General features: G+C 40.6%; 1 pseudogene; it reads left to right on the top strand.

Annotated features, from left to right (window-relative positions):
- Nucleotides 1-39,069: 39,069 nt before the first annotated feature.
- LOC136118575 (coiled-coil domain-containing protein 3-like) lies at nucleotides 39,070-44,019 on the top strand (annotated as a pseudogene).
- The last annotated feature ends 28,070 nt before the right edge of the window (nucleotides 44,020-72,089 follow it).

The raw sequence follows: 72,089 nt of genomic DNA on the forward strand, positions 1-72,089 counted from the left end.
TAGGACCTTGTTGGTTATCTGTATTATACATAGTAGTGTGTATATGTTATTCCCAAACTCCTAATTTATCCCTCCCCCCTTTCCCCTTTGGTAACCATAAGTTTGTTTTCTATGTCTGTGGGTCTATTTCTGTTTTGTATATAAGTTCATTTATATCATTTTTTTCAGATTCCACATATAAGCAATATCATATGATATTTGTCTTTGACTTCCTTCACTTAGTATGATAATCTCTAGGTCCATCCATGTTGCTGCAAATGGCATTATTTCATTCTTTTTTACGCCTCAGTAATATTCCATTGTGTGTGTGTGTGTATATATATATATGTATACACCACATCTTCTTTATCCATTCGTCTGTCGATGGACATTTAGGTTGCTTCCATGTCTTGGCTATTGTAAACAGTGCTGCTATGAACTTTGGGGTGTATGTATCTTTTCAAAATCATAATTTTCTCCAGATGTGTCCAAGGGTAGGATCCCTGGATCATATGGTAGCTCTATTTTTATGGGCTGTACTTTTTTCTTGCTCTGCTTTTTAAGAATGTACAAGTTACAGTGTGCTTCAAATCATTTATAACTAAATTCTCCCACATACATTCACATAACTAAGCAGGAACATATGTATTTTCATCTATCCTTCAGAACTGCATAAAATCAATGACAAACACTAAGAATTTGGCTAGGAGCTGTGATAATCATTCAACCCTTTAGTTTCAGGTCTGAAATGAGGATTAAAATAGCAATCAGGTGGATAGTAATTGGAGCCCAGCCAAGGAGGATGTACCCATGCAGTTTATTGGCAAACACCAGGCCTAATTCATTTCAAAGAGGAACAACAGACAAAAAAATAATTAAAGCAATCAAACAACAAAATAAAAAAACAACTTTTGGGATTTAAAAACATCATAGAGCATAAATGGAAAAGAATAGTTCAGAAGAAAACCATACTTTTAGTAAAAAAATAAAAAGGAAAATTTTTTCATAAACACATTTAAAATTTTTGTTATGCACGTTATTTATTTATTTATTTTATTTTTTTGGCCACGCCATGCAGCTTGTGGGATCTTAGTTCCCCAACCAGGGATTGAACCTGGGCCCTCGGCAATGAGAGTGCGGAGCCCTAACCACTGGACGGCCAGGGAATTCCCTTAAATTTTTAAATTTTTATTTTATATTGGAGTATAATTGATTTATAATATTGTGTTGATTTACAATATTGTGTTAGTTTCAGGTGTACAGGAAAGTGATCTAGTTATACATATATATATATACCCATTCTTTTTCAGATTCTTTTCCCATATAGGTTATTACGGAATATTGAGTAGATTTTCTAAAAGGAAAATTTTAGTCCAAGAAGTGCAATTAAATTTTAAAGAGCGTGAAATTTTTGTTAAAAAAAAAACAAGAATCAAGAAAACATTCACTCTGTTGACATGAGTCATGAAAATTATGATGATCCCACTGAGGAAATTAAAACGGACCTGAGTGATGGGTGTGTGTTTAGAAAGAGGTCAGCCAGCTGACCTGCCCGTGAACACTGCGGCCAGAGCCTCCAGAAGTGATCGAAAGGGTGGTAAGGGGAGTGGTGACCTGAAGCTCAGACACTAAAGGAGGGAATGGGTCCTAGTTAGTGAGGACACGTAGACCGGAGGGTAACACCCTGCAAGGGTCAAGTGTAATGGGGTGAAAAATATAGGCAAGAGGGGAGACCTACCACAGGGAACTGACAGTCAGCATGTTTGTAATGACAGTGTTCAGATGCAGTGGTTTTAAAGATTAAGTGATCTTGAACTTGGCATTCCATGTCATTTTTAAAGATGAGTGGTAAAGCAGATATTTTATTCAGATCTCTCTGCTTCATTCTGTCTCTCCCTCTTCCTTCCCATCCTCTGTTCTTAATGTGGAAGTTTAAAATCCAATCTCACATCAGTTCCTTTTAAAAGTATAGTGTGAAAAGCTCCCCTTAGTACACCTGTGTCATCACCTGGGTTTTGCTGCCACTTGGTGGTAAGAAGAAGCCATGAGTCTTAGATGCACTCTTGTTTAAGTCAAGCCAGTGAACTCCAGGAATATGTTCCAGGTTTACTGGTAAGAGTACTTCATTGTAAATCCTTTTATATTTTGTAGGCAAAGGGCTTTCATTGTTTTACACGCAAGGTTTGTTGAATATACTTTTTAAAACAAAGTTTGTTATAAGCATTGTATAACTTTTAGTATGAAATGGACCATAATTTAAAAGTTTGGGCTAGCTTTTTGTCTGTCTTTCTTTATATTCTGAATGTGAAATCGTATTGGAGAGAGCCAAGCATGAAATAAACTCACCCTCATCGACATGCAGACGTCTTTCCACTAGGGAAGCTGCACATTGAGGATGGTGAGGGCGAGGCTGTGAGGTCCATGAACTAAGCAGTATTTGAGCCAAAGTTCAGAAACTGGGGCCCTGAACAGTTTTTTGTGTCATGACAGCACTTGGAGGTCCTTGATTTCTAAAGCATCTGGTGGCAAAGGACCCTTTATTGTAGTCCAAACCCCATGCTCCCCTCCAACACAAAGCATTGCTTCGTTTCCTTCATTTAGAATGTTGTTTCTTTTCAGATTCTACCCATCCCACAAGGCCTAGTATTAAAATGTTAGCTGTCTTTATTTCGTCCCGTTCTCATCTCTCTTTAGCACTTGTGCCTTATGCTGTATTTTCCACTTGGTCACATCTGTGATGGTGACAATATCTTTTTATTTCTTTTGCATCAACTCATTACTTGATGTAGTCATTTAAATAGTACTAAGACAGCATGTACTAATCTGCGATGAATTTGTGCAGTAACTGCGAGTATGAATTTGGAAAATTTTGTAGCAGTATGACATTGCCACAGTGTTTTTATTACATTTTACAAAATGTAATAGGCCTTCACAATGGGTAGTTTGAGAAGCACCACTGAAGACAAAAAAAGATAAAACGTCATAAATGCTTATTGGATGATCCTTAAGGTAATAATTAAACTAGGTATTCTATAAAGTGCTGTCCTTCACCATAAAAAGGCAATAATTAATAACAGTAGTTACCTAAATAATTAAATTACAACGATTCATTTCTGTGGTAAGATTGAAGAATGAGTTTTCTGAGCCTGATTAATTCTTTCACAAAATGTTCGCTTAGATAAGCACTTCACTTTTTGGTTTTTTTTTTTGCGGTACGTGGGCCTCACTGTTGCGGCCTCTCCCGTTGCGGAGCACAGGCTCCGGACGCGCAGGCTCAGCGGCCATGGCTCACGGGCCCAGCCGCTCTGCGGCATGTGAGACCCTCGCGGACCGGGGCAGGAACCCGTGTCCCCTGCATCGGCAGGCGGACTCCCAACCACTGCGCCACCAGGGAAGCCCAGCACTTCACTTTTAATGGATAAATGTACTTTTATAAAATCTGAAGGAAAACATGTTTTGAAAATTCTTATCCTTACCTCAAAACTACTTTTTCTGCTGGTACCTCTGACCAAAAGGCTTTAATATATCAACTAAAGCCTTTCAGTCAGAGATACCTTACTTTTTGAAATTTGAGCCACCTTTAAAGGTCCAAATGTTCCATCCCGTAGAACATGTTTACAAAAGTAGTTTCCTCTCTTCTCTTATTGTATTATTACATTAATGCCTTAATTTGTGGTGATTTGTGAATATGTCATATTTTCCTTAAGCTTCTTAAGGTCAAGATCATTTATTATAATTTTGTATATTCCTTAATGTCTTGCCCAGAAGAGGTGCTCAATAAATGTTTGCTAAGTTAACACCATTGAATAAAACAAAACAATGTCATTTCTATTATTAATAATGATTGACTCTGCATTAGCAGGGCAGGAGTCCTGAGGCGTTTGTCTACAAGCATTTTCAAAATGACCAGCCAACTTTAGTACCAGGGACCAGGGAAAAGGACCTGGGTGAAGTCATTGGATGACCTTGGCTTCCTTACACATGATTCAACCCAAAGGATCCAGATCAGAGAGTTTCAGAGTTGAAAGGGGCCATAGATGTCATCTAAATTAATAGCCAAACCAGAAAAAATATTTCAAGGACTACTTGGAAGATGTGTTGAGCTGTTAAAAGTGAAGAAGGCTAAGAATCTAAGATGATAGTTGCTTAAGAATAATGCCGCCTCATAAAAGAATACTGTTGACCACTACAACCAAAGCAATACTTTTTTTTTTTTTTTTTTTTTTTTTTGCGGTACGCGGGCCTCTCACTGCTGCGGCCTCTCCCGTTGCGGAGCACAGGCTCCGGACGCGCAGGCTCAGCGGCCATGGCTCACGGGCCCAGCCGCTCCGCGGCATGTGGGATCTTCCCGGACCGGGGCATGAACTCGTGTCCCCTGCATCGGCAGGCAGACTCTCAACCACTGCGCCACCAGGGAAGCCCAAAAGCAATACTTTTGATGAAAGTAGATTCATAGATCTGTACACATCTTCAAATATTTAAAACTGATATAAGCTTGATATGTGGTCCAACATGTTTCTGTAAGATCTCCAACTTCTTTTTGTTTGAATGTTAAATGTATTTAAGCAAGTGATTTGAAGATTTTCATCATGCCTGCCTTCCCCCTGTCCTCCCTCAACTGAAGATGGGAACCCAGCCGTCTACACTGGCACAGGGTCCGCTGGTGCAGTGCCTTGGGATGTGGCAGTGGAGAAAAGCACCGGGTCAGTCTCCAGATGACTTCCTGTGAGTTTTCTGCTTTCACATGAAGCTTCTGAGAAAGGAGAAAGAAAAAACTCATAGGAAATGCATTGCCTTTCAAGAAAGGAGACCTGCTGTGCAGAGGCGCACACAACTGTGGACAGAGTTCAATATTTTAAATGAATTTTTCCACATAGTTTATGTGACCTCATTTAAAAGACTGTTTTTGGACTCCCTGTTTCTAATTTATACCTATATTTTCCTGTTCACTTAAATTTAAGGAAATACTCATGTTAGCATTGAGAGCTGTGTCTTTATTTCCCTCTTCTCTTGTGTTCTCTGACTGTGTCGCAAACGGCACTGATGCTGCATGGTGACGTGAATCCAGACACACTGCACGCTCAGGGAAAGAGCTCTCCTTGTTTAGCTCAGCCACCCACTTACTGGTCTCAAATTTGATAAGGATGAAAATAGAAACACGTGTCAAACACCATAGTCAAAGTACTTAAACGTGAAAGTTAACACCTTAATTGATTCATGACTGGCAAGGTGACAATACACATATGATTTATGATATTCCTCTACAATCTCTATTTATAGACTACATGTATGTAATCACCTCAGTTACTTAGACTCGTGTTCATTTACAAGTGACAGATAACACTCAAGATAACAGTGAATTCAGCAAGTGTATTTCTTGCTCATATCGAATTAGACGTTAAGTTGACCATCCAGGTTTGGTGTGGCAACTCCACTTCATGAGTTATTAGGAGCCATACTTCTCCAGCTCCAGCTAGAATATGGCTCATTTACTTATGGCCAAATGTGCCTTTGAAGAAACACAACTACCAACTCTGGGAAATCACAGACACACAACAATTCTGCCCTTATCTTACCTTCTCTAATTTAAGTTCCATGGCCACACTGAGCTGCAAGGGAGGCTGAGGAGTATAGTCTTTACCTGAATGATAATGTTGTCAGCTAAAAATATTGTTCCAGTTTCTATGAGAAAAAGTTTTGAAAATAAATTAGAAATCTTTGACACACATTATCCCTTTCTATAACAGAAATGATTCCTGTTTAAGGAATTCTTTTAATACTAATGAGAAAAAATTTGGGAAATCCAACAGAATAGAGAACAAGGAGTATGAATAGGTATTTCAAGGTAGGGACAACACTAATGGATTAAAAAATATATAATCAGGTAAGCAACACAAAATAACACTTTACAGACACATTAATAAGTTTTAGAAAGTTGCAACATAACAAATATTAGTGAAAATGTGGGTAGGCAGGCATGTTCATGTTTTCTTTCAGGGATGCAGACTCAGTTAGAGATCATTTTCTTTTTTTAATGTATGTATATATTTTTATTAAGTATGGAAAGTGCTTTTTGGTTCCCTGTGTATTTTTTAATATTTTTAATTGAAGTATAGTTAATTTACAAAATTGTCTTAGTTTCAGGTGCACACCAGAGTGATTCAGTTTTATATATATATATTTTTTTTTACTTTTTCAATCTTTTCCATTATAGGTTAGTACAGAATATTGAATAGAGTTCTCTGTGCTATACAGTAGGTCCTTGATGTTTACCTATTTTGTATATAGTAGTGTGTATATGTTAATCCCAAACTCTGATTTATCTCTCTCCCTTTTGGTAGCCATAAGTTTGTTTTCTATGTATGTGAGTCTATTTCTGTTTTGTAAATAAGTTCATTTGTACGATTTTTTTTTAGATTCCACATATAAGTGATATCATACTATATTTGTCTTTCTCTGTCTGACTTACTTCATTTAGTATGATAATCTCTAGGTCCATCCATGTAGCTGCAAATGGCATTATTTCATCCTTTTTTTTAATGGCTGATCAATATTCCATTGTATACATGTACCAGATCTTTATCCATTCATCTGTCGATGGACATTTAGGTTGCTTCCATGTCTTGGCTGTTGTAAATAGTGCTGCAGTGAACATTGGGGTACTTGTATTTTTTTAATTATAATTTTGTCCAGATATATGCCCAGTAGTGGGATTGCAGGATCATATGGTAACTCTGTTTTATTTTTTTTAAGGAAATGCCATACTGTTCTCCATAGTGGCTGCACCATTTACATTCCCACCAGCAGAGTCGGAGGTTCCTTTTTCTCCACACCCACTCAAACATTTTTTTTTAACTTTTAAAAAATTTTATATTGGAGTATAGCCAATTAACAATGTTGTGATAGTTTCAGGTGCACAGCAAAGGGACTCAGCCATACGTATACGTGTATCCATTCTCCCCCAGACTCTCTCACTTGAGCATTTATGTAGACATTTTAATGATAGCCATTCTGACTGATGTGAGGTGATATCTTATTGTAGTTTTTATCGGCATTTCTCTAATAATTAGCAATACTGAGCATCTTTCCATGTGCTTGTTGGCCATCTGTATGTCTTCTTTGGAGAAATGTCTGTTTAGGTCTTCTACCCATTTTTTGATTGGGTTTTTTGTTTTTTGTTCGTTTGTTTGTTTTTTGATATTACCTGTATGGGCTGTTTGTATATTTTGGAAATTAATCCCTGTCAGTAGCATCATTTGCAAATATTTTCTCCCAGTCTGTAGGTTGTCTTTTCATTTTGTTTATGGTTTCCTTTGCTGTGCAAAATCTTTTAAGTTTAATTAAGTCCCATTTGCTTATTTTTGTTTTTATTTCCATTACTCTAGGAGACGGATCCAAAAAATTCTTTGGCCTATTGGTTATTCAGTAGTATGTTGTTTAGTTTCCACATGTTTGTAAAATTTCCATCTTTCCTTTTTCGACTTCTAGTTTCATACCATGTGGTCAAAAAGATACTTGGTATGATTTCAATCTTACATTTTCTAAGACTTGTTTTATGGCCTATCAAATGATCTGTTCTGGAGAATGTTCTGTGTGTGCTTGAGAAGAATGTGTATTATGCTGCTGTACGGTGGAATGTTCTGTATATGTCTGTTAGGACCACTTGTTCTGATGTATAGTGCAAATTGTAAGTTTGTTGGTTTTCTGTCTGGATGACCTACGCATTGTTGAAGATGGGGTAATGAAGTCCCCTACTGTTATTGTATTATGGTCTATTTCTCTCTTCAGATCTGTTAGTATTTGCTTCATATATTTAGGTGCTCTGATGTTGAGTGTGTATATACTTATGATGGTTATATGTTCTTAATGGGTTGAGCCCTTTATTCTTATATAATGAGCTTCTTTGTCTAGTTACCTTTTTTTTTTCAAGTCTCTTTTGTCCAATATATGTAGAGCTATCCCTGTTTTCTTTTGGTTTCCACTTGCATGAAATATATTTTTCCATACCTTCACTAAGATCCCATGTGTGTCTTCCAAGCAGATGTGTGTCTCATGTAAGCAGCATATAGTTGCATTCTGTTTTTTTTAATCCACCCAGCAACTCTGTGCCTTTTGATTGGTGAATTCAATCCACTTACACTTAGAGTAATTATTGGTAGGTAAGGACTTATTTATGCCATATGATTACTTGCATTCTGGCTATTTTATCAGTCCATTGTTCCTTTTTCCCTCTCATGCTGCCTACCTTTGTGGCTTGGTGATTGTCCTTGGTGGTATGCTCTGATTTCCTTTTTTGAATCCCTAAGTTTTTGCTTTGTGGCTACCATTAAGCTTACATAGAACATCTTATAGATCAAACAGTCCATTTAAAGTGTTATCAAATGAACTTTCATTACATACAAAAACTCTACCCTTTACTCCCTCCCCTTTACTTTTTTAATGTCATAATTCACCTCTTTTTAATATTATATTTATGATATAAATATTGTTTTTCTGGGGAAAGTCTTATTTCTCTTTCATTTCTGAAGGATGATTTTGCTGGATAGAGTATTCTTGGGTGGCAATTTTTTTTCTTCCAACACTTTGAATATATCCTTCCCCTCTCTCCTGGCCTGTAGGGTTTCCTCTGAGAAATCCACTGATAGCCTCATGGGAGTTCCTTTGTAAGTTACAATCTTTTTCCTCTTAATGCATTTAGAATTCTTTCTTTGTCTTTGATTTTTGACAGTTTAATTATAATGTCTCTTGGAGAAGGTTGTTTTGAATTGAGATAATGGGGTGCTCTATTAGCTTCATGAACTTGGATGTCCAAGTTTTTCCAGGTTTACAGCTATTGCTTCTTTTATAAATCTCTCTGCCCCTCTCTTCTTCTGAATCTCCAGTTTCTGATACTGGATTGTTTGATCCCATTGATCACATAGGCTTTTTCCATTATTTTTTTTTCTCCTCTGACTCAGTTATGTCAAAGTTCCTATCCTCTAGCTCACTGATTCTATCTTCTGTTTTGTCTATTCTGCTACTGATGCTCTCCCTTACATTCTTCACTTCATTCGCTGAGTTCTTCAGCTTCAGAACTTCTGTTGTTTCTTTTTTGTATCTCTCTTTTAAGTTTCTCATTTTGTTAATGTATTGTTTTTCGATTTCATTCAGTTGTCTTTCTGTTTTCTTGCAGCTCATTTAGTTTCCTCAAAACAACTACTTTGAATTCTTCATAAGGTAAATCACAGGATTCTGTGTCTTTGTTTAACTAACTGGTGGCATATTGAGGATTTTGGGGGGGAGGGTTTTTGGTGATTTTATGTTTCCTTGATTTTTCATATTCCTTGAAGTTTGTGTTGCCGTTTTTGCATTTAAAGTAGAAGTTACCTCTCAAATCTTTACTAGTTGCCTTCAGGTGGAATATGCTTTTTGTTGGTCCTGCTTATATCTGGGACTTTCTCTGACCTTGAATGAATACACCTGACCCATGCTTCTTGCTCCCTCTGGTAGCATGATTCTCAAGCTTGTATCTTTTCTTTAGATCTTACTACTCATCAGGCTGGCTGCTGGTTTTCCAGAAGGTGTCACTACAGCTCAAATTTGCAGTTTCTCCCTGCCCACAGACCCTGGCCTGTTTTATGCATGAACTTACTGTTTGTTTGTGCTGGCTCTCACTGTCACACTCAGGAGTACCTAAAAGAGCTGGCTGCATGGTGGCTTTTACATGTGGTGCACTGGGGGTGTCTGCAGGCCAGGTGGGGCAAATCCTCAGGTAAGGTTTGCCCAGCAGCTTGTGGGAAGGCTTACTGCTGGAGTTCTGAAAGCATTCAGTAGTAACAGTGTCCTTTTACTGCTCTGCAATATTTCTTTTCTACCCTTTTCTTGATTTCCTTCCACTCCAGAGTTGTGGAGATCTGCCTCAATATTCTGGGCACAGCAGGAGAGGAATGGGTTTCTCCAGCATTGCTCTGCACAGCTGAGAAGCTGGGCATTCTCTCACCTATCTCTCTTTCCTCACAGGAGAGTTCACTGCCAGCTTGTTTGGCCCTCTGCTGTTCTGTCTTGTGGAGGGGCAGACCTTGCAAAGTTCCTCTTACCCTCTCCAGTGCATCCAAACTCATTTTGCTTTGTTTTGTTTTGGTTTTGCTCTGATAGCAGGCTGAATCTTTGCCCAGGAAGCCTGGATTTCAAAAAAGGCTCTCTTATCTGTGGCTGTCTGCCCAAATCAGTACTCTCCAGGTTTTCCCCAACTATGGCCGAGAGTGGATGAGGCTGGGGCTGCTTCACTGGTTCCTGCTGGTTCCACAGCCTGTACCAAGTTCCGTATGCACAGGTAGGCAAGACTCTTCCTGGGTCCCTTGGCATATGATGCCAGATGCCACAACTCCCACAGAGGCACTTTTGTTCATGGATAGATTCTGAATTTTAGGTCTCAAAGTTGGAGGGAGAGGCAAAAAGGAGGGATGTTATGCCATTAGATGCTAACATTACTCCATTACACCTAGTATTTTAGTTTTATGAATTTTGTATTCTTCAGGTATGGAAAACCACATCTCACTTTTTATCTTTACTACAATTTTGTTTTTGTCATCATTTGTTTGGTTAATAGGAAAGGTAACCTACATTATAGGACTACAAGATAATTTTTGTGAATTTCTGTCCTAAGCAAAGTTTTCTTTCTTCACAATAATACAAAAAGATTCATTTCTTGGATATCAGGTATCAAATATCATTGATATTATATATCAGCCCTTATGTCTTCTAGCCAGATTTACAACTCAATTTAATTCCAGATGTCTAGAATGTCTTTGTCCTTTTCTCTAAATTATTTGAATATTTTTATAAAATCTTAATCTGAACTACCCTATTATGGCTTCTTATAGGCCCCTTCGAATTTCTTGAGGAAGAATTACAGAAAATTTTAAAAGGAGAATAATATGAATGGCAAAGATATAAACACATGAAAATGTACTGGTATCAAGTATAATGAAATAATTGCAACCTTAGACCACATTAAAGTAGCTTACATATTAATAAATTTTAAAACTTTACCATATACACATGGGAATGTGGGGAAAGGCCCTTGTGCATTACTGATGGGAACATACCTTGATGCATCCTCTTTGGATGGTGTTGTGACCATTTCAAAGCTGTGAATACCGTTACCTTTGATTCCACAGTTCTTCATTACAGCACTGTGTGAACTAGAAAAAAAAATAGAGATAAACTAAATGTTTGAATGTATGCATCTCTTCTTTCCTTTTGCTTCTTCCCTCTTCCTTCATTTTCTGCTGGAGTTAGGCTTTGTAATTTGTTGTCTGAGACACCTGGGTAGAGAAGAAAAGTGAAAGGAGCCTCCAGAAGGCAGAGGCTTTTCAAGTCCTTGGAATGTATTCAGTGAAGGACTCTAACTGTCCTGGACACAAGAGGGCAAAGGGAGAGCTTTGGAAATGGATCAAGGCAGAGTCCCCTCCCTCTGCACCTGCAGCGCTGTGAGGGGTGTGAGGGAGGGCTTTTCCTCAAGCCTGATGGCTGCTTTGTCCCCTGGTTTTGCAGGACCAGCCCTCAGAGAGGATTCACAGTCTTCAGGAGGATGTCCTGTTCCAAGTCTGGCACAAAAACAGCAGAAAATTCATAAGTGGGAAAAGAACAGAGAAAATTCACCTTTAGTTAGTGATCAGATTTAGCTTTTCATCAGCCTGGTTGGAATTAAGTTGATTCAAAGGAAATAATTCATTTTTTAAATGCACTTGAGTTTTGTATTCTGGAGTGTACACACATTAGTTTGTATACTAGAACTCATGTTGTCTATATGCCTTAAAATGGAGGACTAGAGACTTAATTAAAGAAATTATTGAAACATCCCTAGAAAGAAATACACTACCACTTGTAAAATCCATGTGGTATATCTACACTTGTTCATAGGGAAAGTGTTCAGGGCCCCATGCTCAGTGAAAAAAGCAAGGTTTAAGATTTGATTAATATAACACATATACTTCTATATATGCATTGATATGTTTGATATGCATAGAATATTTTTGGACTATATAAGAAACTTAACAGTGATGACTTGTTGAATGGAGCAATGTTGCAGGAGGTTGAATTTTTTTTAAATGTGGATGTTGTGAGATTATTTTTATAATATATTGATTATATTATAATATATTATAATATATAATAAATCAGTGCATGTCTTTATTTTATAATTTTCTGAACTAGTTCATAATAAGAAGCAATATGAGAAAGTCATTTTTATATTTCCTTGAGTAGGCAAAAATTTTAGCAATAACATGTATTTTTTATAAATACATCTTAAAATCATTATTTTATTTATAGTAGATATAGAGAAAGTTCACAAATTGTAAGTCAAGTAGATTATTATTTAGAATGTGCTTTACTTGAGCATTGGAAATATTTACATAAGTAACTATATACTTATGTTACCCTGTATAGATGAATAACATGACCTGTTTAGAAATCACAACTGAGGAAAATAATTGTATAATAATTACAGACATCATACTTCATTTTATTGTACTTCTCTTTATTGTGCTTTGCAGATGTTGCATTTTTTACAAGTTGAAGGTTTGTGGCACACCTGCATTGTCATATGATGGTTAGAATTTTTTATCAGTACAGCACTTTTTTTTAAATTGGAGTATAGTTGTTTTACAATGTTGTGTTAGTTTCTACCGTACAGTGAAGTGAAGCATTTTAATTAAGGTATGTATATTAGATTTTTTAGATATAATGCTATTGTACACTTAATAGACTGCAGTATAGTGTAAACATAACTTTTTAAATCATTTTTTAAATTCTTAATTTATTTTAAGTTTTTAAATTATTTTTGACTGCTTTGGGTCTTCATTGCTGCTCGTGGGCTTTCTCTAGTTGTGGTGAGGAGGGGCTACTCTTCCTTGTGGTGTGCAGCCTTCTTATTGCAGTGGCTTCTCTTGTTGCAGAGCACAGACTCTAGATGCGCGGGCTTCAGTAGTTGCAGCACACGGGCTCAGTAGTAGCAGCACGCGGGCTCAGTAGTTGCAACACGCAGGCCCTAGAGCATGTGGGCTTCAGTAATTGTGGTGTGTGGGCTCAGTAGTTGTGGTTCATGGGATCAGTAGTTGTGGCTCACGAGCTCTAGAGCACAGGCTCAGTAGTTGTGGCACATGGGCTTAGTTGCTCTGCGGCATGTGGGATATTCCTGGCCCAGGGATCGAACCCGTGTCCCCTGCATTGGCAGGCATATTCTCAACCACTACGCCACCAGGGAAGTCCGTAAACATAACTTTTATATGCACTATGAAACCAAAATATTTGTGTGACTCTCTTTATTATGGTGATCTGGAACCAAACCCACAATCTCCTAGGTGTGCCTGTATATGATAATTAGTTGAAAATATTTATTCTAATATAATCCTGTGGACCTTGTAGGCCGGTTCTTCCTGCCCTCTGGTGGCCATTTCTCAAAATGCAGACAAAGTTGTGTTAAGATGACAGTTTAAACTGTTAATATAACACAGGTATATGAATCACGCTCCAAATTTTAGATATTTGATGAGCCTGAGAAATCATCTGACTCAATTTTCTCATTTTGATTTTACTACATAATCACAATATCTCGATTACATAGGCTTACCTCACATTACAGACATAAAGTTGAATTTTGGCATCTCTTGTCTATGTGACTTAGATATTAAATCATCCATAGCTATAGTAACTTCCTGTAAAATGTTTGCAACTATAGTATAATCTGAGGCCCTATAAATATCTCGTAAGGTATGCTTTTCTAATTAATTAATTAATTACTTTAAAATTAGTCTCTTTCTTACTGTTAGGAACTGCATACTGTACCATTTGAATTCCACAGGTAAACACAGCAATGCTGAGGGTAGCCAAATTAACTTAGTAACTGGTAGACCCAGAACTTGAAAACAGTCTGACTCCTGACTTTGTGTCTTCCTTTTCCTTTTTCTGTTTCAAATCTGTATAGTTAATTAAGAATAGATTTTAAATTATTTAATTAGAATAAGTTATTAGTGTATAGCTTGTGAAGTGTCATATAGCATATTTTAACATTTGTTTATCATATTTATTATGTGCTAACATATATGTCAGCCTCAAAGATCTGGGTTTTTCTATAAAGTTTGAGTACCAATGTTCTATTTTGGATCGATGATGGTGGGGAGAATGGATTCAAGTGAGAATAAGACTAAAGGAAGAAACGAATGTTGCAGCAATGCAAGTATTTCATACACTACTTAAAAGGATTTGAATTATTCTAAAAATAATTTTGGAGGCAAAATGCTTATTATTTTCCCTAATCGATTAAAATAGGATAAGGAAAGAGAAGTTTAGCAAATGGGTCCTGATTTCCTTGGTATCATAATCAATGGTATAATAAATGGAACAGGAACTACAAGGGACTGGGTAATAGGAGAAAAAAATAAAATAATGCTACTGGAGCATATTAAACATGAGTTGCTTACAGGACATCCAAATGGAACTATCCAGCAGACATAGGCAATGTGTCTGGAGACCAGGTAATATCATTCTATCATTGTCAGACATTTATTCCTCAGCTACCTCTCATTCTTTATTTACTAAAAATCTTTTAATAACAAACATATTACAAATAGTGACCAAGAAAGGATTTTCATTTTCTAAAAATTGGGCTTCTCAAATTCTGAAGATTAGTGATACAGTACACATTAGTACTTTTTTTTTTTTTATCACTATGCATTTTCCCATTCTTTTTAAAATCAAAGTTCTTTCACTTGGCCGGCCTGGAGTGGGTTGTATGTCACTCCATCCCAGCCAGCTGGGAGAGGCTGTGTGTTGCTCCATCAAAAAGAAGGCGCCGTGTTGCAGAGGTGGAGATCGAAAGCACCTAGCAACTCAGAAGAATGAATTGGCTTCTTAAGAACTGAAATTTGGGAGATTAATGTCGGGACAATGAAGAAGTGGGTAAAGTAGAAGTAAAAATCAGAGCTGTGTACTCTTGGGTAGGATGCATTAGGAGTTGGGCACAGGAGCTTGGAAGCAGGCTGAAAACAATGGGAAGATTCTGGGCTGTGCAGTCTGGCATCAAGGCAATTCCTCGTGATCAAAGCAAACCCCAATAAGAGAAGTTCTCAAGATTGTCTCTCTGCGGGAGATTAGCTACTGTCTCTGCTAAGCCTCCGGAGTTACTCAAGCTAGAACATAAAGGCAGGACGCATCACCCCTCTCACTAATGAACACATCACTACCCACCCCCTTCACCAAAGAATTACAGTATTTGCCCTGGGTTGGTCCTCTATTCCTTTAACTTTACAGATGAGCAGACTGAGGCACTGGGAGAGGGAGATCCTGACCCCAGGTCACCCAGTAAGTAGCACATGTGTCAGAACCAGAACCTGGCTTTCTGTCTTGTGGTCCAGTGCTCTTCTTCCTCCTTCTTGGTCCTGAAATAAAAAATATTTTATGGAACCCCTTGTTCCATAAATTCTATGTGGAAGGTGCTCACCCCAAAAGAGTTCAGGGAAACTCATTCAGAGGCAAATACAATGTATCTTAAGGTAGGCAACCCTTTTCAATTAAACAATACGTTGGCATGCATGTAATTTCATTTCTCTCTCATTTTAACACAATGTGGTCATTACCAACAATGAAGTGGACTGAAGCAAGGCTTGTCTCCGTTTTTAGGTGCTCCTGGTCATGGAACGGAGGATGAACTCCACTGCGTTCTCAATGACCTCCTTGCCCACAAGGTTTAGGAATCTGGGGAACTCTGGCTCTGGTTTTGTGCCTGAGCCATCTGGCTTTCCCTCTGGCTTGTCATCTGAAAAACAGAACAGAATCTCAGGGATGATTCTCAGCTGGAGGAAAGGGAAGTTTCTTTCACTGCAGGGAGCCCTAGAGCCTTTTATACCCCCTCTCACTAATTCTATAGCCTCAGATAATTATCCTTATTGCCCATTTACTGCCTGCCTGGTTAACGTCTTCACATGCATTATGTCATTTATTCCTAAAACCAAACAGACCAACAGATATTGCTACTTAGGTAGACATTGGTCCTCTTTCCAGATGAGAAAACTGAAGCTCACGGAGGTTAAGTAACTTGTTCGGAGTTAAAGAGCTGGTAAGTGCCAGTGCCGGGGCTGAAATTCAGAATGCCTGGTTTTAATGTATTTTTCTCATGTAATCCCTGGGCCTGTGGTCATGATAATAATGAGGATGATATAATCATAGGTAGCATTTACTGAGCACACACATGTGACAGGCAATCTACATGCATTATCTCATTTTATTCTCACAGCAACCCTACGAGGGAGGCAAAATTATTATCCCAAGTTAAGCGTAAAGAAACGGGAAGTTGTGAGAGGTTTAGGAGCTGGTCAAAGTCACAGAGTTGATAAGTGACAAAACAGAATTCAATCCCATGTCCGTCTGGTATTAAAATCTGGATTTTTAAGCACTCTGTAATGAGCTACATTGTGTTTGACAGAAAAGTTATGATCTAACCACAAGTGTATTATAAGATTGAAAATCGTATAATGATGATAAGGAGAAGTTCTATCACCTGTATATCATCTGATAGTTCTGTAGATAATGATTTTACATCTACTGTGTAATTTCACACTTGACCAATCTTGTGGAGTATGCAGATTTTAGCTCACTGGACTAAGAAACTTAGAAGATAGGGCTTCCCTGGTGGCGCAGTGGTTGGGAGTCCGCCTGCCGATGCAGGGGACGCGAGTTCGTGCCCCGGTCCGAGAAGATCCCACATGCCACAGAGCGGCTGGGCCCGTGCACCATGGCCGCTGAGCCTGCGCGTCTGGAGCCTGTGCTCCACAACGCAAGAGGCCGCAACAGTGAGAGGCCCGTGTACCGCAAAAAAAAAGAAACTGAGAAGATTAAGCGACTTGCAGAAGAGCTCACAAATAGCAAGAGAAGATGGAACTGTAGCTGCAGGTCTCTTACTCTTGACATTTAATCAAGTGCCCACATATATGGACATGACGCTCACATAAAACTCAGGGCAACCACGGTGACCAGAATTGCTTTGTTTTCGTTACAGGAAGGGGAAAGAAGGAAAAGGTCTATTTGTGACGTGCAGGTACTGGGATGTGCGTTCATCACACGGCCTGATCCTTATTCAGTTTAGTGACAGGAGTACAGTTTTACAGGAAGGAAAACAGATGCTCAGAGGAATTAAATGACACACCTAAAATCACAAATCTAGAAAGTGGCTGAGTCAGGGTTGGAACCTACATTTTTTTTTAAACTCCACAGAGCATGTTATTTATATGATATAATACTGCCTTCAAGCAATTGTCCCTGGAGACATTCACCAGGTGCAAGCCAGAGATTCCTTGCATGAAAAGTGAGTTCCTTTTTTCTGTGTTTCTATGTGCCTACTTGCATAACAATTTAATTTTATCAACTTTTTATTTTATCATGACACTAAATGCTAATTTTTCAATATGAAAGGAGCCCTGGATTGGAGTGTGTGTGAAGGTTGAATCCTTGGCCACAGCCCTTGGATCACATATATAATGAGAGGTATTAGAGTGTGGTGGGTCATGTTTTGGAGTCCTACATACCTGAGTTTGAATAGTGTCTTCAACAAAAAATTCACCATGTGACCTTGTAAACAATAGTTAACTACTCTGTTTCCTCATTGTGTTATTGTCAAGATTAAAGGATACTTTATATATCTCTATCATATACCATATATGTATGTATATGTATGCATATACATATATCTATATGTCTATATTATATAAACCACTTAGGCTTACCAGGCCTAAGGTAAGCCCACAATAGATGCTCACTGTAGTATTATTACTATTATTAATAATAATAGCAACAGAATGATTCATAGTAGCTTTCTCCTCTAGTGCTTAGAGATTATGAAAATTTTGAAAGGCTGTTAAAATATTAAGAAATTTGAAACTGTTGAAAAAATAATAAAAATTAAGAAATTTGGCATACCAAAAACAAATCATCAAAATCAATAGTTGAATGTTTTCTCCTTTCAAATATAATATGGGGTAGCCTTTATTTACATTAACTACCTGACTGAGTTTCTTAGTCAATCTAAACACAAAGTTCTGAAAAACTACAGTAATGCTGATATTTATACAGTTTTTATGGTTTACAAAGTGATTACAAAAGCATGTTCTCTTGACCTGGTGAAGCTGATAGTTATCCCATTTTACAGATGAAGAAACTGAGGTTCAAGCTGTGAACTGATTTAACCACTTTCAGAGTTCACGAGAGACCGACCTGGGACTGGTCTCTAGGATACAACACTCACCTTTCACTTTACCACAGTGATGGACACAGTAGTCTCTGAAGCCATCCCTGCAGTAACTCTGTGGGAGTGTCTGCCTGTGTGTCGTGCTGGTAGACAGTGGGTGGCCGAGGGTGTGAGTTCTGCCAAGTTACATTTAGAATGACTCAGAAGGCTCTGTTACTAAACATTTGCACTGTCTGCTACTAAACATTTGCACTGTCTGCTTTTCTGACCTATCATTCTGAATGGAGACGAGTTAAGAGCTCACTGCTTCTGCAGAGCAAAAATTAATTAATGGGAAATCTGCAGGCTGCCTTGTGGTCCTCTATGTGCTTAGAACAGACATGAAAGAAGTAGATGCTTAATAACAGAAGGAATTGAAGGACTTAGGTTTCAGCCCAGGTGTGCCACATCTACCTGTGTCCATGCTCAAGTAACTTTCCCTCTGCAAGATCAATTTATTTACCTGCAAAAGGGAAATGATAATCTGCCTGTTTACTTAAAAGATTATGAGAACTGGATGAGATAATAATACATGATAACAATAACAGTTAATATTTACTGGGTGCTTATTATGGACCAGATACTTTTCCAATATGTTTTGTCTCTTTCATTTAATTTTCGTGACAACTAAATGAGAAAGTTAACTATTGATATTCCCTTTAAGTGTAAGGCCCATAGGCGTTAAGTAGCATGCCTGAAGTTATATTTCTTTTTTTTTTTTATTGAAGTATAGTTGATTTACAATGTCTTGTTAGTTTCTGGTATACAACAAAATGAATCAATTGTATATATACATATATGTGTGTACATATATACACATATATATTCTTTTTCATGATGATTTATTACAGGATATTGAATATAGTTCTCTGTGCTATACAGTAGGACCTAGTTGTTTATTTTTTATATAGTAGTTTGTATCTGCTAATCCCAAACTCCTAATTTATCCTCCCCCACCCCTTTCTCCTTTGGTAACCATAAGTTTGTTTTTCATGACTGTCTGTTTCTGTTTGGTAAAAATGTTAATTTGTATCATATTTTAGATTCAACGTATAAGTGATATCATATATTTGTCTTTTTCTTTCTGACTTACTTCACTTAGTATGTTAATCTCTAGATCCATCCATGATGCTGCAAATGGCATTATTTCGTTCTTTTTATGGCTTAGTAGTATTCCACTGTATATATGTACCACATCTTCTTTATCCATTCCTCTGTCAATGAACATTTAGGTTGTTTCCATATCTTGGCTATTGTGAATAGTGCTGCTATGAACATAGGAGTGCATGTATCTTTTTGAATTATAGTTTTGTCTGGATATATGCCCAGGAGTGGGATTGCTGGATCATATGGCAATGTCTTTTAGTTTTTTAAGGAAACTCCATACTGTTCTCCATGGTGGCTGCACCAATTTACATTCCCACCAGCAATGAAGGAGGGTTCCCTTTTCTCCACACCCTCTCCAGCATTTGTTATTTGTAGACTTTTTAAAGGTGGCCATTCTGACCAGTTTGAAGTGATACCTTATTGTAGTTTTGATTTTCATTTCTCTAATAATTAGTGAAGTTGAGCATCTTTGCATGTGTTTATTGGCCATTTCTATGTCTTCTTTGGAGAAATGTCTTTTTAGATCTTCTGCTCATTTTTTGATTAGGTTATTTGTGTTTTTGTTATTGAGTTGTACAAACTGTTTGTATATTTCGGAAATTAAGCCTTTGTCAGTTACATCATTCACAAATATTTTCTCACAGTCCGTAGGTTACCTATTTTTTTGTTTATGGTTTTCTTTTCTGTGCAAAAGCTTATAAGTTTGATTAAGTCCCATTTGTTTATTTTTGCTTTTATTTCTATTGCCTTGGGAGACTGACCTAAGAAAACATGGCTATGATTTATGTCAGAGGATGTTTTGCCTGTTTTCTTCCAGGAGTTTTATGGGGCCATGTCTTATGTCTAAGTCTTTAAGCCATTTTGAGTTTATTTTTGTGTATGGTGTGAGGGTGTGTTCTAACTTCATTGATTTCCATGTGGCTGTCCAGCTTTCCCCACACCACTTGCTGAAGAGACTGTCTTTTTTCCATTGCATATTCTTGCCTCCTTTGTCGAAGATTAATTGACCATAGGTGTGTGGGTTTATTTCTGGGGTCTCTATTCTGTTCCACTTATCCATATGTCTGTTTTTGTGCCAGTACCATGCTGTTTTGATTACTGTAGCTTTGCAGAATTGTCTGAAGTCTCGGAGGGTTATGCCTCCAGCTTTGTTCTTTTTCCTCAGGATTGCTTTGGCAATTCTGAGTCTTTTGTTGTTCCATATAACTTTTAAGATTATTTTCTCTAGTTCTGTGAAAAATGTTATGGATAATTTGATGGGGATCACATTAAATCTGTAGATTGCTTTGGGAAGTATGGCCATTTTAACAGTATGAATTCTTCCAACCCAGAAGCATGGGATATCTTTCCATTTCTTTAAATCATCTTCAATTTTCTTTATCAGTGTTTTATAGTTCTTAGCATATAGGTCTTTCACCTCCTTGGACAGGTTTATTCCTAAGTATTTTTTTTAATGCAATTTTACAAGGGATTGTTTTTTACTTTCCTTTTCTGATATTTCATTGTTAGTGTAAAGAAATGCAACAGATTTCTGTATGTTAATCTTGTATCCTGCTGAATTCATTTATCAGTTCTAGTAGTTTTTGTGTTGAGTCTTTAGGGTTTTCTATGTATAGTATTATTCCATCTGCATATAATGACAATTTTACCTCTTCCCTTCCAATCTGGATACCTTTTATTTCTTTTTCTTCTTTGATTGCTGTGGCTAGTACTTCCAAAACTATGTTGAATAGAAGTGGTGAGAGTGGGCATCCTTGTCTTGTTCCAGATTTTAGCGGGAAGGCTTTCAGCTTTTCACCACTGAGTATTGTGTTGGCTCTGGGTTTGTCATAAATGGCTTTTATTTTGTTAAGATATGTTCTCTCTGCACCCACTTTGGTAAGAGTTTTTGTCATGAAAGGATGTTCAATTTTATCAAGTGCTCTTTCTGTATTTATTGAGATGATCATGTAGTTTTTGTCTTTTCTTTTGTTGATGTGGTGTATCACATTGATTGATTTACATATGTTGAACCATCCTTGTGACCCTGGGATGAATGCAACTTGATCATGGTGTGTGATCATTTTCATCTGTTTTGGATTTGGTTTGCTAATATCTTGTTGAGAGTTTTTGCATCTATCCTTGTTTTATATAAGGGCATTCAAGCTTGGAGAAGTTAAGTAATTTGCCTAGCATTAAAAGTCATGAATGAGCCAGAGCAAGGAATTGAACTCAAGGACATGTGACTTCAAACTTTGGGGTCGTAACTATTACATTATTTTGCTCAGTGCTACTACTGGTAAAATGCCTGGGTCAAGCAAGGACCCTGTAGTCACCAGCCTGTTTTTGCACAGATTCATCTGTGTCTGCTCTGCTTTACCCACTGACCCACATCAGTCACCTCTGTTTGAGCTCAGTTTGATATATCAAAGGTGCAGGTTACAGAGTGCCTTCTTAATCCTTGGCAGAAAGTGAGCTAGAGACAGGGCTGCAGAATTAAACACAGGATGGGATGCCTCATGACATTTGAATTTCAGATAAACAGTGAGTAATTTTTTTTAACATAAGTATGTTCCCAATATTTCACAGGACATACTTTATGAAAAGAAATTTTGTTGTTTAACTGAAATTTAAATTTAAATGGCATCCTGTACTTTCATTTGCTGAATCTGGCAACCTTACCTGGAGAGACCCTCATCAGAGTTCTCTTACATTAAACCTCAGATCAGAGAGTAAAGGACAGGACTGAGGGAGATCCAAGAAATGATGAAAGGGTACCATGCGAGAAGTTAAAATCATATATGGAAAGTGGAAGTTACTGAAAAGCCCCAATTCCTCTTTAATATCACATCTGAGGCATATTTCACCCCTGAATTCCTCCTAAGAAAATCATTAGCCACTCTCTTGTTCTTGGTTCATTCTACCTAAAGTTTCAGACAAGCCATGGAAGGGATTCATGGGGCTGCAGGAAGGGCTCCCATTCCCATGGTACCCATATGCTGAGAAAGGACTCCAGTCTTTGTCACCCTAATCCCCTTTCTACACATCGCTTATAACTTAGTCAATCCTCATGCCACTCATCGATTTATTAATTTCTTATTCAGTGGACATTTCTTGAGCTTGCGCTATTTGCCAGGGGTTCTGCTAGGCCCAGGGACAAGAAAATGCAAAACACCAGTCCTTGACCTTGCCTTTACTGAGGAGGCAAACATGTCACCTAACAACTGCAATTTAAATATGAGAAGTGCTGGCAGAGGTATGGACAGATTCCTACTGAAGGCTGTCAGGAGGGGTAACATTGCCTGGGGATGCAGTCATGGAGGTGTTGTGTGTTTGAGGCCTCGAAAGGTGGGTCTGTATGTATCCACTATGCAAGCAAGGCATGGCGGAGACCCTTTAGGTAGGAAGAATGGCATCTGCAAAGGCACAGAGGTGTGGAAGAGCAGACTGTATATAAGCCCTCAAATTCTTGAGTGTTGAAATTAGAAGGGAAAATGAAAGTGAGCTAACTGAATCTTGAAATATGTTTTAATTAATGAACATGCAAGGGAGATAAAGAGGGAGGAAGAGGAGGAAACAGAGAACACTGTGGGGAGTAAGAAATCACAAATCACTAAGTATCAATATTAGCGCTCATAGCTCTTCCTCTGCTCGTTTCCCTGTTCCAATCTCAGATATGCACATCACCATCCATCCAATTATCTGAAATGCAAGTTCTCTTTAACTCTTTTTTTCACCACAGAACTCATTTGCTCACACAGTCCTATCAATTCTCCACTCAGATATCCTTGCGATTTATCAAATTCTCTTCATTTCCACAAGAAGTGTCATAGTTTGGGCCATTTTCTTGACTATTACAATAGCATTCTGGTCTTTCTGATATATGCCTCCCCCATCTCCTCAACATTGCTGTCATTTTTATCTTTCTGAAACATAATATTGTTTACATCCTCTAATGGTTTTCTTAGAAGGAATTCAGGGGTGAAATATGCCCCAGATGTGATATTAAAGAGGAACTGGGGCAATGTGTCGCTCCATCCAGGTTGGCCAGGAGAGGGCTGTGTGTTGCTCTATCAAAACCAGCTAGACAACTGTGTGTCTCTGTTCAAAACGGGCCAGGAGAAGGCTGTGTATCTCTCCGTCAAATCAGCTGGGAGAAGGCTGTGTACCTCTTTATCAAAGCTGGCCAGGAGAGATGGTGTGTCGCTCCATCCCAGCCAGCAGGCAGATGGCAGCATGTCTCCCTACATTTAAAAAGGCTGGGAGACAGCGCTGTATCTCTCCATCAAAACAGGCAGGGAAAGGGCTGTGTATCACTCTATAAAAACTGGCCTGGAGAGGGCTGTGTATGGGTCCATGAAAATGGGCCAGGGGAGTGCACTCTGTTGCTCCAACCAGGCTGGACAGGAGAGGACTGTGTGTTGCACTTTAAAAACTGGACGGTAGATGGTGGTATATCCCTCCGTCTCAGTGGTTAAGAATCCGCCTGCCAATGCAGGGGACACGGGTTCAATCCCTGGCCTGGGAAGATCGCACATGCTGTGGAGCAACTAACCCCATGTGCCACAACTACTAAGCCCGTGCTCTAGAGCCCGTGAGCCACAACTACTGAGCCCACGCGCCTAGAGCCCGTGCTCTGCAACAAGAGAAGACACTGCAATGAGAAGCCCGCACACCACAACAAAGAGTGGCCCCCATTCGCCACAACTAGAGAAAGCCTGTGCGCAGCAACGAAGACCCAATGCAGCGAAAAATAATAAATAAATAAATAATTTCCATTAAAAAAAAAGACATGCCTTGAGAGGGGGCTATGTCTCCATTAAACCAGCTGGGAGAAGACTGTGTATCGCTCTATCAAAACAGGCCGGGAGAGGGCGGTGTGTCATTCTATCAAATACAGATGGGAAAGGATGGTGTGTCACTCTATTTTGGCCGGATGGGAATGGCAGACATGTCGCTCCATCCTGTTTGGCTGAGACAGGGCTATGTTTTGCTGTATCAACACCAGCCGAAGTGTATTGTTGTGTGTTGCTCTATCAAAACCAGCCAGTAGATGAAGGTATGTCCCTCCATCCAGGCCGGCCAGGAGAGGGCTGAGTTCCCTCCATCCCAGCGAACCAGGAGAGGGCTGTGTGTCACTATCACAGCAGGCAAGGTGAGGGCTGTGTGTCACTCCATTAAAACAGGCCTGGCGAGGTTGTGTTTTGCTCCATCAAAACGTGACCTGACGGGCTTCCCTGGTGGCGCAGTGGTTGAGAGTCCGCCTGCCGATGCAGGGGACACGGGTTCGTGCCCCGGTCTGGGAAGATCCCACATGCCGCGGAGTGGCTGAGCCCATGAGCCATGGCCGCTGAGCCTGCACGTCTGGAGCCTGTGCTCCGCAGTGGGAGAGACCACAGCAGTGAGAGGCCTGCGTACTGCAAAAAAAAAAAAAAACGTGACCTGAGAGAGCTGTGTATCTCTCCATCAAATTGGCAGGGAGAAGAGTGGGTATCCCTCTATCAAAACAGGCCAGGAGAGGGTGGTGTGTCACTCTAGTGTGACAGGTAGGGAGAGGGCTGTGTATAGCTCCATCAAATCCAGATGGGAGAGGGTGATGTTTCACCCTATTTTGGCCAGACACAAGAAGCAGGCGTGTCCCTGCATCCCATTTGGCCAGGAGAGGGCTGTGTGTTGCTCTGTCAGAACTGGCCAGGAGAGGGCTGTGTACCATCCATCAAAACCCTGCTGGGATACAGCTGTGTATCTCTCCATCAAAACCAGCCTAAGAGGCCTGTGCATGGCTCCATCAAAATGGGCCAGGAGAGGGTGGTGTGTTGCTCCATTCTATCCACTTGTAAGAGGGCTGAGCGTCGTTCTATTCCGGCTGGCCAGCCAGGGGCTATGTCAATACATCAAAAAGAGATCAGAGGAGAAATTAATGAAATAGAGACTCAAAAAAGGTCAATGAATCTAAAATCTCGTTCTTTGAAAAGATAAAATTGAGAAACCTTTAGCCAGACTCATCAAGAAAAAAGAGGAGAGGGCCCAAATCAATAAAATCAGAAATGAAAATATTACAACTGATGCTACAGAAATACGAAGGATCATAAGAGACTACTAAGAGCAACTATAGGCCAATAAAATGGACAACCTAGAAGAAGTGGACAAATTCTTAGAAAAGTACAATCTCCCAATACTGAACCAGGAAGAAATAGAAAATATGAACAGACCATTTACCAGTACCCTAATGAATCAGTAACACATGAAAGTCCAGCACCAGATGGCTTCACAGGTGAATTCTACCAAACATTTAGAGAAGAGTTAGTACCTGTCCTTCTGAAGCTTTTCCAAAAATTTGCAAAGGAAGGAATTCTTCTAAACTCATTCTGTAAGGCCACTATCACCATGATACCAAAACCAGACAAAGATATCACAGCAAAAAGAAATTTACAGGCTAGTATCACTGATGAACATAGATGCAAAAATCTTCAACAAAATACTAGCAAACCGAATGCAACAATTCATTGAAAGGATCATATACCATATCAAGTGGCATTTGTCCCAGGGATGCAAGGATTTTTCAACGTCCACAAATCAATCAGTGTGATACACCACATTAACAAATTGAAGAATAAAAATCATATGATCATCTCAATAAATGCAGAAAAAGCTTTTGATAAAATTCAACACCCATTTATGATAAAAACTCTCTAGAGAGTGGGCATAGAGGGAACATACTTCAACATAATAAAGGTCGTATATGGCAAACCCCCAGCTAACATCATACTCAACAGTGAAAAGCTGAAAGCATTTCCTCTAAGATCAGGAGCAAGACAAGGATGTCCACTCTCGCCACTTTTATTCAACATAGTTTTGGGAGTCCTATCCACAGCAGAGAAGAAAAGGAAATAAAAGGAATCCAAATTGGAAAAGAAGAAGTAAAACTGTCACTGTTTGCAGATGACATGATGCTATACATGGAAAATCATAAAGATGCTACCAGAAAACTACTAGAGCTCATTAATGAATTTGGTAAATTTGCTGGATACAAAATTAATATACAGAAATCAGTTGCATTTCTATACACTAACAACAAAATGTCAGAAAGAGAAATTAAGGAAACAATCCCATTTACCATCACATCAAAAAAGAATAAAATATCTAGGAATAAACCTTCCTAAGGAGGCAAAAACCTGTACTCGGAAAACTGTAAGACACTAATGAAAAAAATTGAAGATGACACAAACAGATGGAAAGATATACTGTGTTCTTTGATTGGAAGAATCAATGTTGTTAAAATGACCATACTCCCCAAGGCAAACTACAGATTCAAAGCAATTCCTATCAAATTACAAATGGCATTTTTCACAGAACTAGAACAAAATTTTTTTTAATTTGTCTGAAAACACGAAAGACCCTGAATAGCCAAAATACTCTTGAGAAAGAAGAATGGAGCTGGAGGAATCACACTCCCTGACTTCAGATTATACTACAAAGCTACAGTCATCGAAAGAGTATGGCACTGACATAAAAACAGATATTTAGCTCAATGGATAGAAAGGATAGAAAGCCCAGAAATAAACCCACACACTTATGGTAAATTAATCTTTGACAAAGGAGGCAAGAATATACAATGGAGAAAAGAGAGTCTCTTCAATAAGTGGTGCTGGAAAAACTGGACAGCTACAAGTAAATGAATGAAATTAGAGTTGGCTGAGAGAGGTCTGTGTATCGCTCCATCAAAACAGGCCTGGAGAGAGAGGGCTGAGTGTTGTGATTTATGTTTTGGAAATACTGCTAAATTCAGTAACATCAACAGTTTAAAAGAGATCAAGCAGGATTCAATATTTTCCACCTTCTGCCTTTTATTTTTTTCAGTTTTTGAAATAATTATTATAGTATTTTGTTTAATTAATTAATTTTAAATTGATATAGTTGATGTACAATATTATATAATTTTTTCAAGTCTGCAGCATAATGATTCACATTATTTAAAGTTTATACTCCATTTATAGTTATTATTAAATATTGGCTATATTCCCTGTGCTGTACAGTATAGCCTTGCAGCTTATTTATTTTATACATAGTAGTTTGTACCTCTTAATCCCTTACCCCTATATTGCCCCTCCCTACTTCCCTCTCCCCATTGGTAACCACTAGTTTGTTCTCTATATCTGTGAACCTGTTTCTTTTTTGTTGTATTTACTAGTTTGCTTTGTTTTTTAGATTCCACATATAAGTGATATTATACAGTGTTTGTCTTCCTCTGTCTGAGTTATTTCACTTAGCATAATACCCTCCAAGTCCATCCATGTTGTTGCAAATGGCAAAATTTTATTCATTTTTATAGCTGAGTAGTATTCCATTGGTATGCATGTGTGTGGTGTGTGTGTGTGTGTGTGTGTGTGTATATATATACACACACACATACCACAAGATATGTGTATGTATATATATATGTATGTATATATTCATACAACTTCTTGTTTATCCACTCATCTGTTGATGGACACTTAACTTGCTTCCATATCTTTCCAATCGTAATGCTGCTATAAATTGGTGTGCATGTATCTTTTCAAATTAGTGCCTTTGGGTTTTTTGGAGATATACCCAGGAGTAGAATTGCTGGGTTATATGGTAGTCCTTTTTCTTATTACTACATACTGGTGGATGGCTACTTCCTAGTGGTATTAAATATTTTAGCCCCTTTTGCTTTCCTTCCTGGGGGAAAATTTTGTTTGTTGGTGTGTTTCTATTCAAGTTCATCTTCTGAAGTGTCTTCCCAAGTGGAGCCAGTTCCAGGGCACCTTAAGTCAAGCAACCATGAATTTGATATTCTTTTCTTTTTAAATAATATATATTTTATTGAGATATAGTCAAGATATTGTATTAGTTTCAGGTATACAACATAATGATTTGATATATGTATTTATTGCAAGATGAGCACCACAATAAGTTTGGTTAACACACATCACCACACATAGTTACAAAAAATGTTTTATGAGGATGAGAACTTTTAAGATCTACTCTCTCAGCAACTGTCACTATTGTTAACTAGAGTCACCATGCTGTACATTACATCCCCAGGACTTATTTCCCTTAAACTGGAAGTTTGTACCTTTGGACCATCTTCATCCATTTCACCTACTCTTCTACCCACTGCCATTGGCAACCACCAAACTATTTTCTGTATCTATGAGTTCAGTTTTTGATTTTTAGATTCCAGATATAAGTGACATCATATAGTATTTGTCTTTCTCTGACTTGTTGACCTAAAACAGGCAGTTATTTTACTAGCAAAATGGTTTATTCAGGAACAGCAAAGAATGACAACTCAGGAGTTGCAATCTATGGTGAACCACTGGCAAGTCTGGAGAACAAAGGAGAGGAAACTTCTCTTACAGAGGAAAATGGAGAGTTAGAAGGGGCTGTTATAAACAAAGAGCCCATTGAAGGGAACTGGGAGTTTGGTGAAGTGTAGTGGCTTTTTATTGGCTGATTTGTGACAGTTTATCATCGGCTGGGCAGTACCAGGCAAGGAGAAATTCTTCCTTTCTTCTGCTGTGTAGTAAATTAGTAACCTTCTTCCTGTTGGAGATGAAAATGTACCTCTCTTCTTGTTGGGTCTGCAACTGACATTGAATGGTTAAGTGTAACAGCTCCCCCTTCTGACCCCCAACTCCATTTTAAATGAGGTTTCTCATTTTATCAATTTTCACAGACTTATTTCACTTAGCATAATTCCCTCAAGGTCCATCTATGTTGTCCTGATGGCAGAACTTCCTTCTTTTTCGTGGCCATATAATATTCCATTATATATTTATCACATTTTCTTTATCCATTCATCCATCAATGACCCTTATGTTGTTTTCATATTTTTGCTATTGTAAATAATGCTACAGTGAACGTGAGGGTGCAGATGTGTTTTCCAGATAGTGATTTTGTTTCCTCTGGATAAATACACAGAAGGGGATTACTGAATCATATGGTAGTTCTATTTTTAATTCGTTGAGGAACCTCTTTTCACAGCAGCTGCACCAATTTATTTTCCCACCAACAGTGCACAACAGTTCCCTTTTCTCTACATTTTCCCAGACACTTGTTGTTTCTAGTCTTTTTGATAATAGCCATTCTAACAGGTATGAGGTGATATTTCATTGTGCTTTTGATTTGCATTTCCCTGATTACTTGTGATGTTGAACACCTTTCCATGTACCTTTCAGCCATTTTGTATGTCTTTTTTTTTTTTTTTTTTGTGGTACGCGGGCCTCTCACTGCTGTGGCCTCTCCCGCTGCAGAGCACAGGCTCCAGACGCGCAGGCTCAGCGGCCATGGCTCACAGGCCCAGCCGCTCTGCGGCATGTGGGATCTTCCCAGACCAGGGAATGAACCCATGTCCCCTGCATCGGCAGGCGGACTCTCAACCACTGCGCCACCAGGGAAGCCCTGTTGTCTAGTTTTGGTATCAAGGTAATGATGGCTTCATAAAATGAGTTTGGAAGAACCCACTTATCTTACATTTTTGGAAAAGTTTGAGAGGGATTGATATTCATTCTTCTTTAAATGTTTGGTAGAATTCACTCATGAAGCCATGTGGTCCTGGACTTTTTGTTGGAGAGTTTTCATTATTAATTCAATCTCTTTACTAGGAATTGATCTGTTCAGATATTCTATTTATTCATGATTCATTCTTTTTAAGTTGTATGTTCATAGGAATTTATCCATATCTGCTAGGTTACAGATTTTTTGGCTTATAATTATTCATAGCAGTCTCCTATGATCCTTTGCTTTTTGCATGATATCACTTGTCCTTCATTTATAATTTTATTTCAGTCCTCTCTTTTTATTGATTAGTCTAGCTAAAGATTTGTCTATTTTGTTTATATTTTTAAAAAACAGCTCTTATTAGTTTCATTGATCTTTTATATTGTGTTTTAGTTTCTATTTCATTTATTTCTAGTCTGCTCTTTATTGCTTTCCTTGTACTAACTTTGGGCTTAGTTTGTTCTCATTTTTCTAGTTCCTTATTAGGTTGTTTATTTGAGATCTTTTTTTTCTTAATGTAGATTTATTGCTATAAACTTCCCTCTAAGGACTGCCTTTGCTACATTCCATAAGTTTCCATATGTTGTGTTTCCATTTTCATTTGTCCTGAGGTATTTTTTTAATTCTCTTTTGACTTCTCATTTGACCCATTGGTTGTTCAGTCGTATGTTGTTTACTCTTCACATATTTGTGAGTTTCCCAGTTTTCTTCTTGTAACTGATCTGTAGTTTCATACCACTGTGGTCAGAAAAGATGCTTGATATGATTTCAATCTCAATTTTATTAAGACTTTCTGTGGCTCAACATGTTATCTATTCTGGAGAAGGTTCCATGTACGGTTGAGAAGAATGTATATTCTGTTGCTGTTTGATAGAATATTCTATAAATATCTCTTAAGTCCATCTGGTCTAAGGTGTCATTTAAGTCCAATGTTTCCTTATAGATTTTCTGTCTGGGTGATCTATCCATTGATGAAAGTGGGGTATTGAAGTCCTCTACTATTATTGTATTGCTACCTATTTCTCCCTTTATGTCTGTTAATATCTGTTTTATATATTTAAGAACTCCTTGATATTCTTAACATTATTTTTAAAATGCCTTTGGATTCCTTAACATGAGTCAAACAATCAGAATATACTTGGTTCACTGAAATGTGTATAAACATGATATGTTTCCTACCCTTAACATTATCACAGGTCTAACCAAAAAGACAATGTGGAACTACAGGAAAATTGAAATTTTTTGAAGGGTCACATAGGATAGGAGATCTGTCTTGCCAAAACATTTCTGAAGGATATTGCCATTCATTCCAGAACCAAGTTGAGACTTGTCTTCTCTTGCTCTTGTCTTCTTTACCAGGTAGTGTTCCTTAACTTTTTTTTTTTTTTTTGGTTGTTAATATCTATTGTTTAGCTGTTGAGCTACAAAACCTATCACAGCAGTCATGCCAAAAGGTGAGGGTTTCTTTGGTCTGGCTTTTAGGAAGTTAGTAGAAAAAAATAATGTAAGATGTACTGGAGCAAAACAGGAGCAAAGAGCACTGAAGCCAGGCAGAGGCCACTTACACCTAGTCCCCATATGTAAGATTGCCACCCAGAACTATAGAGAGCAACAGTGCTCTCTTCTTGAGAAATCCTGAAATAATGCCAGAACTGAGTTTTGTAGTGATTTCCTTCAGTCCCTCCAATTTTAACCCAAACAGACAGGTTGAAACTGTTTCCTGAGGCTGTATCAGAACAGCTTTCCTCATGTCACAGAAATTTCCAGAAGTTTGAGATTCAGAAGTAGAACCTGTGGTTGGGCAGTGGTATCAGAGCCCACTGCAGGAGCACAGGGGAGAGGCTGGCATCCCATCAGCAACCACATTCATCCTTGATGACACACCGCACACCTTGTTTAGTTGTTGAACAGGTTTCTCTAAATCAGTGGGAAACTCCACACACTATTAGATTATGCAGTGATCCAATCAGTCTCTGTTGAGAGCTGACGATATGGCCACCACTTTGCAGGGTGCAGTGATGTGGGAAGGACTGAGACCCCATGCTTCCAGTCCTTGTGTCATTTAAGGCCCAGCAATGTCTGGAGTAATACCTTTTTTGTAAAGGGGCAGAAGCTTGGTTTTGGTGGATTTGACTCTTAGAATGGGAGACAGTGCCCTCTGGATTTTTCTGCCCTCTGTTTTCTATATCTGTGTTTTTGCATCAATTTGTCCTGCTAGGACTCCAACTCAGACCAGTTATTTAGTGCATGGGGCCAAGAATCCAGCAGTAGTCTACAAATTCACTACAATGTCCATTTTTGTGGGTGAAATAGTATAATCCACTAAATCCCTACAGTTTTGATTCTACTGTGTCATCTGTGGGTGCTCTATGAACTGAGAATTGAGTACTCACATTAGAAAAAAATGAATTTGAAATCCCAATGAGATTGTTCAAGTGTCTGGGTGGTCTGGGTCACATGTGTTCCAAATCCTGTTCTGAGCTATTCCACTGACTTATTGACATTGAGCCACTGTGTCTTACATCAGCCTGGCCATTGTAAACCAAGGGGTCCTGGCCAAACGTGTGGTAAACATTCCACTGCAGAATCATGATATCTCCCTAATAGGAATGTTAACTTTGGTTTCCATTACTAATTGAGAAGAAAGAATACCAGGTTAAAATGCTGGCTCCAGCATTTACTAGCTGTATGACCATGAGAACTTGGGCAAGTTAATATAACCTCTCCGAACTATTGCTTTAGTTCATTATGAGTAAAATGGGGCTAATAATATTTACCTTGTAGTGTTGTAGTGGTTAAATGATAAAGTCCCCAGTAGAGCGTTGACATATACTGTGGGCAAGTGGCGGCTGCTCCACGAATGGTAGCTGTGAATGACTTAACGATTAGTGTTTTAGAGCAGTGAGGAGTCAGAGAGAAAGGGGACCAAGGGGAAGACTTCATATTATCATGGAATGCGAAGGAATTTCTGACAAGGCATGACAAATGGCAGCCATTTCTGAAGGAAGCCATTGAATCTCCTTCTCATTAGATTCTTTAAAATAAGACAATATCCATCTGTTGAAAGAATTCACTACAGAGTGGATAACCCTCTGAGGTATACTTTGGGTTCTGGGAAATGTCTGTTAACAGAAGGATTGCTGTTGAAATTTACCCATGAACCCAGACCCTGACCCTTGTTATAAGCTCATCCCTAATCCTTCCAGCTTGGTGATAGACCAACTCACTGGCCTTCCCAGTTTTGTTTTCAAGTTCGAGAGAAGCAGAGCTGATACTGAAGCAGCATTTATAGGTCCTTTTTTTTAAAAAAAAAAAAAAAAAAAAAAAAAAAGCAAAACAACATTGCCGTGGAAACTGAAGGCAAAATGACAAAACTCCAAGGGGGGCTATCCTTTGTTAATTACTTATGAAGATATGAGAAAGAAACAGAAAGTTCAAGCCTGGTAAAATGATGGATCTATTCCAGAGGAGGAAATGAAAGAATAGATAACAACACCCTTGGGGAGGCCCCAGACAGCACTGTGGAAGGATTTGATTAGAGAGTTTCAGTTACATTGCCTCTCAGATTCATGCTGAGGTTAAAAAAAAAAGCTTGAGTTACACTGACTACTATATGATTAAACTGAGACTCTGGGGAGGAAAACAAAATGGTCAGCATACATGCTTCTTGGCTGGATTTTAAATCCCTTTTGAAAAATTACCTGTCATCTCTTCAAGGATTAAATAAGAAGGTAGAGTGTTTCCTAAGTTTCAGTGGATTCAAACACTTCAGATTTTTTTCTATCTATCTATAAAAAAGACATAGTCCAGGTATTAAAAGCTGAGTATAGACTGCACAGCATTATAAAACATAAAGTACTCTTATTCTTTACAGCTTCCTTTAGAACTTAAACGTGTATCAGAGAAGGAAATTAAACCTCTATTTAAAAAGTACACCTTTGTTCAAAATGTTCTTTATAAGACTATAGGCCTTTCAGAACTAATTTTTGTAGAACTCTCATACTAAAGCAGTTTGTAAGAGCGGTAGGTTATTAAGGCTTCACAAGGAAAGTACTATTGTATATAATTTCAAGCCACACCTAGTTATCAGTGCCTAGTTAGAAACCTGGTGGAAAAGTGACTATTTAATTCTTCTTCATGAGTAAAGTAAGAAAAGATATGTCAGGATGAGGGGTGATGTTTTGGTGCTCTTAGGATGGTGTTATTTCTATGGACCAGCATCACCCAAATTCTGTTTTGGGACTAACTCTTCCTCTGCAAAGTATTCTTGACCTGAGAGTGAGACTGAAAGAATAAAAAGTAAATAGGAAACAAAACACAGGATTCTTTATATCTAAGGATAACTAATATTAGAAAAAGGTCACTCAAATGGAACCCACTTAAAGTTAGGACCAAAAACATCATAGTAGACAACATAAAACCTAGAGATTATCATATTAAGTGAAGTAGGTCAGACAAAGACAAATATGTGATATCACTTATATGTGAAATCTTTACAAATGATATAAATGAACTTATTTACAAAACAGAAATAGATTCACAGACATAGTAAACAAAATTATGGTTACCAGAGGGAATAACAGGGGCAGGGGTGAAAGGTAAATTAGGAGTTTCAGATTAACATACACACCCTACTATATTTAAAATAGATAATCAATAAGGACCTACTGTATAGCACAGGAAACTCTAGTCAATATTCTGTAGTAACCTAAATGGGAAAAGAATCTGAAAAAGAATAGATATAAGTATATGTAAAACTGAATCACTTTGCCATACACCTGAAACTAACACAACATTGTAAACCAACTATACTCCAATATAAAATAAAAAATTTTTAAATAAAAATAGGGCTTCCCTGGTGGCGCAGTGGTTGAGAGTCCGCCTGCCGATGCAGGGGACACGGGTTCGTGCCCCGGTCCGGGAGGATCCCACATGCCGCGGAGTGGCTGGGCCCGTGACCCATGGCCGCTGGGCCTGCGCGTCCGGAGCCTGTGCTCTGCAACGGGAGAGGCCGCAACAGTGAGAGGCCCGCGTACTACAAAAAAAATAAAAAATAAAAAAACAGGTTTCATAGGTATGATTTTTGACAAATAAAATGAAAATTTATAAAAATGAGTTTATTTTGTTTTATAATTAACAAAATGATCTTATAATGACAATTGTGCACTAAATCACTTGGCTCAACCAAAAATAAATGGAGTATTGATTTGAAGGATGTGATGGACTGTCACTTTGGTGGCCCTCAATGAACTATGCTTCTTTTTATCTGTACCCCTGTGAGTCCCTTCACACATTGATTCTGGTCTTGGCCACATGACTAGCTTTGACCAATGGAACATTAGTGAAAGAAGTGAAAGACTGGTAAGTCCTTGGACCTTGTCTTCTTAGAATGCTTCTTCTTGGAACCCATCCACCACGCTATGAGAAAGCATAAGCAACCATATGGAGAAGCCCACCTGGAGGAGAATCGAGACCCCTAGCCAAGTCAAAGTGGGCTCCCAGACTGTAGCCAGTACCAATTTCCATCCCTGTATGAGTCCATTTCTAAAATGAGTCCATTTTAGATCTTCTAGACATCCCGTCTCCAAGCCAACAACATGTGAAGCCCAGTAACCTCCTGGTCAACCCACAGAGTTGTATGAGGTAATAATAAATTGTTAGAAGCCATTAAATTTGGGGTGGTGTGTTATGCTGCAATAGATTAACTAAAGCAGAAACTATTACCTCCAAGTGGGGTCCTGCCGTCACATGTGGCATTGATTTTGAGTCTGGGAGAGGAATGGAGAAATTTGGAGGAATGATGAAGAGACTGTTTGGTGGAGGCCGAAAGGTAGTGAGGAATATCCTATTGGAAGTTTAAGGAAAGAGAACTTTCAGCTTCCAATAGGATATAGGCAGAAAAATTAGCAAAACTATTAGCAGTATTGGCAGGAAGAACTAGCAGAACTATTAGCCTGTGGACATATGGGAAATAGAAAGGGTACCTCATGAACTTGTGGATCTGGCTAAGGAGAGTTCTGGACAGAATGTTGAAGGTGCCATCTGGCTTCTTTTAGATGCCTATGGTAAAGTCCAGGAGGAGCCAGTTGAGGCAAAGAGGGGACTATTTAGATTTCAAGCAGAATTTAGAAGAACTAAAAAAGCACTAGAACTTGTGGGCTTGATAACAAAATTGCATTCAACCCTAGTCTCTCCAAGAAAAAATCTCTCAACATAAGAAATGGCCTTGGTTTGCAGATGAAATACAGGGTGCTGTTAGTAAAATATGACCTCAGGGTCAACGTCTCTGTTAAGGCATCAGAAAAATTTAAGGAGTATCTCAATCATCCTCTCAGCTACACAGGAAGACGTCTAAGAATCTTAAAGGCGTTTTCCCATAGCTTCCTGATTTGCAGCCCGAAACAGAGAAATGGTTGTCTTGAAGAGATTTGTGAGTGTGATGATTTATCTAATAGAGTGGATTATAATTTGATACATAGAAAACTACAAAGTTTATAATGTAACGTAAGCTACAGTAATCAAAACAGTATGGTACTGGCACAAAAACAGAAATATAGATCAATGGAACAGGATAGAAAGCCCAGAAATAAACCCACACACCTATGATCAATTAATCTATGACAAAGGAGGCAAAAATATACAATGGAGAAAAGATAGTCTCTTCAATAAGTGGTGCTGGGAAAGCTGGACAACTACATGTAAAAGAATGAAATTAGAAGATTCTCTAACACCATATACAAAAATAAACTCAAGATGGATGAAAGACCTAAATTTAAGGCCAGACACTATTAATAGCTCATTTTTAAAATTGCTGAATAATACTTCATTTTATATCAGTTTGTTTATCTGTATACTTGTGGATGGACTTTTGGGTTGTTTCCCGTTTTTGGCTATTACAAATAAAGCTGTAATGACATTCATATTCAAGTCTTTGTACAGAATATGTGTTAATTCTCTTGGGTAAATACCTAAGAGTGAAATGGCTCTATTGTATGTTTACCCTTTTAAGGAACCATCACATTGTTTTCCAAAGTGGTTGTACAATTTCCATTCCCAGCAGCAGTGTATACGCGTTCCAGTTCCTCCACATTCTCAACAACACTTGATATGATCAGTCTCTTTAATTTTTGCCATTCTAGTAGGTGTTTAGGGGTAGTTCACAATGGTTTTAATTTGCATTTCTCTAACGACTAATGATGCACTTAGTTGCCATCCTGATATCTTTTCTGGTGAAATGTCTGTTCAAGTATTCTGCCCGTTTTTATATTGGGTTTTTTGTCTTCTTACTGGGTTTTGAGAGTTCTTTGAGTATTCTGGATATGCATCCTTTATCAGATATACGCTTTGCAAACATTTCCTTCAAGTCTATGGCTTGACATCTTACTCTCTTAACAGTGTCTTTTAAAGACGGAAGTTTTAAATTTTGATAAAGTGCTATTTTTGTCTAACCCAAGTAAGCAGAGGCTTTCTCCTAAAAGATTCACGTTTTGTATTTTGAGTTAATTTTTGCATATGGTGCAAGTTATGGATTGAAGTTCTTTTTTTTTCTTTTGCATATGAATATCAAATTGTTCTATCACCATTTGTTCAAAAAACAATCCATTCTTCAATGAATTGACTCTGCAGCTTTGTAGAAAAACACTTTATTTATCTATTTATTTACTTCTGCACTCTCTATTCCATTGGCTTATGTGTCTGTGTTTACACCAAAGCACACTTTATTGATTACAATAACTTTACAGTAAGTCTTGAAACCAGGTAATGTTAGTCTTCTAAATTTGGTCTTTATTTTTTAAGTTGGTTTGGCTAAGTTCTTTGCGTTCCATATGAAATCTGGAATCTGCTTGTCAATTTCTACCAAAAAGTCCACTGAGATTTTGATTGAGATTGCATTAAATTTGTAGATTAGTTTGGTTAACATTGACACCTTAACGACATTCAGTCTCCTGACTGTTAGCAAACTATGTGTGTCCATTTTTCACAGACTTCTTCCATTTCTCTCAGTAATATTTATAATTTTCAGTGTATAGTCTTTTCAGCTTTATTCCTAAGTATTTTATATATTTTGATACTACTGTGAATGGTATTGCTTTTTAAATTTCAATTACCAAACGTTTGTTGTTATACATAGAATACAATTGATTTTTGTATGCTGATCTTGTATTCCATACTTTGTTAGACTTGCTTATTAGTTCTAGTAGCATTTTTTTGTGGATTGTATCAGATTTTCTATATAGATGATTATGTCAGCTATAAATAAATAGAATTTGTTTACTAAATGAGTTAAAACATTTCATAATATCACTGTCTTAGTCTGCTCAGGTAAATGGTTTATTTATTAAACCATTATAATTGAAGTATAGTTAATTTATAATGTGTTAGTTCCAAGTGTACAGCAAAGTGATTCAGTTATATATATATGTATGATATACACACACACACATATATATACATGTATGTATGCAGATTCTTTTGCATTATATGTTATTACAAAATATTGAATATAGTTCTCTAAGCTATATAGCAGGTCCTTGTTGGTTATCTATTTTATATATAGTAGTATGTATCTGTTAATCCCAAATTCCTAATCTATACCCTCGACTTTCCCTTTTGGTAACCATAAGTTTTCTCGCTCTGCCTGTGTGGATTCTGGAATCTGATGCTGGGGTTTGAATCCTTGCTCAGTCACTTTGTAGCTCTGTGATCTTGGGTAAGTCAATTAACCTCTCTGTACCTAAGTACCTTATCTCTAAAATGAGGATGATACTAATACCTACTTTGAAGTGTGGTTTGGAGAATTAATTAAGATAACATATGCAAAGTCCTTACAATAGTGCTTGGCCTGTAGTATGCAATGTATAAGCGTTAGCAGTTGTTAATATTATAATTTGGCAATGCTTGCTTGCTCTAAGTCGGCTTGCCTGGAGTATAAACCGTTTCATATCCTCTCTCTTTTTCTCTAGCAAACCTGCAAAACACCTGCTAAATAACTGTTATGGACTGAATTGTGTCACCCTCCCCCCCACTCCCCACCCCCTACCCCTGTCCTGCCTCCTTCTCCCTGTCCAAATTCATATATTAAAGCCCTAACCCCCAATGAGGCTATATTTGGAGACAGGACCTTTAGAGAAGTAATTAAGGTTAAATGAGGTCACAAGGTTGGGTCTTAATCATCTTTATAAGAAGACACACCAGAGATTTCCCTCTCTCGCTACATGTACACAGAAAAAGCCCAAGTGAGGACACAGTGGGAAGGCGGCCGTGTAGGAGGCTGGAAGAGAGACCACACCAGAAAGCAATCCTGCTGGCACCTTGATCTTGGACTTCCAGCCTCTCACTCTGTGGTATTTTGTTATGACAGCCTGAGCAGACTAAGACAGTGATACTATGAAATGTTTTAACTCATATATTCCATGAGAGGCAAATAAGCAGTCCTGACATACAACGTCTGATGTCAACCTCAGGTACCATTTCCCCATTGTGGGAAAGTCTGGCATCTACCATGGTTGAGGTGGGGGAGTGCTGTGGAGAGTCATATACCATTGGGACTACTGCCCACTTGCTTCCCTCAATATAGCTATTTTTCCTACAAAATTTGTTGAAGCCCCAGGCTGACTACTAGCTATACAGGGGTTAATTATTAACTGCGAGAGCTGTTACTCATTTCTTTCTTCTTTCAGGCCCATCACAGAGTCCACTAAGTCGCTGATTAGATTCTGGACTAGTGTGACCTCACACAGGCTGTAGCCTTCCATTCCCTCCCGAGCTGGACAGCGCTGGCTGGAGTCCTGGGCATTCCACTTGTTGGGATTCCCAAAGCCCTCCCGATTTGGGGGTCATGGGAGGTGAGGCCCAGCCTTGGAATTTTCTCTCCTGCTTCTCTATCCTCTTTTCTCTTTACCTTTCCTTCCAGAATTCCCTAAGAACTCTTTTCCCTTCAGTACAGAGAAGAATTCAGCTGGGTTCCAAGGCTTAAACTTGCAGACACCCTGGTTAATAAGATGTTTGCAGAACAAAGAGCCTGCCATTTTAAGGCAGTTTTGCTTGTAAATTTATTATAAATATATATTAAACATGTATGATATATGTATGATGGTATGTATATTATATGCATGATATTATGTATATGTGTGCTACATTGAATATATAAAAGATACATATTTTCTAAGTAATATCCTTTATTTTCTTCTTCTTACTACATTAGGAACAATTAAAGAAAATTGGACATAAAAGCAACCTCTGAGTTTAGAAATATAGAACTGTGAGTTTGGGTCTCCTCAGGTTCACTCACTGACTTGTGAAAAGCTGTTTGAAATTTACCTCTGAATTTATTTCTCAGGTGTAGGGTGTTCAGAATCCGAAAGCAGTAATTATGTAAATCATGAAGTCAGGTGGCTGTAGGAAAATCAGAGCACTATGGCTTTGGCTTTTCAAATCTTTTATTAAGACTTTCCAAAGACCATCATTAAAACATAAGCAGAGAGAGAGAGGAGGTCCAGAAAAGTTTATTGGATCACACTTAATTTCCTAGCTAACCTCTGCGAAGGTAAAGTCAGATTGCTATATATTTGACTGTAAATGAACTACATAGAAAATGCAACAACATATACAGAGTAATCGTGGCAATTGACAGCGCTCGTTTTAAAGAGGCCGCGGGTCTGCAACAGGCTTTACACCTGGAAAGCTTTGACTCAGTCATCGGCGCGCAGGAAGAGGGCTGGGCCGCCGCTCCCAGCACTGGCTTTCTCGCGCGCTGCCCCCCAGATACCGCGCCCGCCCCGGGGCGACGCATCCAGCGCAGAGCGTCTGCGGAGCATCGCGAGCCCCCCACCCCCGGCCGGCGTCCCGGCTCCGCCCCTCCCGCCGCGGCCCACGCCCCTGCCCCGGGGGGCGTGAGGAGGCGGCGGCCCGTCCTCCCCGCGCCGCTGTGGGGCGTCACGGGCTGGGACGGGCCGAGTGAGCCTGGCGGCGGAGAGAGCGGCGCGCGGAGCTGAGCGCCCAGGGCTGCGCTTCTCCGGCCGGCGGGGCGGCGCCGTGGGCCGGACGCCCCGGGCTCCCCGACGCCGCCGGCGGCCCAGCTCCGCCCCGGGCCTCCCCGCCCAGCGCCCCGGGCGCAGCGCCCACCCGGCCGGTCGCAGACGGCACGCTGCCCTCGCGGCTGCCTGGCCGAGCGGCTCGGGGCCGCCTGCAGCTGCCAGCTCCCCTTCGAGTGGAGACCCCTGAACGAGGGCTGCGGCGCGCCCAGCTGACCGAGACTATCTCGTACGCCAAGGTGCTGGCGCTGCACCAGGAGGTGCACGGCCTATACAGCTTCTGCCCCGGCAGTACGAGGCCGGCAAGGCGGGGCGCCTCTACCGGGCCGAGGTCAAGGTGCTGTGGACCAGGCGTAGGGCAGCGTGCTCGAGGTGCCCGCGGGCTCCAGGCTCCACCTCAGCGGCCTGGGCTACTTCTCCTGTCACTCCCACACCGTGGTCTAGGATTACGCCTGTTTCTTCTTCCTCAGGTGAGCCTGCCACCTCCCGCCCATACCACCCCCTCGGCCCATTTGCGTGACCAACTGAGGTCGCCTTTATCCGGAGCCGGATCAGGAACTCGCAGGGAGTCCTGTCCGTGCGATGCTAGATGATGCCTTGGGCTCCTTCCCGTGCTCTTCGTTCTTTCCTGCCCCTCCCGTCGTGTCTACAACATCCTGGGTACCTCTGGCCAAGACTGTTGGAAAAACAGGGAGGATTCCTGTGCTTTAAGGACAGAAGAGTGTTTCAGGCAAAAGCTCCAGGTGCTTTACAGCAACAAGCAGCCAGCCCATTCCAGATAGCAAAGGTTTATGCGGGGGGCTCCGGGGGGAGCCCCTGGTCGCAGTGCTTTGAGGAATAGAAAGGTAAATCAGGCAGGACCCTCTTGGATTGAGTTCATGCAAGTTGGTCTGTGGTCCAGATGAAACGCTTGTGTGTAAGAATTCAGGTGACGGGTTTGACTAAGGTTTGAAATAACAGCAGGTGGAATCCTAGTATACTTGGAACTCTGTGTTTTAAACTGGATTTGGTGGGAGTAGTTTGGGATGGGTGGTGGTCACACCAAAGCAGAATCCCTTTGAAATCAATTGTTGGAATTCTGGCTCCTCTTTTCCTGTGGGTTTGAGCAAGTTACTGACCTTGTCCAGACTCTCGATAGCCTCACCTTCATAAGGTGAGAAACAGAGTTGCTTGAGACTAAAACCCAGTCACTCACACAAAACACCTGGTGCAGGTTAGATGCGGACCAGTCACTATTCTGCACACCTGCTTAAATGCCAAGAAGGCGCTGGTGTGGAACGCAGCCCAGCTGGCCTCCCGTTTCACCCGCGTTAGCTCCTATCGGCTGCCGGCAGATCTCAATGGCAGGCTCTAACAAACAGATTTATGGAGGAGGGGCGGGGGGTGGGGCGCTGGGTGGGGTCAGGGCCTGTGGGGGGTGGTCACAGGGCTTTGAAGAATATAGAATTGAATTAGGCAGGAGGCCCTGTCTGATTGGAGACTCCTGGAATCTTGGGCAGTTCCGTGAAAGTTGGTCTGTGGTCAAGACGAAACACATGTGGATAAGAATTTAGGCAATGGGTTTGACTGAAGTTTAAAGTAAAAAAACTGCAGGTGGAACCCTAAATGCATTGGTTGTCTCCAGTTGAAGGAGGAGACTGAGAGGAACCTCAGAATGGAATCGAATGCATCTATCGAGATAGCGATTGAATCTACAGCTGTGATGGGCGATAGATCCAGTCTTCCCAATCTGTGGAGTAGGATTAAAGATATTTGGAATGACCATGACCTTGGTCTGCAGACTCACTCTTAGCTCTTTAGATTTCGTGTCACTGAGAAACAAAAGAGTGAGTTCCGCAGAGGGCGGTCCGTAAGCTCATGGCAACATATTTTCCATGTTGAAGCCAGAATATCTAAGATTAGAATATGTGGCGTGCTTTGTGTTGGCTTGGGTGGCTTAGCTAGATTCAGTTGAATTCATTTTTAATTGCTGCACAAGTACAGTTTCTAAATAAACTCGTCAAGGAGTGAGATAGTACCTTCTTGATACAGAGAAAAACTAGACTTTTCATGTCTTTATCTAAGGAAAACACTGGGGACCCAGCTACAAAACTATTCAACAGTGAAACTTCATTTTCCAAAGAAAACAACCAGAGTACTTGAGAAGACGTTATCTTCTTTTCCTATTTTATAATGAAATACTGTTTTGTCCACTGGTTCTGTGGTCAACCAACACTTTCATCTTCTCTCTGACATGTTTATAAAACGTTAGGGCAGAAATACAGAGTCAAATGGTAGTCTGATAGATTTCTATTTCACAGTTATGTTGCCCTGATGTGTGTTAACAGCTGCATACAAAGCATTCCTCCTCTGTTATTCTGGGACCCATTGAGAAGAGAACAGATTCTGGTCAGCGTCACAGGAGAAGGTGGCACTGGAGACTCCCTGGTGAGCCCCACATGCCCCCCATGGGCTGGAGAGTAACTCGTATCTCTCCTTTTCCTTTTGTTTACTTCATCTTGGCAACAGGCATTTTTTGCGAGGCTCAATAGAAATGTTAACTAACTTTTATACTGCAGTTACTCTAGCCAGAGACTTTTTTTTTAATGCAATCCTTACATCACCATCAAAAAGTAAGGTGCTTTTGTCATCCTCTTTTTATAGATTGTAATACTGAAGCTTAGAGAATTTAAGAAATTCGTTTCCTGTCAGACAGAAGTAGTAGTGGTAGGACTTGAACCCGGGTCATTGCAACTGGCCTCCCTTTCACCAAGAAACAAGGAACGCACTGTCTATGAGAAGGAAGGCCACCTGGGAGGTAACACAGATAGACAAACGCAGACACATGCACACACTCCCTCTGCCCCCAAACTCACCTTTTTCAAAAGCTTAAGAATAGACTCATGAAGTAGGAGACAGAGAAACAATTAGAAATAACGAGAGCCGATGGAGACTGTCACAGTCTTCTGTTGACTCAAGATTCAAGATGGCGCACCCCATGGCTGTCCAATCTACAGCTCTGCTTTCTTCCTCTTTCTTGTTAGGATGGATGAAAATTATAACCTCTTGCCTCGTGGAGTCAATTTCCAACATGCCATCTTTCCAGACACTCAGGAGAACAGAAGGATGTTTTCCCAGTGGCAGCAATGGTGACTTTTTCCAGTGACCGGGAGATCCAAGAAGACAATTGGTAAGAATTGGTACCCTGTGCCAGAGCAAAATAATAGAATAGCTACATTTTGACCCAGAGAGTCAAGAGTGCTCTTCCAGAAGCTCAGAGCAAAGAGTATTTTCCTCCGTGCCCCCGACCGCCACTCCCAGCAGTTAACAAACCCTGCTCATAAACTCTCGACTCCCGAGGCTTTACTGTTGGGCGTGGAGTTCCTCACAGGGAACAAGATGGGATGAAGGTTGGCACGCTGGGCCTCAGTTGCCTCTTCTGTAAAATGGAAACAATAGTAGCATCTACGCTGTAGGGCTGATGCCATAGGATTTAACTCTGTAGGAAATGTAGATATGTAAAGCCCTTAGCATAGCGCTTGACAGAGAAAGTACTCAATACATGTGAGCTGTTATGACTGCTACCGTTATTATTATTATAATTGATAGCATAAGGCTACTCTGATTGATAGCATAGGGCTCTGAGGACTTTTCTAAAAGGAAAGAAAAGTCCTCAAGAAAATGAAATGAGAGAATTATAGTAGCTAACACTTCTATGATTCTTATCTATAGCTATTAAGACGTAGAGGTACAGGGTGACCAAGGTAGTCGTGGACCGTAAGGGTCAGGATGATTTGGGGCATGAACATATAAAAGGGGTATTCCAATCTGAGGCATTAGCCAGAGTTGTGGGGACATTCTGAGGATTGTCGCTTTGCCAAAGCAGTGGCATTGACACAGTTGAGCTGGGACGATTGTGGGACCAGGTCAGGAGAGGTGGTGGCCCATGGCTCCCAGTCTCCCATCTGAGATGTTTTTAGGACCACATGACAGACTACTGGAGAGAGTTCTGATGTGGGTGTCCCCCAGGACAAGGACTTTTTTGTGGGTCAAGGAACCAATCTGAACATGTTGGGTGGCTTCCTTCTTTCCACCTGTCTGTGCTGGCCTCGCGAAGAGTGTCTTTCTCTCGTCTGGTGGGTTGGCCTAGGGGGACGGCCTTGTTCTTCCAAACCTCCTTATCTTCTACCCTAGGCTCCCTGGCACCTGGAGGCCTTCTGCATGTTCTTTGCACAGAACCTGTTCTCACGATGGGCAGGGGTGTCCAGCTAAGGAAAAATGTTGATTCTTGCTTCCTAGACATTATCAAGGGTCCCTTCCTCAGGCCTACCCTACTGACAGATCTAGACTCCTCTGACCCCTTCTCCATGGTTTGCCAGAATTTTCTGAACTCTGCTCCCAGCATGGTTCCAAGCACCTGTTTGTTTTTCTGCTCTTAATCTGTACTGGTACCCACTCCACATTGAGCTGGACCTACCAGGTGTCAGCCTGAGTATCCCTGGCTTGAGTCAGACCTTAGCATGTTCCAAATGAAATCTTTTTGGTCTCCGTCCTTTGCTTCTCCATTTTTATGGGAGTTTGCTTATTTCACTAACTCTTTGGTAACAATAGATTTGTATCAAAAGATCAGATGTTGTTCCAAAAACACCTTATAGCTTAGCCCTATGGTCACATAATGAAGCTATTAATATTTCCCTGGAATTAGATATTCCATCATTAGAAAAAATTTGAACAACAGGACCATGGAGAATTGTTTCAAGGTGAAGGCAGTTCTATTTCGGGTGGTCAGATGTTGATCTTGGGGAGATCTTTTCCCTTTCATCACCCTGGTCTCTTAGATAACAAAGGGTGGGTGTGTGCATTGCCCTGAGAGTCAAAAGCTTTGGGGGAGGAAAATTAATTCTTCCAGATTGCTGAGCTGCTGTGTAGCTGAATTTACACGTTGGAACCGATGGACCTTGCACTTTTCAACACCTTAGCTCCTTCCATTTTTATCCCTTGTCCTCTTTGAAAGGTACTGCATCAGACTAAGTTAGCTTGTTAGTTTCAGAATTTAAACTAAAAATAAACTGGCTTTTTGGTAAATTTTTACTTCCTCTGCAGTGAGTAAAGTAGTTGTAAATTGAAGATCTCAGAGTTAGATGAAGAATTGACCATTACTTGCTCTTTTCTTCCCAAAAAACCCACTAAAACTTCTCTGCCTTTTCCTTTTGAAGGTGAACATCTTATTTTCTCTCCTACCCAGAATAAATACATCACGTTACGTCAGAAGCAGTCTGTTTTTCCTGTGGTGGTGGGTCCTCAGTCTTAGGAGGGATCAGAGGAGCTGTTCAGGTCACCTTTTGTTTAAAATTTTATTTTACTGAAGTGTAGTTGATTTACAATATCGTGCTATTTTCTGCATAGTAGGAGTGATTTCATTATACATATATACACATTCTTTGTCATATTCTCTTCCATTATGGTTTATCACAGGATATTGAATATAGTTCCCTGTGCTGTACGGTTGGACCTTGTTGTTTATCCATCCTATAGATAATAGTTTGCCTCTGCTGACCCCAGCCTCCCAACCCACCCCTCCCCGCCTTGACAAGCACAAGTCTGTTCTCTATGTCTGTGAGTCTGTTTAGTAGATAAGTTCACTTGTGTCATATTTTAGAGTCCACATATGAGTGATATGGTATTTGTCTCTGTCTGACTTGCTTCACTTAGTGTGATAATCTCCAGGTCCATCTGTGTTGCTGCAAGCAGCGTTATTTCATTCTTTTTCATGGCTGAGTAGTATTCCAGTGTATACACGTACCACATCTTCTTTACCCGTTCATCTGTCGATGGACATTTAAGAGCTCTGTGGTAAAGAGCGCTGCTGTGAACGTAGGGGCATGTATATCTTTTTTGTTTTTGCCGCTGTTGTTTTTGACTGCACCATGCAGCCTGTGGGATCTCAGTTCCCCGACCAGGGGTCAAACCCCTGCCCCCTGCAGTGGAAGCATGGAGTCTTTTTTTTTTTTTTTTTTTTTTTTTTGCGGTACGTGGGCCTCTCACTGTTGTGGCCTCTCCCGTTGCGGAGCACAGGCTCCAGACGCGCAGGCTCAGCGGCCATAGCTCACGGCCTAGCTGCTCTGCGGCATGTGGGATCTTCCCGGACCGGGGCATGAACCCATGTCCCCTGCATCGGCAGGTGGACTCTCAACCACTGCGCCACCAGGGAAGCCCGGAAGCATGGAGTCTTAACCACTGGACCACCAGGGAAATCCTAGGAGCGTATGTATCTTTTTGAATTAGAGTTTTGTCTGGATATATGCCCAGGAGTCGGATGGCTGGATCATATGGCAACTTTATTTTTAGTTTTCTGAGGAACCTCCGTACTGTTTTCCAGTTTACATTCCCACCAACAGGAGGGAGGGTAGGAGGGTTCCCTTTTCTCCACACCCTCTCCAGCATTTGTTATTTGTAGACTTAATGATGGCCATTCTGCAGGTCAGCTTTTTGTTCCAGTTAGACGTTTGCTAATCAGAACACGTGAATCTTCCGCATGCTCTGAGGCCTTTATGAATGGCCCCGGACGTTGCACGTTACACGGCTTCCCTGTATTCCATGCTGTATCTTAGAGGATATGATAAATCCTGGAGGAACACTGCTGAGCTCTTGTCCTTTTCACTGCTGCTGCTCTCTAGTCCCCCAGTCAGCCTGATCGGTGGATCTAGGCCTTGGTTGTCAAGAGCGCATTTCATTCTTTTCCCTCAGAGGTCTCTCTCTCTCAGAGCATCACGTGAATCTGGGACTGCAGTGTCAATCCAGAGGTTAAGAAACGGAAGCAGAGGGTGATCTTATGTAAGGAAGCTTTTCGTGATGCACACCCAGGGTGACATGCAGCTCCGTCCTCAGCAGGCAGATAAATCCTCCCATTCTCTAGTTCCATCCTCAAACATCCCACCCGCGCCTCAGTCAGTGGAAACACATTCTTGCTTTCAAAAGTTGCCGGGAAGTCAGCATCATCGTTCCTAAGTATTCAGCGTCTCTCTGGTGCAGTATCATGGTGTTAACGGGACCTCAGGGGAGGTCTGTGGCAGGTTAGAGCATCCATCCCCTTTACTGGCAGGGTTCTCTCCACACCAGCCAAGAACGTTTTCCTTCCTCTTCTCTTCTCTGCTGGGTGAGTGTAACACAAAACAGAAGTTGGCTGTTCTCCCCTCTCTGCAAGTCCTGTCCCCTAGGACCAAAACCCAGACTCACCCACACTTACATCAGTCTGTCCTAGAATGTCATGGGGTTGAAACAAAATCTGTGAAAGACCTGCTGCCATTTTTCTTTTCCTTTTTTGGAATCTGGAAGGGTGGTGGGGAAGTTGTCATCCTCCGAACTGCATGGGAAGGAATGTCGACTTTTCATCAGAAGATCGAAATTGACTCTGACATTTCCAGAGGCGTGACCTTGGGAAGGACCCTTTATTTCTCACAACTTCAGTTTTCTCATCCATAAAATGGGGCTAAAACCATGTAAACTGTTTCAGGTTGTTGTAAGGACCTAATTAGAGAATATGTTTGAAAGCACTTAGTAAACTATAAAAAGTGATGCAAGGGTTTATGACTAAATTGATAATTAGAGAGTATGGCTTTAAATGTTAAAGAATATGTAGCTTTTGAAAAGCTGCTTGCTTCTTCCCAGGGCAGTGGCAGAGTGGTGGCAGCAGTGCTGAGGGGGGATGTGTGTTAGAGATGGGAACAGTGATGGTGAAGCTGTCATGTGTGCTGTAATTCATTCAACAGTTCATTGGGTTCTGGCCAGGGAGCACTTCTTTAAAAATTCATCTATTCAGTTATAAACATATAACACATTCAGGTGGGTTCCCAAATCTAAGTATAAAATGATAGTAGAGTTTTTTCCCCCACCTCTGACACCCATCTACCCAGTTAGTTACACCTACCCTCTAAACAAGTAGCCACTGTTAAGTTTCTCAAACATTCAGTGAGTATTTTCACCCAATAAGTAATTCAAATGTGATTTACTGTTGTCTTTGACACCAGCGGTACTTCACTATGCACTATGCGCTTTGCTATGCCCCGCTTTATTCACAAGTAGAGCTTGAAGATCTTTCCATATCAGTGCATGTAAATTGCTCTAGATAGTGTTCCATTGTATGAATGTCTCACAGTATATTTAATCAAGTCCCCTGTTGATGGGTCGTTACGTTGTTTCCAATCCATTGCTGTTATTAAAGAGTGCAGACATGTATGACATTATACATACCTCATTTTGCGGGCAATCTTTAGCAAATACTTATTGAGGCAGCTACTGTGTTAGATACTAGAGTTTCAGTGTTGGGCAAAATACAAAGTCCCTGATCATGGAGTTTATAGTCCTAGTGTTGGTGGTTGACATGATCAAAAGACGACATTAATGACTTCATAATTTTATTTTTAATTAATTTTTATTGGAATATAGTTGATTTACAAGGTTTCTGTTCAGCAAAGTGAATCAATTATACATATACATATATCCACTCTTTTTTAGATTCTTTTCCCATATAGGTCATTACAGAGTATTGAGTAATGTTCTCTGTGCTATACAGTAGGTCCTTAATAGTATAATTTTAAGTGGAAATAAATACTTGAAGGAAGAGAAAGGAAATCGGGAAGTCTGGTGTAAACTTCAGGGTAAAGAAAACGTTTTCTGCTGAATTGATTCTGGGGCTAAAATCTGATGGAAGAGAGGTATCCTAGTTAATATTGGGGTAATGGGATCGTGAGAGCAATCCAGAGAAGGAGAAGAATCTGTGCAAAGGCCCTGTGGTAGCAGGGTCCATGGTACCTTTTAGGGAACCAAAGAAAGCCCCTGTAGCTGGAGGAAAGGGAGTAAGAAGGATGAGGCCAGAGCACAAGGTGGGGCCAGACCATGCAGGGATTGATAGATCCTGGTGAGGATTTGGGCTTTGTTCTAACGGTAATGGGAAACCTTTGATGTTTGGAAAGCAAAGGGTGATGGGACCAAATTCACATTTATAGAAAGACAAAGTGACAGGAGTGGGGAACTGGATTGGAGGGGATCCGGGTGATATAGTAATAAGTAGTGGTGGTTAGAAAGCTACCAGATAGATGTTGGTCTAGGACAGAGGCAGGGAGCATGGAGCGATGTAAGCAAATTTGAGAGATATTTAGGAAATTAATTCAGTAGATGTTAATGACAGGTTGAATTTGGGTGGTAAAGGAGGTGGGAGGGTCAAAGATACGTCCTGTGTTCCTGGCTGACGGCATGCCAGGACCAACACTGATAAATGGGAATAGGACAGGTTTGGTAGGAAATTTGTGAATCCAGTGTTGGACATCTTGAGTTGAGGTGCCCTTGAGCCGTCCATGTGAGATCTTGACTAGGTGGTTGGATCTATAACTTTGCAGCTTTGAGAAGAGCTCTGAGTAGAACTTACACCTTTGGGTCTGAGCCATAACTAGGTGTCAGCTGAAATGGGAAATGGGTGACATTTCCAAGGGAGAGGGCTTAGTGTAAGAGTAGAAGCCCTAAGGTAGGACCGAGTGGTGTAGAACGCTAACACTGGTGGAGAAGGAGCTGTCAGACAGATACGAGGAAAACTAGGAGAGTCAATGGCACAGAATATCTCTGAAAGGATGAGTGACCGACAGAACCAAAAGCTGTTGAGAAGTCAAGATGAGGACTAAAAAGTAACCAGTCGACTTTGGCAGAGATGAGGACAGTTCCATGGAGTGAGGGAGTAGAGTCTAGGCTGTGGAGGTGGGAGGAGGGAGTGGGACAAGAGGATATGGAGATGGTGGGGGTGGACGACTCCTTCAGGACGTTTGGCTGTGGAGGGTTGAATACAGATGAGGCTGCAGGTACAGGGCGCAGAACAGTTGAGGGAGGGGGTTTTGTTGTATTTAAAGATGGCAGCCATCCTGGTCAAACCATCTTGGTCCCTGTTTTCCTACTTATCAGATGCTGTCTTCCCAAGTAGACTAAACTACTCAAGGGCAGGGATATCTATTTTATACACTGTTGTACACTGTTGTGCATTTTTATGGTGTCTTACACATTTATTGAATCAATTATCTCTCATCCAGAGAGCTCTGAGGCCTTAGGAAGCAGAGGTCTTTTCTCTCTCCCTCTCTATTTCTATTTTCTAAATTAATATTTAAAATCCACATACAGTAAAAAAAAATTTAATATTTATTTTGGCTGTGTTGAGCCTTTGTTGCTGCACGGGCTTTCTCTAGCTGCTGCGAGCGGGAGATACTCTTTGTTGCGGTGTGTGGGCTTCTCATTGCAGTGGCTTCTCTTGTTGCGGAGCACGGGCTCTAGGCGTGCGGACCTCAGTAGTTGCAGCACGTGGGCTCAGTAGTTGTGGCTCTCGGGCTCTAGAGCACAGACTCGGTAGTTGTGGCGCACGGGCTTAGTTGCTCCGCGGCATGTGGGATCTTCCCAGACCAGGGATTGAACCCGTGTCCCCTTCATTGGCAGGTGGATTCTTAACCACTGTGCCACCAGGGAAGTCCGCATACAGTAAAATTTGCTTTTTTCACGTATAGTTATGTTTTGGCAAATGGTTGTATAATCACAACTACAGCCACAATATAGAAAAGTTCCATCATTGCCAAAACCCTCCCCTGTGCTGTCACTGTATAGCCAGACCCTTCCCCAACCTCAACTCCTGGGAACCACTGATTGGGAACCTCAGTGTGGACTGTCATCCATAATGACTGTACCAATTTACATCCCCACCAACAGTGTACAAGGGTTCCCTTTTCACCATATCCTCAATAACACATCTTTCAAATTTTGGATAATAGCCATCCTAACATCCCATTATGGTTTTGGTTTGCATTCGGCCATTTGCATGTCTTCTTTGGAGAAATGTCTGTTCGGGTCCTTTGCCCATTTTAAAATCAGGTTTTGTTATTTTGCTATTTACTTGTATGAATTCCTTATATATTTTGGACGAGATAGATGGTTTTCAAATATTTTCCCCCTATCCATATGTTGCCCTTTCATGTTAATTGATTGTTTCCTTTGCTGTACAGAAGCTTTTTATTTTGACACAATTTTTGCTTTTGTTGCCTGTGCTTTGCGGGTCATATCTAGAATATTATTGCCCACACCAATGTCAAGAAACTTTTTTCCTGTTTTCTAGTAGTTTTATAGTTTTGGGTCTTACGTTTAAGTCTTTATTTTGAGTTAATTTTTGTATATGTGTGTGAGATAAGGGTCCAGTTTCATTCGTCTGCATGTGAATCCAGTTTTCCCAACACAATTTATTAAAGAAACTATTCTTCCCCATTTTGTGTTCTTGGCATCTTTACTGAAGCTCAGTTGACTGTAAATCTGTGGATTTGTTTATGGGCTCTTGATTCTATTCCGTTGGTCTATCTATCTGTTTTTATGCTTGTACCATACTGTTTTGATTACTGTAGCACTGTAATATAATTTGAAATCATGAAGTGTGTTGCCTCCAGCTTTGTTCTTTTCTCAAAATTGCTTTGGCTATTCAGGAGCTTTTGTAGTTCCACACAAATTTTAGAATTGTTTTTTTCCACTTCTGTGAAAAATGCCATTGCAATTTTGATAGTGATTGCTTTGGGTACTATGAACATTTTAACAGTATTCTTCCAATCCATGAACATGGGATATATCTCCATTGATTTTTGTCTTTCTCTCATCAGTGTTTTAAACTTTTCAGTGCATAGGTCTTTCACCTCCTCCATTAAATTTATCCCTAGCTCTTTTGTTCTTTTTGGTGCTATCATAAATGGGATTGTTTTCTTCATTTCCTTTTCAGATAGATTGTTGCTGGTGTAAAGAAATACGACTGGTTTTTTTGATATGTTGATTTTGTATCCTGCAAATATACTGGATTCATTCATTCTAATCTTTTGTGGTGTCTTCAGGGTTTTCTACATATAGAATTGTGACATCTGCAAGCAGAGAATTTTACTACTTTTGTTCTAATTTAGATGCCTTTTATGTCTTTTTCTTGCTAGTACTTCCAGTATTATGTTTAATAGAACTGGGAAGAGGGGGAAAAACTTTGTTTTACCAGTTGGTTATTATGTTAGCTGTGGGCTTTTCATAAATGGCCTCTATTGTTTTGAGGAAATTTCTTTTATATCTATTTTATTGAGCATCTTTTATCATGAATGGATGTTGAACTTTGTCAAGTGCTTTTTCTTCATATTGAGATGATCACATCATTCAGATCTTTCATTTTGTTAATGTGCTGTATCACATTGATTGATTTGCATATGTTAAACCAACCTTCCATCCCAAGGGTAAATACCATTTATTCATGGTGTATAATCTTTTTGATGTGTTGAATTCAGTGTGCTAGTATTTTATTGAGGATTTTTGTATCTATGTTTATCAGAGACATTTGTCTGTAGTTTTGTCCAGCTTTGATATCCAGTGAGGCTGGTGTCATAAAATGAGTCTGGAAGTAATCCCTCTACATGTATATTTTGGAAGAGTTTAAGAAGAATTGGTATTAACTTCTATTTGAATGTTGATAGAATTCAACTGTGAATCCATTTGGTCCTAGGCTTTTTGCTTTTGGGAGTTTTTTGATTACTATTTGAAACTCCTTATTTGTTATTGGTGTGTTCAGTTTTACTGTTTCCTCTTGATTCAGTCTTGACAGGTTGTATATTTCTCAGAATTTTTCTGTTTCTGCTAGGTTATCCAATTTGTTCACATAATTGTTCATAAATAGTCCCTTATGATCCTTTTTACTCCTGAGGTATCTATTGTAATGTCTCTTTCGTTTCTGTATTTATTTATTTCAGTCTTTTTTCTTCTCAGTTTAAGTACGGGTTTATTGATTTTGTTTCTTTCAAAAACTCAACTTAGTTTTTTTCTGTTATTTTCTAGTCTCTATTTCTGCTCTGATCTTTATTTTTTTCCCTTCCTGCTGCTAACTTTCGGTTTGTTCTTTTATAGTTCATTGAGGTGTGTAAAGTTTGGTTGTTTACTAGCGATCTTCTTTTATAATGTAGTCATTTATCACTGTAAACTTTTCTCTTAGTACTGCTTTTACTGTGTCCCATAAGTTTTGGTATGTTGTGTTTTCATTTTCATTTGTTTCAACGTTTTTAAAAATTCCCTTTTAATTTCCTCCTTAACCCATTGGTTATTCAGGAGTGTGTTGTTTAATTTCTGTGTATTTGTGAATTTTCCTCTTTTCCTTCTATTAGTGATTATTCCATTGTGTTCAGAAAAAAATGCTTGGTATAATTTCATTCCTTTTAAACTTGTTAAGACTTGTTTTGTAACCTAACATGTGATATATCCTGGAGAATAACTGTGTGTGCTTGAGAAGAATGTATACTCTTCTGCTGTTGGGTAAAAAGTTTTCTATATGTCTGTTAGGTTCATTTGGTCTATACTGTCGTTCAAGTCTACTCTTTTATTTTAAATTTATTTATTTATTTATTTATTTGGCTGTGCCAGTTGTGGCACGCAGATCTTCGTTGCAGCGTGCAGGATCTTTAGTTGCGGTGTGTGGGATCTTTTAGTTGCGGCATGTGGTATCTTTTAGTTGCGGCATATGGGCTCTTAGTTGCGGCCCATGAGATCTAGTTCCCTGACCAGGGATCGAACCCAGGCCCTCTGCATTGGGAGCCTGGAGCCTTAACCACTGGACCACCAGGGAAATCACCTGTTTAAGTCCACTCTTAATTGATTTTCCATCTAAGTGTTATCTCCATTATGAAAGTGGGATACTGAAGTCTGCTACTATTACTGTAATGCTATGAATTTCTCCTTCAGATCTGTCAATATTTGTTGTATATACTTAGGTGCTCTGATATTGGGTGCATATATATTTATAATTATTATATCTTTCTATTGAACTGACCCCTTCATGATTATGTAATGACCTTCTTTATCTCTGGAGACAGTTTTTAAAACCTACTTTGTCTGATTTTAGGATAGTCACTCCTGCTTTCTTTTGGTTACCATTCACATGGAATATCCTTTTCCATTCCTTCACTTTCAGTCTCTGTGTCTTTGAATCTAAAGTGAGTTTCTTATAGATATCATACAACTGTATCTTAATTTTTTTGTATCTCTCCAGCTACTCTGTATCTTTTTATTGGGGAGATTAGTCCATTTATGTTTAAAGTGATTATTGATGCAGAAGGATTTACTGTTGTCATTTTGTAACTGGTTTTTGTTTGTCTTATAATTCCGTTGTCCTTGTTCTTCTCTCTTGCTATCTTCAACACTTTGTGCTATGGGGTTTTTTTTTTTTATTGATAGGTTTTGAGTTCTTTGTCTTTTTTTCTTTTGTGTAACTTCTGTAGGTGTTTTCTTTGTGGTTACCAAGGGGCTTACATAATATACTGTATAGTTATAACATTCTGTTTTAGGCTGACAACTACTTAACTTCACTTGCGTACAAGAAGTCTTGTCTTTTACCTCTCCTCCTCACTGCATTGTATGTTCCTGATGTCACAGTTTACTTTGAGTTTCACATATTCATTAACGCTTAGTTGTTTCTAATGCTTTTGTCTTTTATAGTCTAGAGTAATACAGTATGGTCTTTGTTTCTATATTTACCAACTAGTTTCATGCTTTCTTATGCTCTCATATTTCTGATCAGTGCCTTTCATTTCAACTTGAACTACCTTTAGCATTTCTTGTAAGGCAGGTGATAGACTTTCTTAGGCTTTGTTTGTCTGAGGAAGTCTTTATCTCCCCTTTGTTTTTGAAGGACAAGTTTGACAGAATTGTGTTCTTGGTTGGCAGTTCTTTTCCTTTTCCTTTTTTTTTTTTTTTTTTTTGACTGTATTGGGTCTTAGTTGTGGCACACAGGATCTTCATTGAGGCATGCGGGATCTTTCCTTGTGGTGCGCGGGCTTCTCTCTAGTTGAGGCATGCAGGGTTTTTTTCCCTCTCTAGTTGTGGCATGCAGGGTTTTTTTTCCCTCTCTAGTTGTGGCATGCGGGCTTAGTTACCCCACAGCATGTGGGATCTTAGTTCCCCGACCAGGGATCAAAACCGTGTCCCCTGCATTGGAAAGTGGATTCTTTACCACTGGACCATCAGGGAAGTCTCTTCTTTCAGTATTTTAAATACATCATTCCACTCCTTTTGACTGGCAAGATTTCTGTGAAAAATCCTCCGATAGTCTTATTGGAGGGGGTGCAGAGTTCCCGTCTACGTAACAAGTTGCTTTTCTCTTGCTCCTTTCAAAATTCATTCCTTGTCTTTAACTTTTGACAATTTGAATGTAGTGTCTTGGTGTGGGTCTCTTTAGATTCATCTTATTGGTGTTCTCTAGGCATCCTGGATCAGGATGTCTATTTCTTTCCCCAGATTTAGGAAGTCTTCAGCCATTATTTCTTTCAACAAGCTTTTTGCCCCTTTCTCTCTCTTCTCTGTGTGAGTCCCCCATAATGTGTACATTGGTCCACTTGATGGTTCCCCATAAGTCTCTTAAGGTATCTTCACTCTTTTTCACCTTTTTTTTTTGCTCCTCTGCTTAGATGATTTCCACTGATCTGTCTTTAAGGGTGTTGGTGCTTTCTTTCGTTTTATCTGGTATGCTGTTGAACTTCTCTGTTGAACTTTTCAGTTCAGTTATTGTATTCTTCAGCTCTATGATTCTTCTCTGGTACATTTTTTATACTTATGTTTTGAGCATACAGATCCTGCCCCTATTTTGCTAGATTTATACTTCATTATTTATTTGTATTCTACAATCAGTGATACTGCTTTTAATGTTATTTCTAATTATTGATTACTTGTCTGTGGAAATACATTTTTTTAATATTTACTTTGTAACCCACAATCTTGCTAAACTCACTTATTAGTTCTAAGAGCTTTTGTAGATTCCATGGCTTTTTTTTTTTTGCGGTACACGGGCCTCTCACTGTTGTGGCCTCTCCCGTTGCGGAGCACAGGCTCCGGACGCACAGGCTTAGCGGCCATGGCTCATGGGCCCAGCCGCTCCGCGGCATGTGGGATCTTCCCGGAATGGGGCACGAACCCGTGTCCCCTGCATCGGCAGGCGGGCTCTCAACCACTGCACCACCAGGGAAGCCCTCCATGGCATTTTGTATGTAAGTTATTATGTTTTCAATGAAGAGAGAGAGTTTTATTTCTCCCTTTCAAGTCTGTATGCCTTTTTTTTCTTATTGCATTGGCTAGGACTTCCTGTATGAGGTTGCATAGGAGTGATGAGAGTGGACAGCCTGTTTTAAGTATGCTGTTTTTAGTTTTTGGTGTTCATGCCTTTTACCAGGTTAAGGACGTTTTCTTCTGTTCCTACCTTGGTAAGAATTTTAACCATGAATTGAAGTTGAATTTTGTGAGATGCTGTTTCTGCATCTGAGATGATCATGACATCTTTCTTCTTCAGATTGTGATAAAGTGAACTACATTGATTGTCAAATGATGAACCACCCTTGATTCTCAGGATAAATCCCATTTTTAATATATTGATGGACTTAATCTGCTAATATTTTGTTGAGAATTTTTTACATTTTTGTTCATGAGGAATATTGGTCTGTAGTTTTCTTAAAATAATCAAAAAGTGGGCATCAGGATAATATTGGCCTCACAAAATGAGTTGGGAAGTGTTCTTTCCTCTCCTTTTTTTTTAAGATGAGATTGTGTAGAATTGGTATTTTTTTCCACTGAATGTTTGTGTATTAGTCTTCTGTGGAAAACAAAATACCACGTAATGGGTGGCTTAAACAAGAGAAATTTATTCTCTGTCAGTTCTGGAGGCCAGCAGTCCAAGATCAGGGTGCTGGCAGGGTTGGGTTCCTCTGGGTCCCCGTGTGCGGCTTGCACAAGGCCACCCTCTTGCTGCCTCTTCACAGGGTCATCCTTCTGTGCGTGAGCATCTTTAGTGTCCCTCCCTTTGTCCTCATCTCCCCTTCTTATAAGGACACCAGTCTGGTTGGATTAGGGCCCACCCTGACAGCCTCATTTTAACTTAATGACTGATTTAGAGGCCCTATCTCCAAATACAGTCACATCCTGAGGTACTGGGGGTTAGGGATTCAACATACAAATTTTGGAGGAACACAATTCAGTCCATAACAGTTTGGTAAAAATTTATCAGTGAATAATCTGGGCCTGGAGTCTTCTTTTGTTGGAAGTTTCTAAACTACTCACTCAGTTTCTTTAATAGATAGGACTACTTAGGTTGTTTGTTTTTCTTATGCCACGTGGCAGTGCAGACCTAAGACTAGGGTTGGCCGCAGTGCAAGTCTGGGTGAGGAAAAAAAAGAAAAAAGAAGAAAACCAGGGACTTCCTCCATACACTCTAGTACACTGGGGCTCCTTTTCTGGGTCTTCTGGATAGAAACAGATTTCTCCTAGAGTTTTTTTGCTGCATAGGTCAACGACTCAGCCCCCTTTGATTCAGGTCCCATTGCCTCTAGTTGTTTTCAGGGTATTCGTGTATTATGTGCAGAGATTGTAACATAATTGGTAGGAATCATAGGCTGTGTTCAGTTTACTTCATCTAGACTGGCACTGGAAGCTGATGTTTCTGTTTGGCCCCATTACGAACATCTGGTCAATCTTGCATAGGACATACTGCAGGGAGGGAAATAACAGTATTTATTTTCTGATGATCAAAAGCAAATAGGAATGGGAAAGAGGATCTGCAGTTTTTACAGTGAAGTTTGAAACCAAATGGGTCAAGAAAATCATAATTCAGTTCATCGGTATCTTCCATGAAGCCCTAGAAGTATTTGATTTAAAATGTCCCTGGGGCTTCCCTGGTGGCGCAGTGGTTGAGAGTCCGCCTGCTGATGCAGGGGACACGGGTTCGTGCCCCGGTCAGGGAAGATCCCACATGCCGCGGAGCGGCTGGGCCCGTGAGCCATGGCCGCTGAGCCTGCGCGTCCGGAGCCTGTGCTCCGCAACGGGAGAGGCCGCAACAGTGAGAGGCCCGCGTACCACAAAAAACAAAATGTCCCTGGAACTTTGTTTTGCCTAGACAGTCTAGTTAACCAGATAATTTGTTCAAGAACGAAGACATCCCTTAGGGATGGAGGAGTATGACATCAGTTTAACAAGTATGTGTCCACTTGTTAAATGTAAATTAAATACTTCTTCTGTATTTATTCTTCTTTGATACCACATCAAAACCCAAAAAGTAATAGTTTCTTAAAAGTTAGTTGCAGTACAGAATCTAAAACCTTACAAATGAACTTTTTGAATTCCTACATGAGAATCCAGTAGTCTTTCTTGCACTTTGAATGTATTTTTTTAGTTCATGTGTGATTTTGTAACATGATGAATTGACCATGTGAAAAATATTAGTTGAGTTATACAGATCTTGAAAATGTTGAGATTTTTAATTATACAATATTTTTAAAAGTCCGTTTCATCAGTATCACCACTGATCTCATCAGGAAAGTCTCAAAGTAATGGAAAAACGTCAAGCACAAAGTTTTCTAAAATTCTGATTTTTGCCTGAAAGCTCAAATTTTATCCCTGGCAACAAATACTGCTTGTTTTCCTTGAAGTGACAGACTTACTTTATTCATTTTCAAGAAAATGTCTATCAAACATTCAAATCTATAGTTTGTCATTCATTCTTTCAAGGAAAAATAGTCTTTCACAAGGAAAGCTACTAGTTCAGCTCAGAACGCAATCACCTAAGTGCTTTTCCTTGAGACAACCACTGTACTTTGATAAGCGGCAGAAGTGCTTTGTGTCAGCTTCTGATTTCTTCACACAGAGTATTGAAAACGTGTCCTCAAGGGTCAGGATTTAATTAATGATTTTTCACTGATTCATCAAGGACATTCTTAAATTAAACTGCCTTCTTCTTTTCTGCCCACACAAGACACTGAAAATAGGTCATTCATTTGGCCAGACAGAGCCAGAACTATGAAGTAGGTAGGGTTAGGGTGGTGGTCTTTTTCATTTATTCAGACCTTCATAGTACACATATTTATCGAATACCTGCTATATGTTAGGCACTGAGAATACAAAAGAAAACAAGCTTCTGCCCTCCTGGAGCTTATACTGTAGTGGGATGAGGGAGAGATAGTCAATACATCAGTCAATACATCAGCCCATTAAAAATGGCAGGTAGGGCTTCCCTGGTGGCGCAGTGGTTGAGAGCCCGCCTGCCGATGCAGGGGACATGGGTTCGTGCCCCGGTCCGGGAAGATCCCACATGCCGCGGAGCGGCTGGGCCCGTGAGCCATGGCCACTGGGCCTGTGCGTCTGGAGCCTGTGCTCCGCAACGGGAGAGGCCACAACAGTGAGAGGCCCGCGTACCGCAAAAAAAAAAAAAAGCAGATAATGACGTGTTTGGCCAAAAATTGAAAGAGGGTGGTAATTGACAAAGAGGAACTAGTAACTCCTTTAGGTTGAGGAGGTAACACCTACACTGAAGTCTGAATGACAAGTTCCAGCTACACGAAGATCAGGCCGCAAAGCGCTCCAGGGAGAAGAAAAAGCCGGTGCCATTGTGCAGGACAGACCCCGCTTGGCATGCTTGGGGGCTGGAAAGGTGTGAAGGGGAGCGATTTTGGTGGGGAAGAACAGAACGAGATGGGTTTGGAGAGGCGAGCAGGAGCTGGACCATCTCTAGCTTTCTAAGCAAGGGTAGGAAGTTTAGATCTTTGTGCTTCGGGGAGCCGCTGAGGGGAGTGATGTGGCCTGAGTGACGGAGTCTGGGCCTAGGGATCGGCAGGTGCTGGACAGGAAGGGCTACGTTCAGGGGACACCTGGAAGTGGGGCTTTTCCTGTGTTCCTCCAGTGTTCCCTGATCACAGTCCACTCTTCTATCCCCACTTTTTAGGGCTTTTCCTCTTCTTCCTCTTCCTAAAGAGCCTCGGCCGCCCCCAAGGTGTTGGCCTAGTACCGTACTCTGTGCAGCACTGTTTACACTTTGTTTTGGGAATATTTGCATCTTCATTTACTAATAATTTGATTCTTTACAGAGTTTTAAAGTGGCAGTTTGCCTCTCCATAGGGTTTTAGGATGAGGCTTGGGTTCTAACATTGATTCAGTACCAATTGTGACTTTGCATATCACTTAACCACTCTGAACTAAGGTTCCTTACCTGTAACATGGGTCAGATTATTACCTCCTTTGCTTTATTCATAGCACTGTAATAAAAAACAACTGAAACGACATATTTAAAAGTACACAGTTGTGATTACGTGTGAGACGTTGTGTCTTGGCTTTCATAGCCCGTGTGTACCCATTCTCCATCACGTAGCTCACAAGAGGGAGAATAAAAGATCTCGAGGCAGGCAGGCCTTTATTCCATCATTAGAGATTTTTGATACTCCCTACATTCTCAGCATTGTGTCGTGTATTATGGAGGATGTGGTACAGGAAGACGACCTGGTGTCTGAACTCAAGCATCTAGTTAGAGAGATACAGTTAACCCATGTGGAAAGATGGATACTGCTGCTGGACCTTATGACCCAGTGGGAAGGATTTGGATAAGTGGCGAGAAGATGGAGTGAAACAGGGGAGAGCATGAAGGGAAGCCCAGAGATGAGGATGTGTTAGGACAGCAGAGCTGCATTCGGGGGATTGGAGGGCAAGTGAGGACACTTGTTAGCAGGTCCACGCTGGGAGTTCTTGATTTGTTATCAAGTATTTGCAGTTAATCTAAAAGGAGTATTCCCTCCAACATGTTGTAGAGATGATGGCTTGTGGCTGTACTGTGCAGTCTGTCATTTCCTCTTGACTTCTGCCTTCAACTCTGAGCTCTATTGAAATACTTCCATTACTTTTAAACATTGGCTAATGCTCTGACTGTATAGTTAAAAAAAAAAAAAAAAAGAAAAAGCTCACAAACTTCTTATTTTGGACTAAATATAGATTCACAGGCAGCTGCAAAGAAATGGAGAGAAGTCTTTGGTACCCCTTGTCCATTCTCCCCGGCTGAACATCTTGTGTAACTAGTGTAACAGCCAAACTCAGTAATGACATTGGAAAATGCACAGAGCAGATTCAGATGCTACCAGTTATACATGCACTTGTTTGTGTGTGTAGCTTCCTGTCACGGCCAACAGAGTCAAGATACAGAACCGTCCCATCACCCCAGGCTCCCTCGTGCTACTCCTCACAGCTACACGTTCTCCACTGCCCATTCCCAAACCCTGGTGGCCACTCATCCGTTCTCTGTCTCCAGAATTTTATTTCAGGTGTTACATGAGTAGAACCATATAGTTTATGGAACTTTCTGAGATTATCTTTCTTCACTCAGTATAATGTCCCTGAGGTTAATCCAAGTTGTTGTATTTCTTTTTATTTACTGAGTAATAGTCCATGTTATGGATGGACCATTGTTTGGTTAACCATACACCCCTCAAGGACATTGGGGAGTTCCCAGTTATGAGCTATAATGAAAAAAAGCTACTCTGAACATTCATGCATAGGATTTTGTGTGGACAGAAGTTTTTATTTCTCTACAGTAAATGCCCAAGAGTGTTGTATGCTGGGTCATCTGATAAACCCATTTGTCATTTTAAAAGAAACTCGCAAAATATTTTCCGAAGTGGCTGAATCATTTACAATCCCACCAATAATGTATGAGTGATCCGATTTTTTACATCGTTGCCAGCATTTGCTATTATCATATTTTTGTTTTAGTCATTCTAATACGTATGTTCTCACTGTTTTTAAATTTTTTTGAGATACAGTTCACATACCATAAAACTCACCCTTTTAAAGTATATCATTGGATGGGTTTTAGTATATTCTCAGATGTATGCAACCATCATCATTGTCTGTATTTCCAAAGCATTTTCATCCCTCCAAAAAGAACCCAGTACCCATTACCAGTCACTCCCAATTCAGCCCTCTTCCCAGCCCCCAGCAACCACTATCCTCTGTCTCTATAGATTTGCCTATTACAGACACTTCTTATAAATGAAACCTTATACTGTATGACCCTTTGTGAACGGCTTCTTTCACTTAGCATAATGTTTCCAGGGTTCATCCACGTTGTAATATGAATCTGTACTTCCTTTGTATAGCTGAGTAATATTCTATTGTATGAATACACCACATTTTCTTTCCATCAGTTGATGGACATTTGGGTTGTTTCCACTTTTGCCTGTTATGAATAATGTTTCTAACAACATTTATGTACAAGTTCTTGTGCATCTGTGTGTTTCCATTTCTTCTGGGTATTTTCCTAGGAGTTGAATTGCTGGGTCATAGGGTACTTATATGTTTAGCCTTTGGAGGAACTGCCAAACTGTTTTCCGAAGCAGCTGCACCGTTTTCCATTCACACCAGCAGTGTGTGAGGGTTCCAGTTTCTCTACATCTTTGTCAACACTTGTTATTATCTGTCTGATTGATTCTAGCCATCCTACTGGAAGTGAAGTGGTCTTCCGTTGTAATTTTGTTTTTTCATTTCCCTGATGACTGATGATTTGAGCATCTTCTCATGTGCTTACTGGCATTTGTGTAGCTTCTTTGGAGAAATGGCCATTCGTCTTTTGCCCAGTTTTGAATTGGGTTGTCTTTTTATTGTTGCGTTGTAACAGTTGCTTACCTATTTTAGATACTAGACCTTTATCAGATATATGATTTGCCAGTATTTTCTCCCATTCTGTGGACTGTCTTTTCACTGTGGTTTCAATTTGTTTCCCTCATGACTACTCACGTTGGTTATCTTTTCATCTGCATGCTTTACCATCTGTATGGCCTCTTTGATGAAACGTCTGTTCATATCTTTTGCCCATGTTGGTCATTTCTTCTTACTAGAGCTGTGGCTGTAGACATTTTCCTTTAGAGTAAATATGTCTTCAGACTCATCTCTGTGGCAGCACTAAGATGCATCAGAGACACAACTGTTAAGCTATGCATCGCTACAGATTTTTTAAATTGTGATTAAAAAAACACGTAACATGGAATCTACCCTCAACAATTAGGTATACAGTATAAATGTTAACTGTATGCGTGTCGTTGTACAGCAGATTTCTAAGACTTTTCCATTTTGCACAAACTGAAACTCTAGGCCCGCTGAATAGTAACTCCCCATTCCCCCCACCTCCCAGCTCCTGGCAACCACCAGTCTGCCTTTTGCCTCTGAGTTTGACTACATTAGGTGCCTTAAACCAGTGGAATCATGTGTCATTTGTCACTCTGTGAATACTTTGTTTCACTTCACACAGTGTCCTCCAGGTTCATCCATGCTGTAGCCGGTGACCATGCTATAGATTTGGATCCGTGCGAGGCCAGTTCTCATTTTTAACTCACTAATAATCACGTTATCTCACCATGACTCAGTTTCTCCCTCACGGAAAACTTGGCCGTAACTAAACTCAGAGCTTTGTGAATAATCCCTACTCTCGTCCTGTGGACCGCCTCACAGATGGCAGTTACGTGCGCCTTTGCCAAAGAATCAGAAGTCAGCAGGAGAAAGTTCTCATCCTGGTTTGTTGAAGAGGCTTCACTGAGTGGCCTCATTTCTTCATTAATTTTTCATTTATTGCATAAGGAAGCTCACCCTTTAATCCCCAATCCATTCCAGAGTACCTCAGCACATATATCCTGAAATGCAGAGGGGAGGGCCAACAAGGGGTCTGGTTCTCAGTAAAGGGTCTTCTATGCCCGCAAAGGGAGGATGCTCAAGCTGGCCTCCATCTGGCCCCTTGAGGCACCCGGTTCTCGGGGAGTTGCTATAGAAATGTGCTCCAGTACTAGGAGGAAAGGAAATGAAGCATTCCAAGAGTCTCGCAGGCTAGGCAATGGACGTTCTGACGTCTGTTCCCCTAGTCTCCTGCAGTTGCTTTCTTTGTTGAGTTCTTCGTGTTTCACTGTTCCCATGTGGACACAGAGGCTGAATGTGTTGACTGTCCTTGTAGAGGCTTTACAGAGCAGCATGAGAGATGTATAAGATCTCTGGCCATCAAGCTGTGGATTGAAATGAGAAAGGATGATCGTTTATTGCCATTATCTTGGAAGCTAAAAATCTGCCACCATCTGAGCTCTCCTGTACACATCTTAGCTCATGCAACCTTCTCTTGGGAAGGGAAAACGTATCTTTGTCTTTATGCTTTTTTTCTTCCCCAAACCCCCTCCACCCTGTAGGTCCTTTGCTTCTGCATCATCCCATCCCGGGAGGTGATCAGCAGCTTCAACTCTCCCCCGTCTCAGCACACACTGTGGTTTTGCGCACAGGCGGGGGCCCCTGGGGATGGATCTCGGTGGTCAGAACAAACACCACCTGTGAATTTTGAGCCAGAGGAGATTCCTCCGGTCTCCTCCATACTGCCAGACCCTCAGGGATGCTGTCAGGCTTCAGTTCCCATGGCTGGTTGAAATCAGCTGTGACTTCCTGCAAGAGCCACACTTCCCCTGGGGGCCTAGGCAAACCCGGATGCTGCCAGCATGTTCTGGGGTCCGTGTCCCTGGAGCACACTCAAGGCCAGTCCATTCACTCTGCACAGATGCAGAGAGAAGAATGTCGGTGCTAGAAGGGAGCCGAAAAGTCTTCTAGTCAATCCCTTAATGCACCATCACGGAAGAATTCTATAGGAAAACAAAGACCTGCCCCAGAGCTACAGCTCTTAGCAGGTGGCCAAGTGATGCTGTTTTTCTTTTGTTTGTTTGTTTTTTCCGGTACGCGGGCCTCTCACTGTTGTGGCCTCTCCCGTTGCGGAGCACAGGTTCCAGACGCGCAGGCTTAGCGGCCATGGTGCACGGGCCCAGCCGTGGAGGTGTGGGATCTTCCCGACTGGGGCACGAACCCGCGTCCCCTGCATCGGCAGGCGGACTCCCAACCACTGCGCCACCAGGGAAGCCCCGTGATGCTGTTTTGACTTTAAATACAATAATCATAATTTCAATGATAAAACTATTAAAATATTAGTAGAAGCTAGCATAGGGTTCCAAAAGTGTGAAGCCTCTGTCGCAGCTTTAAAGCAAAATAGTCATAATACAGATCAAAGGAAGTAAACCAATGCATGTGTGCATACGTACATACAGTACATTCATACATACCTAAAAAGGAAGGACATTCTTGCACAGTGTCAGATGGTAACGCTGTAGGTGCTTTCTAAATTATTTCTGTTTATTTATTTGCCCTGAGAAGAGGGTCATTTTTCAATCTCCTTATTCTGTGGCCAGAGAGAAGGGTTGATTTCTCAGTGTTCTGGGAAGTGGTTGTAGTTGTGTCTGGAGACCAGGGTTAGTCTCTGTGCTGTTTGTCTTTTTGTTTCCATCTCTAGGTTCTCCCTGCAGACCCGGGTTGGCCACCTGCCCGGTGCCCTCGGTTCCCACCTTTCTCTTTCTCAGAGTCCCATTCTCTAGGCCCCAGAGATTTCTTCTGCCCCACCTGTCCTTTGCTGACCTGTGTTGTATAGCCCCGAGGCTCTGCTAGACAGGTGAAGCTGATCCCGTACACTAATTCCAGGTGAAGTGGTAAAGGAGATTAGTGGCATTATTTATTGCCTTTCCATAAACATTTACATTTTAAAGCGTTAGATCCTTTAATTCTAAAAAAAAAAAGAAAAAAGAGTAGGAGGGGAGAGGGCAGGGACATGATAGGGGAAGGGGATTAAGAGGTATAAATTACTAGGTATAAAATAAGATACAGGGACTTCCCTGGCAGTCCAGTAAAAGACTTTGCCTTCCAATGCAGGGGGTGCGGGTTTGATCCCTGGTCAGGGAACTAAGATCCCACGTGCCCTGCGGCCAAAAAACCAAAACAGAAGCAATATTGTAACAAATTCAATAACGAGTTTAAAAATGGTCCACTTAAAAGAAATCTTAAAAAAAATAAGATACAAGGATGTAATATACAGCACAGGGAATATAGCCAATATTTTATAACTTTAAATGGAATATAATCTATAAAAATATTGAATCACTATACTGTAAACCTGAAACTAATATAGTATTGGAAGTCAACTACAACTGAAAAACAGTGAGTGGAACAGGCCACTCAAGCAACAGTGGGAACGCAGCTTTTCTTTTCTGGGCAATGCATTGGGTCACTCAAACCTCATAGTTGATACCATCCAGACACCATCCATGCACAAGCCCAGGCCCAAGTTTGTTCCTCTGTCCAGTTCTTCCTAAGGAAGATTAAACCTGCTTTATTCCAGGTGTGTCTTTTATGAGTATTTATCTGTCTGTAATCTGGTCCTAAGGTACTAACGAAAAGGGATCCTCTCCTTTGAATCCAATGTGTTCCTTAGGATTAGGTTCAGGCCAAGGATCAGAAAACCCAAGAGGCTTAGGTAGAAGTTTGTTTCTCACTCTTGTGAAAGTCAGGTAGGCAGGCCAGGCTTGAATGGAATGCCCTGGGGTCTGGCCCTTCCATCTGGTTACTCCACTGTGCATGGTCTCCATGACTAACTCGACTCATGGCCTAAGATGTCCACTCCAGCTCCGGCCATCACGTCTGCATTCTTGCCAGTAGGAAGGAAAAAATGTTAAGAGAAGGACATGCCTTTTCCCTTCATGAAGCACTTCCCAGAAGTTGTACATTATTACTATTCTACCTACCACTTCTACCCACGTCCCGTGGTCAGAACTTGCTCACATGGCTGCACTTGGCTCAAGGCAGCCGGGATACGTGGGTTCTCACCTGGGCAGTTACAGTTAGTTACAGCCAGTTCTCACAGGACTCTGTTACCGAGGAAAAGAGAGAACCAATATAGAGGGGCCACTGGCAGTGGTGTTTGGCTCTTCTGCTATTTAAATAACCAAATGAGTCTTCCCTCCCAGGGACCCTGAAAATCAAATGTGACGTTGCAATCCATTCACAGCCCCACTGCTTCCCAGGTGTCCTCATAATGTCACAAGAGATAAATGAACTGGCCTAAGGACAAGGACTTGAGCTCTGACCAGACTTGTTGGTCTTCAGTTGGTCACCAGGTGTTTATTTAGTGCTCCCAGACTTAGGGTATATAAGGGCAAACACTGTCTGATAATGACCTTCATTCACATCATTAAGATTAAAGAGAGAGGGCTTCCCTGGTGGCGCAGCGGTTGAGAGTCCGCCTGCCGATGCAGGGGACGCGGGTTCGTGCCCCGGTCCGGGAAGATCCCACATGCCGCGGAGCGGCTGGGCCCGTGAGCCACGGCTGCTGAGCCTGCGCGTCCGGAGCCTGTGCTCTGCAACGGGAGAGGCCACAACAGTGAGAGGCCCGCGTACCGCAAAAAAAAAAAAAAAAAAAGATTAAAGAGAGAGACCAGCTGCTCTAGGAAGAGTCCTGCAAGTACAGAGAGAGAGGGAAGGGGTCTGAGGTGAAGGTGGCCCCTCCCCTCATCATGTATGTGTGCTGCCTTCCTTCAGCACATGCGATTCTCATCCCCGCCATCCCTTTGACGAGGGAACCACCCTGACCCTAAGGTGACTTCTGCAGACATCTAAGCTCATCCATAACATGGATCTTATTAGCGTAACTCTCCAGGGATCATATGATTCTGAAGTCCTTGCAGACCATTTCATTGCAGTCTTCTGTGAACCAGTAACATATTTGAAATGTAGCAGTTTTCCAAACCGTAAAATCTTATTCCCAGGAGAAACAGTGTACTGGGGCTTGGCTTAGGGGGGAAAAACTCAGTCACTCTTTTTCCAGATGCCTTGTTTCTCTCTGTGGGTGTTGCTTCTGTAACTGAGATAGTCTGGTGTATTTATGCAATTTTCTTTTCTCTGTAAAACACATCTGCCAGCAGGGTCCTGTGCTTTGCCAAAAAAATCAGCCTGTTTTTAGTTAAGTCTGCTGTTGTTGACACAGAAGTAAAACTGGAGATAGGGAAGGTCCTGGAATGGGCACTTAACCCATCCGAGCCAGGTCTATCGTCTCTAAATTTAAAGGCCTCCAATCTTACTTTGATGAACTGTGCTGGTACATAACAGTCTTTATTTTCAGGAAGTGGGGAGTTAGCCAGTTAAGATTTTTACTAAGTCACTGGCTGTAAAGGTATTGATTTTGGTCACTCTAGATTGCTCAGGCTTTGATTTCATCATTCTTTTAGGTAATTATCATGATTTGGTTGGAATCTCTGGTGTGTCTCTGTATGGCCCCGCGTGAGAGAGCTGACCTTCCCAGAGTGTCTAATTTATTCTTTTTATTTTATTTATTTTTTAAAATTTTTATTGGAGTATAGTTGATTTGTAACGTTGGGTTAGTTTCTGCTGTACAGCAAAGTGAGTCAGTTATATGTATATACATATATCCACTCTTTTTTAGATCCTTTTCCCATATGGGTCATTACAGAGTATTGAGTAGAGTTCCCTGTGCTATACAGTAGGTCCTTATTAGTTATCTATTTTATATATAGCAGTGTGTATATGTCAATCCCAATCTCCCAATCTAATTTATTCTTAGAGACCAGCTGATATCTGGACAGAATCAATCCATTTCTACTGTTTATCACATACTAGTAATCTGCATTATAAAATATAAAGCTTCCTTCTCCGGCAGCTTAAAAGCTACAGTTGGATGGGTTGGATGGAAGTTGAGCGCTCGAGTAGGAATTTAGCTTACTCCAAAGAAGGGCAGCTTTTCTGTTGGAATGGGGAGATCAGAAGATGCAGATACGTTTAAGGAATGAGGAAGAAAGTTGAGGAGACTATTCTGCCCCCCCGTTTCTCTCATACACACACACACACACACACACACACACACACACACATGGAATATTTCTCTATAAAGCGAGAAGCAAAGTCATCTGCCAGGAGTGAAGAAAGAGGCGGTAGGAGAAGGGTTTGTGCAGAGTGCTGAAGGCTGGCATCACAGCTGTGAGCGACAGGAAAGGGTTGACTTGAGACCCATAAAGGAAGGGCTGGGCAGGGTTGAAGTTGGAGATGCTGAGTTTGTAGTGGAAGCAGTCAGCATCTGGGAGTAGAAGGAGAGAAGACAGATCTTTGGTTAGATCTGAAGCTGCTGTATTGTTGGGGTTTTTATTAAAAGGACAAGAAGGCAGAGGGGTTGAGGGTATGAGCACATAGTTGAAGTTACGGATCATTGATTCATTCATCCATTAAGCAAATATTTATGAAGCAGCCATGGGAGACAGGGTGGCTGGCTAGGGAAGGAGGTGAAGTGAGGGGTAAGCGGAGAGGTGAGGAGGTAAGAAGCCTCAGGAAGTCAAGGACCAACAGAGGAAGTGAGGGCATGGGCAATCTGGAAGGATGGCAGTGGAAGCCGGTGTGTAAATAGCTCAGCATGTGTGCCAAGCGTTCTTTTAGAGTTTTGGGGTGAATTAACTCATTTAACTCTCACAGTAACTATATGAGAAAGGACTATTCTTATTTTACAAGCATGGGAAGGTTAAGTAACTTGTCCAAAGTCTCCCCACTATTACAGAGCTGGAATTTGAACCCAGATAGTCTGGCATCAGAAGGCCCAGCCTTTCACACACTGTACTTACACCGCCTCTAGGAAGGCGTGGTCAGAATGGGTGCAGAATGTTAAAGGTGGAGTGGTTCCACGTGATCACCCCATACTGAAGACATCCATAGGAGAAAGGGGCTAAAGCCTGGTATAGACAACATCCCTGAAGGCAAGATCGTAGGTGCATTATCCGTGTGATTCCTGTGGGGAGAGAAGAATGGGCTAAAAGCATTCATGGGTGTAGGCTGGTGGTTAGAAGGCCAGTGGATGACAAATGAAGAAGTGGAGATGGTCATACAATCAGATGGCCTGAGTCTGAAAGAAGGCTCCAGGGTTATTATATGTGAGTAGAGGAGGAATAGTTTGGAAATGCCATTGTCGGGGAAAGAAAAAGCGAATCCCTTCTCCCAACCCTGCAGCCTGAGGGACTGGGAAGCTGTGTTCTTAGGGACGAGCCAGGCTTCAGCGAAGCAGGCAGATGGAAGGAGGATTCTCCCTGTGAGACGAAGGTGCTTGACGATTGATTTTCTATACTGCAGAGTTCCAGGGATTTGGGATGGAGGGAGGGTATGGGGAACCTGGATCAAAGCAAAAGAACACAGAGAAAATTAGAGTGAGAGCAGGGCCAAGGATGGGAGACGGAAGGGGCCAACATTTGGGGTGATGACAGACCTGGGCGGATTGTTTGCCTTCAAGGGTCCAGGTAGGGCCCTGGTGTGAAGTTGCATGGGCCTCCATGCAGGCCAAGGCCCAGGTCATGATCGTCGTCCAAAGGGCTCGGGTTGGCCTTCCATCTGAGCCAGGCCAGTGAACATGCTTTCCACAGACCACCAGCTTTCCTTTAGTCATGGCAACAAGCTGTGAATGGGCTTATTCTGAGGGACACTCTATCCCTGTCCAGCATAGAGCTCCGTGACAGTCTGGTGAAATGTAAGGACCCCTTTTCAGAGTAATAATTTACATGCATAAAATAAGATGCCCAGGGTTACAAAGGCAACCAATTTTATGTACATAGGTGATCAGAATATGAAAAATGAATTTGTGATATAGAAATATACATGCTCTATTATTGACACATTCTAAAATAAGAACTAGCTACAGGTCTAATAACAATTTCAAAGTAATGATGAGCAAAAGGAATGAAATTGGGTCATTTATAGAGACATGGATGGACCTACAGACTGTCCTACAGAGTGAAGTAAGTCAGAGAAAAACCAATATTGTATATTAATGCATATATGTGGAATCTTAAAAAATGGTATAGATAATCTTATTTGCAAAGCAGAAATAGAGACACAGATGTAGAGAACAAATGTATGGCTACCACGCGGGGAAGGATGGGGTGGGATGAATTGGGAGATGGGGATTGACATATATACACTATTGATACTATGTATAAAATAGATAACTAAATGAGAACCTGCTGTAAAGCACAGGGAACTCTACTCAATGCTCTGTGGTGACCTAAATGGGAAGGAAATCCAAAAAAGAGGGGATATATGTATAGGTATAGCTGGTTCACTTTGCTGTACAGTAGAAACTAACACAACATTGTAAAGCAACTCTACTCCAATAAAAATGTCTTTAAAAGACATCAAATAAAATATGTAACAATAAAATAAACTGAATTTAAAAAATGAGCATAAATAATTTATTGAGATATAAGGTAAAATGAAGATATCTGTAATTTCTACCGGTGACATAAATGCCAGGCATTGCTAATACTGCTGTAGCTCGTTGAATGAATGTGTAACAGGGTGAAATGTGATATTTCAGTTAGTGAAAATAAATATGTGATATCTTCCCACCCAAATCCACAGTCTGTGAATTCTACTTACAGACCCTTTGGGGCGTGAGGACCCCAGAGTAAGAGCCCCATAGAGGAAGCACACACATAGGACCTAATTCTTGATATGCA

This window comes from Phocoena phocoena, chromosome 2 (assembly GCF_963924675.1).
Source record: "Phocoena phocoena chromosome 2, mPhoPho1.1, whole genome shotgun sequence".
NCBI lineage: Eukaryota > Metazoa > Chordata > Mammalia > Artiodactyla > Phocoenidae > Phocoena > Phocoena phocoena.